Below are 72,089 nucleotides of genomic sequence, written 5' to 3'. Positions count from 1 at the left end.
GTAGTTCCAAACAGAAGAGGATCAGAGGCTCAACTGGCAGGCAAGTAAGCAGCATGGTCTGCTGAAGGTAAGTCCACCCAAGCATTATGAGCCCGGCGCTTCCAGCGCTGGGACTGGGCATATTTATGAGCCTGGTGCCACTGGCGCCAGGACTGGGTCCAAAAGGTCCCAATTGGGACTGGTTGGCACTAGGAACCTGGGTTATGGATCTGCTTCCAAGGGAGTTGGGAAAACCCTGACCTTTTGGAAGCAGAGATCATGACAGTACCCCCCCCTCAAGGCCCCTCCCAAACCGGGCTTCTCCGGGGGTTTTGGCTTGTCAGGAAATGTTCGGTGAAATCTTTTGATTAGGCGAGGAGCGTGGACATATTCAGCAGGTTCCCAGGATCTCTCTTGGGGGCCGTAGCCTTTCCAGTCAATTAGGTAGAATAGTTTAGATTTGGAGATCTTGGAGTCCAGAATGCTTTTGACTTCAAACTCGAGTTCTCCATCCACTAGGATAGGTTTTGGAGATTTGGTTAGTCGGGTTTGAGGTTGCACGGGTTTTAATAGAGAGACGTGGAAGACCGGATGTATCTTCATGTGGGGGGGCAAGTCCAACTTGACCGCTACTGGGTTTACTATGGTAGTGATGGAATAGGGACCAAGGTATCTTGGGTTGAATGTGCGTGGCCCTTTTAGAGATAGATATTTGGTGGATAACCAGACTTGATCCCCTACTTGATAGTGAGGGGCTTCCTTCCGATGTTGATCTGCTCCTTTCTTGTATTGTTCTTTAGCCCTTTGAAGGTGAGAAACAGCTTCCTTAAAGGCTTGGGTGATTGTAGAATGCAGGTAGTCTACTGCTGGTGTTTCAAGATCTTGGAGGGGATCCAACTCCGAGGTTCGAGGGTGACTGCCGTACAAAAGAAAAAACGGGGTTTTCCCAGTTCCCGAATGGACAGAGTTATTGTAGGCATACTCGGCTATCCAAAGGATATCTTTCCAAGTTTTTTCAGTTTGTTGCAGCATGCAGCGTAAATACTGTTCCAGAGTTTGATTGGTCCTCTCGGTTTGTCCGTCGGTCTGAGGGTGGTGACTGGTCGATAGTCTCACATCAATTTGAGCCGACCGACAGCAACTTCGCCAAAAATGAGAAATAAATTGACTACCTCGATCCGAAATTAGAACCGAAGGAAAACCGTGCAGTCGGACGATGTTTTTGAGAAATTCTCGGGCCAGAGTTGCTGCTGTTGGCAAGCCTTTGAGCGGAATGAAATGCGCCATCTTGGAGAATAAGTCCACGATTACTAGAATCGTATTGTATCCGGAGCATGGAGGTAGATCGGTGATGAAGTCCATAGAAAGCGTATGCCAAGGGCGAGGTGGGATGTCAATAGGGCGTAAGAGGCCTGCTGGTCTTTCCTTTTGACTCTTGTTTTGGGCGCATACTCCACAGGACATTATAAAGTCTCTGATATCTTTTTTCCAAGACGGCCACCAGAAGTAGCGCTTGATCTTTTCTGAGGTCTTGGCTATACCGGGATGACCTTCCATTAAAGAGTCGTGATAACAAGAGATTACTTTTTTCTGTAAATCTGTGCTGGGTAGGTATAATCGTTCTTGGAAATACAATAAGTTGTCCTTTACTGCAAAGTCCTTTCCCTGCAGATGCCAATTCTGTATGTCTGCTGGAGTTACAAGTTTCCTGGCTTTATCCTTAACTTCCTCTATGGATTCTGTGGCGATTACACCCAGAATTCTTTGTTCGGGAATGATTGGTACAGGTTTAGGGTTGACCAAGTGTTCTTCCACTCCCATCCGAGAAAGGGCATCGGCTTTACCGTTCTTTGTACCAGGTCGATAGGTAATTATGAAGTCAAACTCGGCAAAGAATAATGCCCAACGGAGTTGTCTAGAGGATTGGGCTTTTGCGGTCTTCAAATATTGCAGGTTTCGGTGATCCGTAATCACAGTAACGGTGTGTCGGGCCCCCAGCAGATAATGCCGCCAAGCCTTAAAGGCAGACTTGATAGCCAGAAGTTCCTTGTCAGTAATCGTGTAATTGATTTCAGGAGGCGAGAATTTGCGGGACCAAAATGCCACGGGATGCAACTGACTGGTTACCGGGTCCTTTTGTGATAGAACTGCCCCCATGGCAAGGCTTGAAGCATCAGTTTCCACGATGTAGGGGAGTTCGGGGCGAGGGTGTTTTAAGATTGGTGCAGAGATAAATTTAGTCTTCAAATCCTGGAAAGCTTGTTCCGCCTCGGTAGACCATTCAAAACGTTTGTTTTTCTTTAACAAGGCAGTGATGGGCTGGACTATTCGAGAGAATTCGGGGATAAACCTGCGCACTCCGCCAGGTGATAATATGAATCCCAAGAATTCAACTTCAGTCACGTTGAAAACACATTTTTCCAACTTAGCGAAAAGTTTGTGTTGACGCAATCTTTCGAGGACCATTTTCACGTGTTTCCGATGTTCAGATTCCGATGAAGAATAAACAAGGATGTCGTCGATGTAAACAACAACACATACATCTATGAGCTCTCTGAGGACATCGTTCATAAAATATTGAAAGGCGGCAGGGGCATTGCAAAGTCCGAAGGGCATGACCTGATATTCAAATAGCCCATACTTGGTGCGGAAGGCCGTCTTCCATTCATCGCCCTCTTTTACTCGTACCAAGTGGTAAGCTCCTCTAAGATCCAGCTTTGTATATATGCATGCTTTTCTGACTTGGTCCAGGAGTTCAGGGATCAAAGGTAACGGATATCTATTCTTAACGGTGATCTGGTTCAGGGAGCGATAATCGATACAAGTTCTAAGGTCTCCTTCCTTTTTTGGAACGAAGAACAAAGCTGAAGAAGCAGGGGACTTGGAAGGACGAATAAACCCATTTGCCAGGTATTGATCCAGGTATTGTCGAAGGTGAAGGTTCTCAGGCTCGGTGAGGGCATAAATTCTACTACAAGGAGGAGTAGATCCAGGTATCAGGTCTATCTGGCAGTCATAAGACCTATGAGGAGGTAGAGAGTTAGCCTGATCCTTCCGGAAAACATCTTGGTATTCTAGGTATTCGGGAGGTAACTGGGGAGTCTCTGAAGAAATTGCGGCCAGTGCAACACCAGGTGGAGGGTGACAAGTAGAGACACATTCTAGAAACTGGACCGTTCTTGCTCGCCAATCGATCAGAGGATTGTGTTTCTCTAACCAAGGTATTCCTAGAATAATCTGAAACTGAGGGGCCTTGATCACATCGAACACGATCTTCTCATGGTGTCCATCTTGACTTACTAGCGTCACCTCTTGAGTGGTATGCGTTACTGGCCCGGAGGCTATCTCCGTACCATCCACCGTAGTAATGACGTCCTTTACAGCCTTGGGACAAAGAGTTAGATTCATCGTCAAAACCATTTCATGATCCACATAATTGCCGATGGCACCGCTGTCGACGTAAGCTTCAATTGCATGTAATCGATCCGGATTATCAGGGCTAATGAGGACCATAGGTATCACGAAATGCGAGGTCACGGAACTGGTTTTCACGCTCGGCAAGAGGACCTCTATTCTTGTCGGGCGAGGTCGTTTCCCTGCTCAGAGTTTGTAACTTTGGTAACTGCAGCTCCTACTGCCTTCTTGACAGGTTTCACCGGACAGTCTCGAAAAAAGTGCCCTGAGTTTCCGCAATATAGGCATAATTGCAACTGTTTCCTCCTTTCCCGCTCCCTTTGTGTTAGAGGACCTTTCAGACCCCCTATTTGCATGGGTTTCCCGGAGTCTACTCCTTTGGAAGGAGTTGGCGGTTTGGAAAATACTCGAGCATCAAACTTGGAACGATCGGCCTTCCTGTTCTGCAGCCTGTGATCTATTTGAACGACCAAGTCTATATAATCCGAACAGTCTTGTGGGGGATTCACTACTTGGGCTAAAACGTCTTTGAGCTCTCCACGTAGACCTCTATAAAACAGCGTAATCCTTTTGTCCTCAGGCCATTGAGTTTCCACTATTAGTCTAATGAAAGATGCAATATAAGCCAAAAGGTCTTGATTACCCTGTCGCAATGAAAGAAGCTCATTGTCCAAGGCCTGCCCCTGTGAATGTCTTGCGAACAGTTTTTCCATACTAAGCTGAAAGGCTTGAAAATCATGGAGAACCGGATCATCTTGATTAACTAGAGGGATCGACCAGTCTGCCGCATTGCCACTAAGGTACGAAAGTACAAAAGCTACTTTTGCTTGATCAGTTGGAAAGGCTGCTGGCCGGCATAAGAAGTGCAACCGGCACTGATTGATAAATACTGCAAACCTCTTTGGGTCACCAGAAAATCGTTCGGGCGGAGCCAGAGGTACATTCCCAGGTAGGTTGATCTGCACTGGATTCATAGAGGATGTTGAAGGAAGATTTGCCCCTGATGCGGGTAACGGGGTCTGTCCGGCTTGTGACTGTAGCACTTGTCTAGCAAGATTGTCTGTTCTCTCCTTGGAAATAATTAGTTCCCTTCTTAGAGCATTCGTTTCCTGACGAGCTGCATGCACTTCTGCCCTTAATTCCCCAAGTAACCGGGCTAGGGGGTCAGTATCCGAGGTTTCCATAGCGCCTGGGCGAGAGTTTTGCGGTAGGCTTTGCGTTCTGTAACGCTCACCTGATTCTCGCAGAGGCGCCGGTCTTGACTGGGCGACTACCGTATCTTCAAAGGTGATGTGTAGCACCCGGTTGGCTCTTTGGGCTGGACCTCTGTGCACTGTATGCCTGACGTGTAGAGTAAGATGTCTTAGGTAAGTGAATGCCGAGCTCTCCATCTGCCTCGGGGCAGGGTGCTGTAACCAGTTTCTTCACTGGATAGGTAGCGCAGGCCTCTTGACTTCAGAGGACTGCTGTCGATCGTTTACTGCACGAACGGTAAGTTTCGAGTCATTCAAATGTCTTTAAAGTCTTTAGTAATGATGTCTCTTGTTTTGCAGGGTTCCGGCGATGGCGGATGACAGGCTGAAGTGAGTTGAAGATGGAGCCCGTGTGATGAATAGAAGCGCCTGGAAGCACGTAAGTAAGCGCTTGTTGCCTGCTTCACGATGCGCTCTAACTGTCTTTTTATTTTGCAGGTACGAGTTCGGAGCGGCTGCAGGGTGCCGGAATACCCACTGGATTAGATGTGGAAAGGAGTAATGGCACGTGAGTATTAAAGTTCCCCAATGTCTTTAAACGCACCTTGTTTTGTCTTTCAGATGCGGGATGCAGCGCCGAAGGCCTCCGGAGCATGCGAAGAGTTGGTAAGATTTTGCCTTTCAGATGCCGGAATGCTAACCTGTTCTTTCTTGTCTTTATAGGTGTTGCTGAAGACTGGATTCAGGATGGTAAGCCTTTGCCTTTCAGATGCCGGAATGCTAACCTGTTCTTTCTTGTCTTTATAGGTGTTGCTGAAGACTGGATTCAGGATGGTAAGCCTTTTTCCTCAGGCCCAGGACCGGATGCAGAAGACACGATGAGCGTTCTGCTGCAGAGGTTGCAGAATAACGCAAAGCAAGATTCATCCACCGGGTGTGGTTTAAATAGCCTCCTGTAGTGCTTAGGTGTCTCCTTCCACAGCCACGCCTAAGTAAGAAAAGAGTTCCTGGTAAGAAAAGAGTTCCTGCCTTCCAGAAGAGTTCCAGTGTTCTGAATCTAGGGAGTGGCTCCAGCCCCACCCAACAGGAAAAGTAGTTCCAAACAGAAGAGGATCAGAGGCTCAACTGGCAGGCAAGTAAGCAGCATGGTCTGCTGAAGGTAAGTCCACCCAAGCATTATGAGCCCGGCGCTTCCAGCGCTGGGACTGGGCATATTTATGAGCCTGGTGCCACTGGCGCCAGGACTGGGTCCAAAAGGTCCCAATTGGGACTGGTTGGCACTCGGAACCTGGGTTATGGATCTGCTTCCAAGGGAGTTGGGAAAACCCTGACCTTTTGGAAGCAGAGATCATGACAGAAGGTCCCAGGGGGACCTGGGGGTCTGTATATGAGGTGGATAGTTATCGTGGCTGTGGGGGAGGTTTGTAGTTTGGTTGTGAGTAGCTCGCAGGAGGTGAATGCGACTGTGTCGGTTAGTCTGAGGCCTAGAGCGGATTTGGAAATGATTGCTATGCCTCCACCTCTGGCGTTAGGTCTGTCCGCTCTGAGGATAGTGTATTTGTCTGGGATGGCTAGCGATAAATAAGGTCCGGACGCCTCATGAAGCCAAGTTTCTGTTAGGGCTAAGAAGTCAAGGTCATTGGTAAGGATGATGTCTGCAATTTCTGTGGGGTGGGCAGCCAGGGATCTGACGTTGAGAAGGGTGCCTTTTAGTGGGGGAGGAGTGGGATTGCTTGGTGCAATGTGCTTTGTATTAGTTTTGGTGTAAGGTCTGGAGTAAGGTTTAGAGTGTGGTGGGGAGCCTGGAGCCTAATCTTTTGTTGCGGGTTGTGATGTTGGGAATAAGGGAGAGGGGAGTTGGTCCGGGCGGCTTAAAGCGGGTGAGAGGTTTGGTGATCGATTTGGTTTTGTTAGGCTTAGCAGTGGGACTGTGGTGGCTGTTGGTGGGTAGGCCATGGGTGGCGATGGATGTGGAGGTGAGGGGGTGGTGGTAAGTGGAGGGGAAAGGGGGTGTGGAGGGTAGGAACGGAGTGGGGCAGGGGATGGGGTGGTGTCTGGGGCACCCTAGTTTAGCCAGGCCGTCCTGAAGGGCTATGTAGCTATTGTTGCTGCAAGGTACATTGTCCTGTATTAAGCAGAAAGGGAACATGGTTAGGGCGAGCCAGAAGAACATGGTCTGTGGAAAGCGATGTAGTCTGGTGGCGCTGGAGGGGAGCAGGTCAGACTAAGATAGATGGTGGCTGGTTGGAATCGGGTAGAATCGGTCAGGTACAGGCTGTGCACTATAGTATCTAGGTTGGATACAACTAGTTGCAAGGTTGGAGCATACAACAGGGCACCTAGATGTGACAATTCCTGACATTGATTAAAATGCATATATCAGAGGGTCTGTTAGCGACCATAGGGCACAACTCAGTTCTGGTGGTCTGTGTATGTCTGCATTGCATCACAGTTATGGTTTGAGAGAGGTGTGCAGTTGTGAGCAGTGTGTGCGGAGGATTAGTTCTGAGTACAATTGTCATAGTGGTTGGGCAGCTGCAGTGACTAAGGCAGTGACCATAAGGCACAACACATTCTAAATGTGGACAGTTATTGACCATAAGGCACAACACAGTCTGAATGTGGTCTGCTAGGGACCATAAGGCACAACACAATCTGAATGTGGACAGTTATTGACCATAAGGCACAACACAGTCTAAAAGTGGACAGTTATTGACTTGCTTGTTGCTTCATCATCTGATATGTACAACCCGGTGAAATGACAGTCTCTGTTACATTGTATACGAAATTCTCCACTGCTGTCTTCTCTGGATCGCCTCTTAACTGTGTAATTTGTCATCCAGTGAATTACCCGCTGCAGCTTTCATTGCTCTCCTTTGTTGAGCTACATATATTTGTTGGGTTGGATCCTGCATTCTTTGATTATTCCTGTGCATTATGTTTTCTTCGTCCTGACCAACGTGTGGGAAGGCAAACTCTTACGCAGGCTCCTCCAAGCTCCAGGCTCCCAGGCAGGTATATGGTACAGGTGTACCCGAGTGCTGGAGGGCTCACGCTGCAGCCAGCACTCAAAATTAGCACTGTCCCTTTGATTCTTCTCTCCCAGGGGTCAAGTCCTCTCTGCCCGCTCTCTTCCGGCTAAACGTTGCGCTGGGCCCCCGCGGCAATTGGTGCAGCGCCACTCGCTCCGTTACCTCAGCTCCGCCCGCGCGCTCCTCCACGAACCGCGGCGTTAGATCCTTCCGCGACACTGTGCTCACTGTACTCATAGAGCATTATCTCTGTATCCTCTTGTACATCTTCTGACTCCGCGACATCTGTATTTTCAGGAGGTATTGCAGTCACTGCCTCTGCAATGGACTGCACTGTCACATCACCTCCTAAAGAGGAACCTACACAAAGCAAGACAAGAATGTAGACTTTAGACTGCTGATGCATCAACCACATTCCGATAATGGTCATTCACAATTAATGATAACTGTGACCAATCCTTCACATGCAGTAGTGCTTGCAAGAACAGAAAGTCCTTTACCAACACAATTGTATATTAACACCATGGCATACCCAAAGCACTGAAACTGCCTCGCTTTACTAGGGTTTACATGCACAAAAGTGAAGCTATTGACCTCACACAAAGTGCTCTGTCTACAAACCAATTGCATTGTCAGGTTTAGGCCTTTCCCCCACTATACAGGACTCTCAAATCGACCTTTAACCCCCAACATCACCCACCCATGTGTCTGACCTGGGTTTCTTGAGCCTTGTCAGCCACCCACGCACACTCACATTCCATAAGCTGCCCCCCTACAATTTTTCAACCACATTGACTATGGTCGCCAAGGGCATTCAACCAAGGAAAAAGCGCACTGAGGCCACACAAATGGGGAAAGAGCGTTATATAAATGACCAAAAACGATACAATACAATACAATAAAGCACATGTTCTTCCACTTACCACTGCAATGCATATCCATGCTTCCAACACCCTCCAGGCTCCCTGGGTCCATTGCTGCAAGCACCTTCAGTTCTGCAGATGTGTAATTTGACTCATATGGAGAACCACCGCCAGTGCCCTTGCAGTGCTCTTTGCTTTCAAGAAATATTTCACGAACCCTGCAGCGAACATCATACCAGCGCTTTTTCATTTCATCTACTGTGCGGAAGGTGTTTGATACTGCGTTATCTTTCAGAGCAATGCTATCCCACAGGCGGTTTTTCTCTGACAAAGGGGTTCTGTGGGACATTGCACCAAATAACTTCTTTCGTCCGACGACCTCCTCTTGGAAAGAGTGGTCAATGGAGAATTGGATGTGGACCTACCCAGGGCGAGTTTCCCCTTCCTCTCTTTCAAGGCCTTAATGGTCATCGATTGACAAGAGCTGCAATCGTCAACCTTGTGGCCAGATCCAATTCACCAAAGGCATATCCGATGCAGGTCGGTAATAGACATTTTTGATCTGCAAATGGCACACCTTTTAAAACCGGTCTTAGGAGTAGACATTTTTCAACAAAAAATTTGAAAATGCAATAAGATAATGAACCGTTTGAAACGCTGTGCGGAAAAACATAACTGAGGCAACGGGATTTGTGCGTGCTATTTGTAGCGATCTCACGTTACAAGTGTGGATGGAGGCCGCCGAGGGACACGAGGTCCAGGACGCACAGCGCCCTCTCCTTTGAAAATAATTCTGAAGCAGCTGACGCTGGATAGTAATATATCAAAGATAAGAAATACGTGGGAGGACACAATGCATTTGAAGTTAGTTCTTATCTGCTGGTTTATGGCAGGGTTTACCAGTTGCAGATTCTTATATTCTTCTAAATTAATTGATATATCTAGGACATTTATTTCCTTATTACTGAAGTTTGCAGTGAATTGCAGAAACCGATTCTTGATTGTTCAGCCATGTCACAAAGGATCTTGCTTCATTCTCATTTCCATTCCATATTACCAGCACAATATTAATATATTGTCTCCATAGTCTAATGTTACTTCTGTAAGGATTATTAGCAGCATAGATTGTGGTTTCCTCTAGTAGCTCTACATAAAAATTGGCTACGATGGGTGCTAGCATTGCACTGACTGTTATGACATACCCTTGTGTCTTCCAGATGTTTGTCAAAACGTGTGTTGGGGCTAAATCTACATATTGGGCCTATGTTCTCTAGTTTTCGCAGTTTGACTACCTTTCACATGTCTGGATGTGATCCAATAGTACCTTAGTAGTGTTATACATTGTATTCTGGTATTGATTCCAGCGGAAGTACTGTAGATGAGATCCTGCCGAGCTGGTGAGACAGGACCAAGTCGTCCCACTTAACCACACTGAGGGCCCGATTCTCAAGTGGGTGGTAACTGCCGAAAATGTCGTAAAAAGGGCTAACAACATTTTCGGTAATTACACCCTATTCTAAAGGTGGCGCAATATTCCGAAGTCGGAATGATTGCGCAACTTTAGGAATATGGGTGCCGGTTGCTAGGAAGGGCTGGAAACCGACCTAGCAACCGGCACTCTCGTTAACTATACCTTTGCATGGTTATTCTTGTGACACTCCTCCAATTTCGCAAGTGCTTGAAATTGGCGCTGAACTACGGTACACAATTGGTGCAGTTCGGAAGAGTGCCACAAGAAGCAGTTGTTTTTGTTTGTCAGGTGGGTGAGATATTATTTGTGTATGCTACCATACTTGCCAACATGTGTGACCAAAAAGATGTATGCTTTTACAAGGTTCAAAAATAATACTTTGCATAACTATTACATCAGGTAAACACAAAACATACAATTGTTGGCACCACTTGAGAAATCTTGCACAATCAAACAGCAAGAAGTTGACATTTTTAAGATGTATAATTCTGACAAAACTCATTTACCTAACTTCAGGAAATCACACAGAGCTGGTAGGCAACGTTTGCCACTGCTCTATAGCAGCAGCCCGGGCAATACATATTTATTCCTGCAGTGCAAGATGAATAACTGAATGACATGGAGACTGATACCCTCACCAGTCTGATATGCAGATGATGTGTGATGGTGGTACGCTCTGCCACTTGCATTCACTGGTGCTTCACCTAAGGCCTGTCCAGGCAAGAGTGCAGGGCAGAGTCATGTAGCTGTCAGGTGGCTGAATTGGTCTGAGCCCAAAAGAATCACTTACCCGCCCACCGCACAAACACACTAATGTGTCACATGCTTTGTCCTGGGTCGGTCTCAAGTGGAGTCACGTGAATTTGCTGCCCCTGTAAAAATCAGTACCCTACTGTAGGAGTGGCAAGTATGTGCTACATTTGTTTTTTTATTAATAGATGGTGATATGTAGGTGTTTAACAGCAAATATGACATGAGCAATGCTGTACAATGTAAGGGGATGCCCTGGAAGTGATTTGTGCTGCCTGTGGCTGGTACCCTGTACAGGACCCCTCCATAATTGCCCCCTGCAGACACAAGAGGTGGGACTTGATGGTTAGGTCATGCCCTGATGTAAGTAGCAGGTGCATCAATGGACACGTAGTTAGTAGTTTTTTTAAGTTTTATAAATTGCACACATAAGAAAATTCATGAGTAGTGTATGTATGTATGGGACATATAATATACAATGATGCAAGGCTACTGGTATGGTGTGGGTGTAGTGGAAATATCAACTTTTTTGGGGTGATGGATGTATGCTCTCTCTGAAGCGCTTAGACGTAAGCAGTACACAAATAACACTTCATTGTCACATAAATAAAACATCATTATCAAGTAGGTGAAACAGTTCGGAGGAGCCGGGTAGGGGATTGATTCACTTGTCACAAATATTTCCATGGAACTGGTTTGGCATTCAGCCTGTATACAGTTTTTGCTGTCCGGATTCTTGTTCTGTTGTGGTTCTAAAAGCCTACGCACAAGTGCATGTTGACCTATGTTTCTGTGTTATGTGTAGGAACAAAAAGAAGATTGCCTGGAAGTGTGAAGATAGTATGCAGAGGGCAGCATTGCAGTGAGTGCAGTGCAGTTGGTGGTGTGGAACGATGGCCGGTGTAGTGGCAGCGTATATTTTTCAATTCGTCGTCGGAATGCCAACAACGAAGGCCACCAAGCAGTTGGTCCAGTTGTACCCATCATTCCACCGGAGGTGCAGCGGGCCAGGCAAGGAAGGAGACGGCGAATTAAGGAACGCATATTTCGAACACGAGTACATTTGTTTCACATGTCACCCGAACAAATTATCAGCCTGTATAGGCTGGACACTGAAGCAATTTTATACTTGGTTGACCTGATAAAGGCTGATGTGGAAGGTACCTCCAAAAAGACTACTGCCATTACACCTCTAGTGAAAGTGCTTGCGGTTCTACATTTATGCCCAACTGGGTTGTATCAGGGTACTGTAGGCATGTCATCAGAGCTGTCGCAACCAGCTTTTTGCAAAATATTTAATGTGGTGCTACAAGCCCTTCTGCAGCACATGTCGAAATTCATTCACTTTCCACAAACAGCAGCAGAGTTGGCCTCTGTTAAATGTGTATTCTTCTCAATTACTGGCTTTCCTAACGTTGTTGGAGCAATTGATTGCACACATGTCCACATAGTACTGCCGCGTGCAAGGGAGCAAATGTTCAGAAACAGGAAAATGCACTACTCTCTGAACATTCAGATGACCTGCAGTGCTGACTTGCAAATCACACATTGCTACGCCAATTTCCCTGGGTCTGCACATGATGCATACATTTTACGCAGCAGCAACCTCCCTGTGGTGATGTCTAGTATGCGTTCAGACAACAGCTGGCTGCTGGGGATGGAGCTTACCCTCTTAAGTCATGGATCATGACCCCAATTTTGTATCCACGCAGTGCAGCAGAACAGAAATACAATGACGCAGTGCAGCAGAACAGAAATACAATGCCGCACATATCAAAACAAGGAACACAATAGAACGTACTTTTGGAGTTTTGAAAAGTCGTTTTAGCTGTTTACATGTGTCTACAGGGGACCTTATGTACGCACCTGAGAAAGTTTGTAAAATTATTATGTTGTGCTGCATGCTGCACAAATTAGCAATTCGCTGCAGAGTACCAGAACCACCAGATGGGATATTGGAGGAGGAGTTGGAGGACCCCAAACTCAATGTGGATCGTGCGATGGAAGGTGGAGATGTGCGTCGTAATGTTATTGAAATATATTTCTCGTAAAAGCAATATCTGAAAGCATGTACATTTACAAATCATTCCACAATGACTTTTGCAATAAAATGACATATGTGACTTTCCATTTGCATTGATAAATAACTTTTATTGACCCACATGCGGAAAGGAGAACATTTTGAAAACACAACTTTACATGCAATGGCATAACCACAACTATTTAACAATGTACATTATGTGCAAATGTGTGCAAAAACAATGAGTGCAACTGCAATAAACAAGTGCATGTGACATACATTCACAACATGTGTGTGTGTGAAGCACACCACTTCACCATAATTAAAAAACAGATGACCATTAACCCATGAACTGCCAGGGACAACCAGTGTTTCTTAACTTCGACAACTTACCACAATCTACCAACAACCAAATGGGATGCTTCTGACTTCACACAATGTATGTTTTTTTCTGTCATTTTTTATTTAGTTTCCTCTTACTCTGTCGCAGAGGTCTTCTAGGCAGCACGACTTCATCCTTGCCAACATTCGAGGTAGTGGGTGCATCGCATGATTCCCCCATAGCAGTCTCCTCTTGGGATACAGGGACAGCCATGCTTGCTGTTAGTAGTGTGTACTCCCTTTCCTGCACCGCCAGTAAGTTAGTCAGCTTCTGAAGGCACAATGCATTCACCTTTGCAGCAGTTACCGCCTCCTTCAATGCATTCATAATTTGAGCATTTTCCCTCATTAATTCACTCTGCATTTCTGCACTCCTGCTCACTGCACTGGCCACACGATCAACCAATGTCCACACTTTTCCCATATCACCCTTCATGTCCATCAAGGCCCAAGCCACACCCATCATGTCGGCATGAGCTACCGAATTGGCTTTCCTAAATGCAATCAGTTCACTCTTCAAGTGGCCACGAATTTGATCCAAAGCTAAGGTCTTCTTTTCTGAGAAGTGAAGCAAAGGATCGTCATTCTGTACACCTTCACCACTTCTTGTATCAGTGGACTCCTCTGCTTGTGTTTGGGTGGGCAGGATGTCAAAAGGGATTGATTGCGGAATGGTTGCTTCCTCTACATAATGGACCTCATTGTTGTCATCTGCATAGTTTGTTTGTTTGTTTATTTATTTGTATGGCGCTCCAAACCCAGAGGTACAAGGGGGCTTAAGAATATGGTTACAGTGTGCATACTTCGTACAGGTTTATAATATATACATATATATACAGTGGTTAATAAACAGAACATATGCAGTGCGTACAATATACAATTTTCAGAATAAATACAGTGTTTAAGCCAGTATCCGCACGGGGCTAGAGTTAGTGGTGTTATTCTTTGTTTAGCAGCCATCTGATTACCTGCTTCCTAAAGATCTGGAAGGATTCGACAGTTTTGATGTTAAGCGGTAGGGAGTTCCAGAGTTGGGGGGCCAGCACTGTGAAGCTTACCCCTCCCGCTCTTTTTAAGTGGAACCTGGGCACTAGTAGGCAAAGAGTGTTGGAGGATCTGGTGAGTCTGGTGGCAGGTTTCAGGGTGAGTTTATTAGCTAGATAAGGTGGTGCTAGGTGATTGAGGGCTTTGTACGTGAGGCAGATGATTTTTAGATCAATTTTTTGGCGTATGAAGAGCCAATTGCAGGCTTTCCTAGTGGCAGAGATATGCTCTTGTCTGGGAATGTTGAGGGCTGCGCGTAAGGCGTTATTTTATATTACCTGCAATTTATTGAGTACGGATGGATTAGCACCTAGGTACAGGCTGTTACAGTAATCCAGTTTGGATTGTATTAGGGCCCTGGCAAGGGTGAGGCAGCTGTTGGGTGATAGGAAGGGTCTGCTGGCCCTAATGAGCTTGCCGGTATAGGCAGCGGCTGAGGCGATCATATTGGTGTGTTTGCTGAGGTTGGAGTTGGCATCTAGATAGAAACCCAGGGTTTTTACGCTTTTGGCTATGGGAATGGGATGACCATCGATGGTGATGTTATTATAGCAAGGGTCAAGTTTAGTTAGAGTGTTGGGGGAGCCGACAATTAGGAGCTCTGTTTTCTCATCATTCAGGCAGAGACCATGGGAGGCCATCCATGCCTGAATGATGGAGAATATTTTGTTGATCCGGGCGGAGTCTTCTTGGTAATTACCAGAGATAGTGAGGAGTATCTGGGTGTCATCTGCGTAGTTAGTGTAGGTGACACCCAGATGATCCAGTTGGTCAAATAGAGGCTTTGTAAATATGTTATACAAAGTGGGTGATACACAGGAACCTTGTGGGACCCCGCATGTGATGGGGGTGGGGTCTGCTGCAGCTGTGGTGGAAAAGACTCGTATGGTTCTGTTAGCCAGGAAGGATTGTATCCATGTGATGGCAGGGGAGGAGAAGTGGGCTGCGGTGGCAAGGTGATTACAGAGGACCTCATGGCTGACCAGGTCAAAGGCCGCTGAGAGGTCTAGGAGGAGTAGGATAGCGGCATTGCCTTTGTCTTTAATTTCATCAATCTGGCTTTTGAGATCAACAAGGGCGGTTTCAGTTCCGTGTTGAGGTCTGAAGCCAGATTGACGTATTCCTAGCAGTTGGTTGGATTCTAGGTATTCCTGAATTTGGATGTAGGCGACTCTGTCCAGGATTTTCAGTAGGAAGGGGACTGTGGTGATGGGCCTGTAGTTTGTGGGTGTGGCCGGGTCGAGGGATTGTTTTTTCAGGAGGGGGAGAACCCATGATTGTTTTAAGTTGCTGGGGATGGAGCTACTGGTGAAGGATAGGTTAATGAGTTTGGTGATGAAGGGGGAGAGCTCTCTGGCTGCATCTTTTATGATTTGAGCCGGGCAGCTGTCTCCTTTACAGTTAGAGGGTTTCAGGGATGTGATGATTTTTTGAACTTCCGGTATGGTGACTTTTTTGAACGAGAAGCCTGCGCTAGTGTAGACAGGAGAGGGTAGGCTAAGGTTGGTGACATTGTTGTTGAGTTGTTGCCGTTTGTTTTCGATTTTAGTTTGGAGTCCTAAAATTTTATTGATGAGGGCGTTCTGGATGTTGGTGCACCAGGGTTTGTCTTTCGGGCAGGTTTCCGGGGGCGAAGTAGGGTTTTCTAGTTCCTTCAGAATTTTGAATAATTCTTTAGTGGAGGATCCTGCCTGAGTGATCCTGGTGTTGTAATTATCTTTTTTGGTCTGGATTATCTCGCTTTTGTAAAGTGAGGATAAGTTAGTGAGGTTGGATTTGTTTACTGCAGTGGGGTTAGTCTTCCAGGTGAGGTGAGCCTTAGCTTTCTTTTTTCTAAGTAGTTTGAGCTCAGGGGTGTACCATGAGTTCAGATGAGCTTTGGGTTTAGCTTTGCGTATTTTCAAGGGGGCAACGGTGTCCATTGCTTTGGCCGTGGAGTCATTGAAGGTGTCAATCAGCAGGTTTAAGTCAGCGTTAGCTGGGAGGGCATTGAGGGTAGGTAAGACCAGTGGTAGTAGGGCTTCAGCAGTGATGTTGCGTTTGTTCCTGCTGGGGTATGCTGGTGCCATGGGGTGCTTATTGGGCAGTACCTGATTGGTGTTAACCTCAAGGGGAATCATGTGGTGATCGGTCCATGCCAGAGGTTGGGGGTCTTTGCAGGTAATGTTGCAATTGTGGGTTGCAACCCAATCAAGGGTTCTGCCTTTTTGGTGGGTAGGGAGTACAATGAGTTGAGTGAGACCGTGATCGGTTAGGGCATTGGCCAGGGAAGCAGCGGGTGCGTCGTTTGGGTCTTGGTAGCCGAGGTTGAAGTCTCCGAGGATCATGAATCGTGCTGTTGGTTTGGAGATTTTGGTGATGAGGGATTTGATGTCTTCTTCGAAGGTCCCAGGGGGACCTGGGGGTCTGTATATGAGGTGGATAGTTATCGTGGCTGTGGGGGAGGTTTGTAGTTTGGTTGTGAGTAGCTCGCAGGAGGTGAATGCGACTGTGTCGGTTAGTCTGAGGCCTAGAGCGGATTTGGAAATGATTGCTACGCCTCCACCTCTGGCGTTAGGTCTGTCCGCTCTGAGGATAGTGTATTTGTCTGGGATGGCTAGCGATAAATAAGGTCCGGACGCCTCATGAAGCCAAGTTTCTGTTAGGGCTAAGAAGTCAAGGTCATTGGTAAGGATGATGTCTGCAATTTCTGTGGGGTGGGCAGCCAGGGATCTGACGTCGAGAAGGGCGCCTTTTAGTGGGGGAGGAGTGGGATTGCTTGGTGCAATGTGCTTTGTATTAGTTTTGGTGTAAGGTCTGGAGTAAGGTTTAGAGTTTGTGGTGGGGAGCCTGGAGCCTAATCTTTCGTTGCGGGTTGTGATGTTGGGAATAAGGGAGAGGGGAGTTGGTCCGGGCGGCTTAAAGCGGGTGAGAGGTTTGGTGATAGATTTGGTTTTGTTAGACTTAGCAGTGGGACTGTGGTGGCTGTTGGTGGGTAGGCCATGGGTGGCGATGGATGTGGAGGTGAGGGGGTGGTGGTAAGTGGAGGGGAAAGGGGGTGTGGAGGGTAGGAACGGAGTGGGGCAGGGGATGGGGTGGTGTCTGGGGCACCCTAGTTTAGCCAGGCCGTCCTGAAGGGCTATGTAGCTATTGTTGCTGCAAGGTACATTGTCCTGTATTAAGCAGAAAGGGAACATGGTTAGGGCGAGCCAGAAGAACATGGTCTGTGGAAAGCGATGGAGTCTGGTGGCGCTGGAGGGGAGCAGGTCAGACTAAGATAGATGGTGGCTGGTTGGAATCGGGTAGAATCGGTCAGGTACAGGCTGTGCACTATAGTATCTAGGTTGGATACAACTAGTTGTAAGGTTGGAGCATACAACAGGGCACCTAGATGTGACAATTCCTGACATTGATTAAAATGCATATATCAGAGGGTCTGTTAGCGACCATAGGGCACAACTCAGTTCTGGTGCTCTGTGTATGTCTGCATTGCATCACAGTATGGTTTGAGAGAGGTGTGCAGTTGTGAGCAGTGTGTGCGGAGGATTAGTTCTGAGTACAATTGTCATAGTGGTTGGGCAGCTGCAGTGACTAAGGCAGTGACCATAAGGCACAACACATTCTAAATGTGGACAGTTATTGACCATAAGGCACAACACAGTCTGAATGTGGTCTGCTAGGGACCATAAGGCACAACACAATCTGAATGTGGACAGTTATTGACCATAAGGCACAACACAGTCTAAAAGGGGACAGTTATTGACTTGCTTGTTGCTTCATCATCTGATATGTACAACCCGGTGAAATGACAGTCTCTGTTACATTGTATACGAAATTCTCCACTGCTGTCTTCTCTGGATAGCCTCTTAACTGTGTAATTTGTCATCCAGTGAATTACCCGCTGCAGCTTTCATTGCTCTCCTTTGTTGAGCTACATATATTTGTTTGGTTGGATCCTGCATTCTTTGATTATTCCTGTGCATTATGTTTTCTTCGTCCTGACCAACGTGTGGGAAGGCAAACTCTTACGCAGGCTCCTCCAAGCTCCAGGCTCCCAGGCAGGTATATGGTACAGGTGTACCCGAGTGCTGGAGGGCTCACGCTGCAGCCAGCACTCAAAATTAGCACTGTCCCTTTGATTCTTCTCTCCCAGGGGTCAAGTCCTCTCTGCCCGCTCTCTTCCGGCTAAACGTCGCGCTGGGCCTCCACGGCAATTGGTGCAGCGCCACTCGCTCCGTTACCTCAGCTCCGCCCGCGCGCTCCTCCACGGACCGCGGCGTTAGATCCTTCCGCGACACTGTGCTCACTGTACTCATAGAGCATTATCTCTGTATCCTCTTGTACATCTTCTGACTCCGCGACATCTGTATTTTCAGGAGGTATTGCAGTCACTGCCTCTGCAGTGGACTGCACTGTCACATCACCTCCTAAAGAGTACACAAAGCAAGACAAGAATGTAGAATTTAGACTGCTGATGCATCAACCACATTCCGATAATGGTCATTCACAATTAATGATAACTGTGACCAATCCTTCACATGCAGTAGTGCTTGCAAGAACAGAAAGTCCATTACCAACACAATTGTATATTAACACCATGGCATACCCAAAGCACTGAAACTGCCTCGCTTTACTGGGGTTTACATGCACAAAAGTGAAGCTATTGACCTCACACAAAGTGCTCTGTCTACAAACCAATTGCATTGTCAGGTTTAGGCCTTTCCCCCACTATACAGGACTCTCAAATCGACCTTTAACCCCCAACATCACCCACCCATGTGTCTGACCTGGGTTTCTTGAGCCTTGTCAGCCACCCACGCACACTCACATTCCATAAACTGCCCCCCTACAATTTTTCAACCACATTGACTATGGTCGCCAAGGGCATTCAACCAAGGAAAAAGCGCACTGAGGCCACACAAATGGGGAAAGAGCATTATATAAATGACCAAAAACGATACAATACAATACAATAAAGCACATGTTCTTCCACTTACCACTGCAATGCGTATCCATGCTTCAAACACCCTCCAGGCTCCCTGGGTCCATTGCTGCAAGCACCTTCAGTTCTGCAGATGTGTAATTTGACTCATATGGAGAACCACCGCCAGTGCCCTTGCAGTGCTCTTTGCTTTCAAGAAATATTTCACGAACCCTGCAGCGAACATCATACCAGCGCTTTTTCATTTCATCTACTGTGCGTAAGGTGTTTGATACTGCGTTATCTTTCAGAGCAATGCTATCCCACAGGCGGTTTTTCTCTGACAAAGGGGTTCTGTGGGACATTGCACCAAATAACAGCACTTTGTGCCTTAGTACCTCATCCACAAGGATGCCCAGTGCCACCTCACTGAACTTTGCCTTTCTTTTGCGCCCTCCACTTTGAGCATCAGCATTTTTCCCATCAGCCATGGTAGCCTGCTGTCTGTAATCTTTGGCCAAATCACAAAAATCTTACAAAATTCCACAAAAAATAGCAAAATTGCACACACACCGACACCTTACTGTTGCACTCCTGTGCAATGTCCAATGTCCAATTGCAGCCCAAATGCCCCAATGATTTACACAAAAGTCATCAAAATGCACAGAAAGATTTTTTGTTTTGCCAAGAACACCACAGTTTGCACTCCAGTGCACTGATTTTGGTGTTCAAATTGCCAATGCTGCACCTACAGCTCATGAACATGGGTAAAACTTTCTTTCACCAACAACTTTCCCAAAAGGCCCACACCTTCTCAATTTGCACTCATGTGCACTGCTGTCCACATAGTATGCACCAATTGCCACAAAAATGCATTAGAAAGAAGTAAAACCGGCAGGCTGCCACAACCGTCACTCGACTTGCAGGGCTCCAGGCAGCATGTGCTTTAGTTTTGATCTCGGCAGCAGTTTCGTTAAACAATGATTTCCTCGTTATTTAACGAAAGTTCTGCTGAGAATCTTCATCTGCCTGTTTCCAATGGATTTCCAATGGAAACAGGCGAATATCAACGAAAGCACTGTTGTGCATTTCGATGACTTCAGAATAGCAGTGGTGCTTGGGCGTCAAGAAATGGCGCAGTGAATCAAGCTATTTAGCACGTTCACTGCGCCATGATGAGAATCGGGCCCTGAGTGACTGTTGGTGTGGTGTTTGGACTTTGGTGTATTTTTCTATTGTAATCCATGATGCCCACACTTTTTGTGCACATATAATATAAATCTGTTTCTTTTGTTTTTATATTGTAATAGTTAATCTAACTGAACGCATTCCTTTCACTTCAAATTATTCTTTTAAGGTCCTTGCTCCAAAATGAATCCTCAAACTTGTTCACGTTTTGTAAATAGTATATAGAGTTAACTTCTTTTTCATGTTTATTGGTGCTATTTTATTTTGCGGCTATTTAATTTCAATCAAGCACTTTTTTCCCTTACCCAGTATACATTCTGGAGGCTTGTTTACTCTTCTGATGGTAGCTTACGGAGCATGATGTAGCATGGGCTTTGATGTGATATTGATGCTTGTTGAGTAATGTGATTTTGTGGTGCACAATCTGTTTGTAATACATTTTCTACAACTAATGTTGGGAGTTGTAGGTAGTATGTCTGCTCCTTTTTAATTATACTTTCATAATTCGATATTTTAGGCTAGACTGCAAAAAAGCACCCAAGACCTGCGTTATGTGGAAAAGGTTGCTTCTATGCAACAGACCCAAGCTTACAAACACCAAGCTAACCTGACTCCTCAGTTTCACAGACTAACCAATAGCCGGCCAACATCCCCCGTTCTTGCTCAAAGTACCCTCCCCTTTTTAATGCCCACCACGTTCATTATGTTTCAGCTATTATTTCTCTCCCAGCTGCTGCACCGTCCTACCTTCCACTAGCCCCCCTCCTCCTGTAACCCTGGGCTAGCTTGTCCTTCTGAACAGCACTAAACCACCTTCCTTAACAATATAATAACCTCAAAGCTTAACACAACCAATCAGTTAACTGGCTGAGCATCTGACGCTTTCATGCCCTTCAAGCATCGGTACCTCCCCCGTACAATGTACCCTCACCAACCATCTCCCTAGCCACCTCAAAACTAGGCTCCCCTACTCAAAGGGCATTGCCACTGGGCCAGCTTCAGGTGGCTCACATGGCACAAAACAAAAAAAACCTTTGAATACTGATTATGAAGCATATCAAACCATCGCTCTGTAAGGGTCACATCTGCCCAGACAGCTTAGTTAAAGACTGTGTGGGAGCACTGGCTCCTTTCGTCACAGCCTTTAGTACTGCTTCCTTTGCTTCGGGTATCGTCCTGCCTTCCCTCAAGGAAGCCTGGGTTTGGCCGCTGCTAAAGAAACCCACCCTTGATCCAGACTCTCCCAACAACTACAGACCAATCACCACCGTCCGGTTCTTGTTGAAAAGTTTGGACAAGGCTGCGTATTTGCAGATCCAGTCCTACCTGGAAATGCACAATATCCTCGGGAAAAGGCAATCTGGCTTTCGTCCTCGTCACAGAACATAGTCAGCTCTGCTAGACTTTAAGAATCAGCTACCTGAAACCATGGACAAGGGCAAGTCCTTGCTTCTCCTACTCCTCGATCTGTCGGCCGCCTTCGACCTGGTCAACCACAAGATCCTGTGCAAATACCGCTCACTTTTCCCAAGAAGCCACCACCTGGAAAACGTCCTTCTTGGAGGGTCGAGCCATGAGGGTCTTCTGTGATCAGGCATCAGCCACTCCATCCCCCATAGGTTGTGGAGTCCCACAAGGGTCTTGCACATCCCCTACTCTCTATAATCTCTTCACTATACCCCTGTTTAATGACTTAGAAGAGTTCGGCATAGCATTTACCAACTATGCCGATGATACACTAATTCTCGTCCCGCTATTGGGTGGCTATGCGCAAGATCTCAACACTCTCCAGAAGACATATGCACTCCTCCAGGCTTGGATGGCGGCTAATGGCCTGTGTCTCAACGGGGAAAAAACAGAAATCCTATTGGTAGGCCCTAAAGAGACCCTGAATAAACTAGACATCAAATACAGCTCCTTCAGCATTGAGAATACAGTAATCACTGTCTCTGCTGCAGTAAAAACCCAGGGCATATACCTGGATTCCACCTGGATTCCACCTTGTCAATGGAAAGACAAGTCACCCCCATTGCATCATCAGCAGCTCTCATGACGAAAATTATGAATGCACTAAAACCTCATGTATCGACAAAAAATGCCTCAACATTTGCGAGAGCCACCATTGGCACGAAGTTGGATTACTGTGGTGACCTTAACACATTGCAAATCACGCAAAATAATGCTCTTAGAGCGGCTCTAAGTATCCCTAGGAGGGAGCATATGTCTCAGGCTAGATGAGACACCCACTGGCTCCCGATCAAAGCGCGCATACTGTTCAAGGCCCTCACCATCACATATAGATGCCTTTCTCAGTCTGCCCCGTCTTATCTAGTGGAACAAATACATCACGTGCCCTATCACAGACCAAAACGAGACCAATACTCGCACCAACTCTCAGTCCCTGCTTTCAATAGAGCCAAAGCCGGCATGACTAGCTTCGAAATGTTGCCACCAAAAGCCTGGAACACCCTACCACTCAAACTCAGAAAGGAAAACTCTCTCATGGCTTTCAGAAAGGCGCTAAAATCCAAGTTATTCAACTAGACTGTACCTGAAAGTGTTCCCCTGTAACCATGAAACATTCCTACTGCATTATTGTTGTTAACCTCCTTAACGCTTTCTGATGAGTCTGTTTTTAAGTTGTATCTAAGTGAATATCCTGTAACAGCGCCACAATGCCCCAGGGCCGCTGTGCACTTTATAAATTTAAATAAGCAAATAGGCTGGCCTGCCACACCAGCAAAATGTAACACTACAATACAGACAGAAACACTGTAATAGTTCAACCTGTCACAACTAAACCACCAGTTAAGTTCTATAATACTTCCGTTACAGCCAGCCCTGCAGTAGGTTTACCTACCCCCAAACTAGACCAATATGGGTGGGCGGCTGTACAGTCAAAGTGACACAGATTCAACTGCTGACTTTTCCGGAACCTTTGCCGCCCCCTATTAAATAGCCCAGTGGGCACTTTGGCCCCCAATTGAATGTAATTCGCTGGCTGTGTTCATTGCCTAAATACACCTGGGCTGAAACTCGTCCCTCATTCCACCTTGAGCTATACTCCACAAAAGAACCCAAGACACTCATTAAATGGACACGGTTACTTTAATTTGACAGGCCCAAGTTTCCAAACATTCTGTAACCTTGCTCCTCTTACTTATAGACTAACCAACTCATTGACCATAGATAGCCATCCAACATCCTCCCCTCTCCTTTAAGACATGCCCTCGCCCTTTTAGTCCCTAACAGGTTTGTAGTTTTCTGGCTATATTTTCTGAGCCCCCGCACCATTGTTCTTCTACTAGATCCTCTCTTCCCTACTGTACCATCAAGCCAGCCTGTCTGAACAGCACAAACCATGTTCCTTAACAATATAATAACCCCAAGCATTACCTCAACCATTCAGTTAACTGGCCGAGCACCCTGTTGTGGGTAGCAATGAAGATAAAAGACTCCAGAGGTTGACGGTAAGTCTCTTTATTCAATGAGACATATCTCTTACAGGCAGATAGTAGTTACAAGTAGAGAACACTGGCACCACCACCCAGGCGAGCGTTAGTCAGTTCAATCTTTCTCTCAACTGACTCCTGTGAGAAACCAGAAGGTGTCTCACCCACTAGTCCCTGGGGATCTGTCATCCAGGTGGTCAGGACACGGCATCACCTTTGGATCCAGTTCCTGGGGGTGGACCAGTGGGGGAGGATCACCTGGATGAGGTGTGGTTGAAGTATTCCCTGTGGCAGTAGGGGTCTGGCTTGCAACTTGACGAATTTCGTCAAGTTTTCTTGGAGCCTAGTATCGGCCTGCATTTATAGGCCAGCCAATTGGGCTATAACAGCTTTTAAGTCGCCATTTCTTCCGGTGAGGTAAGGGTTCCCTCAGTGGTCTTTTCTGAATCAGAAACAAAAACAGGTTTCGACTCCATCGGATGAAGTTTCAAAGTCGTCTGATCCTTCTGAGTCTGATTCCGCCAAAGGGAGTGGCTTAGATAGGTTGGTCCTTAACCCGGATTGCCCTGCGTCAGATGTTAATTGGGTACCATGAAAAAAAAAGGTTTGGGAGCGGGAGGATTTAGGGCACTAGGTCTAATGAAGGTATAGGCTGGTCGGATTTTCAATAGTATTCGATCCCACTGTTGGATATTATAATGAGAGAGTGGGAGGGTATCTACCAGCACTTGAGTTTTAAAGAACAGGTCTTGTTGACTAGTTGGAATATGTAGTTGAGAGCGCAAAACCTGTTTAAGAGTGGATACACGATCAGAGTCAAGGAGTTCAACGATTCTATTTTCCCCTTCTGGTGGTACGACAATTATCAGCATGGATTCTCAATTTGTATCAATTGAATCATCCCACTCTGACACCATATGTAAGGAAGGCATGGTATCAACAGTAAAACAGACACAAGTGACCACAGTTCAAGGGTGATTATTGAACTTTCACAAGGCTGAGATAAACGCCTAGCTAAATCTAAATCTACAGATGGGAGCAAGCTACGACCATCAAATAATAATAATGCAGCCCTAGTGGAGTCTTGTCAAATAAAAAGGGCCTATACTAAAAACAAACTATTGCCAAACCTGACTACTAAGGTACAATTAATGTGGGGGGTGTTAATAAAAAAGAAAGAAGTGTTCACAAAATGATGAGTCAGGATGTTCGGGCCGTTGGCCACAATTCCCCACGTTTTGAGCACGGGACAAGGCAGTTCACTCGGGCAAAGCACACAAGCTGGCTTCTGGGGCACGAGGTTACAGTTCCATTTACACAGTCCACTACCTTTTGGGTCCAAGTCTTTTCGCTTCTCACAAGTCTCCTGACTCAGAGGGTCTGCTAAAAAAAACAATACGAAAACGTTTTTTTCCTTTTGTCAGTATTCAATTTTAGGTGTTCACCCTGGATCCGTTTAATCCATGGTGAAAGCTTTGAATGTCCCAAAACCTGGGACACCATTAATAACGGTGCCGGTGCTTCCGTGATAGTCTGTTGGCGGGTGCCGGTCAATCCGGCAAGTCAGACATGCCGGCGGGAGGGCACCCGCCCTTCAGACTAGTACTTTGCTGTTCCGGAAACAACGGTGCCGGTAAGCTTACCAGCACCGTTGTTTACGGACCGGCAAGGTTATAATGAGGGCCCATATCTTTAAAACTATACCTCAGTTGGACGCCAAACACTCTCCTCCCTGCTTACTGGCCCACCTATTTTACCAAGGAATGTCCACAAATCCATGCTTCCTGCGCTCCACCTTGTCTTTGCAAAATACCTGAGAGTAAAACAAAAAACAGTGAGACCCCCCCCTGCCTCCTTTATGTTATCCCCATAGCCACTAATCTTCCTCTGCAAAACCTTTATGCCTGTTAGACTGCCACCATCCCGGTTGCTTTATCTACTGTTCTCCTTTCCCCAACCTCCTGCCCTCCGATGCCACTCCTATTCTAAAGGAATGTGTCTGAAAGCTAGCCTCCACATCCGCTAATTCCTTCAATGCTTTACGTAACACGCCTACAACCTTACCTGCTGTCACTCCTCCTCCCCCTTAATGCCTGAAAACCAATCCTATGTCCTACCCACATAATTCTCTCCATGCCTTGCCCACTTTGACGGGACATATATCCACCACCATTCTTTCCAATAAAACCCACTCCCCTTTTGCCTGCTAGACTCCCTTCGACCTCCTTACCAATATGTCTAGTGCTTCTGTGAACCTCAAATATTCCCAATTCAAACCTTTGCTCCCCTTTGTCAAATCCAACCCTGGAAGCCACAAATAACAACCATGTGAAGCATTCCCTAAACATTACCACATCCCAAGTGCTCCAACAACCTCTTTCAAATGCTCACAGCAACTTCATTCAGCTGACACCACTTTTCTCAGTGACACCTTCTGCCCCCTGTCCCTAGCCCACCAAGTCAACATTCTCCTCAACAGTTCTCCCCCACTTGGTGCAATGCTCGAGAGCCAATTGCTGCAAACTAAATACCAACCAACAAACCCACAATTGTTACCCTCGAAATATTCTTATCCATGAACCTTAGAAAGTATGCTAGCACATCATCTCTCCTCCTTTCTTTTGCATCCTCCCTACCTGCCAGTTCCTCTTCCCCCCTCTTACAAAGTCCAACCAAGGTCTCTGACATGCCAACCATGAACGTGCTGGCAGCCACTTCTCCACCAGCTCCAGTACCCTCAATCTCCCAGCTGCCATTCACATTCCAGAATCTGCAAACCCTCCTGATCCGCCTCCGGAGCTAACTCACAGAACCTTTGCCACTGGAAACAAGACAAGGCATCCAATATACCATTATCTTTTCTAGGCACATGCCTTGCTCTAAAACATAAATCTTGTGCAAACACTCCAGAACAAAACCTTGTAAAAGCCAAGCCACCCTCTCATCCCTTGCTGACTACCTGTATACCACCTCAACAACTCCTTTATTTTCTATGTTGAAATTCACATTCTTGACTTATATCTATGTCCCCACAGAGGGACAGACCCACAGCTAATGTGAAGAAACAAAAAAACGCTATGCTGAGCCCTTCATCCTTCCTCAGCTCTGGCAACCTCTCTGCACAGCTTCCCCACTAATACAATCCAAAACCTCACTCTCCTGATGCATCTTAGAATAATTTCACTTCCAAGCACTCAGGGTCCTCTGGAAGCCACATGGACACTCCATTGTACCCTTCTAAAAATGGCAACCAGATCTTAGAATCTTCCTTTACTGCTCATGACAGCTTACCTTTGTGGTGCGGCATCTTGGCCCCAGACCTTGGCTGTGCAATGTTCCTGCAAAAAGTCTTCCTCTGGTGCTATCACCTTACAAGCAAAGTTTAGGTGATAAATCAACTTTTGTGTTTCCCTAAGCTTCATCTTCCGTGCTGCCGAGAGTTACTATTTTGAAATTTATTGGTATGGTGTTTCCTATTTTCCAGATCTTGCTTAGAATTTTTACAGCCTATCACTCTTGTTTTTATTTCATCACGAGCCACTGAGTTCCAAAGGAATCAATTTCATTTTCTTTGATCACACTAACTTCAAGTACAATTTTTGGTTTGGTGCTTTTAGTGAGCCCTGAATAGTCTACATCTAACACTGGATCTTGATTGATAACTCATGCATCCATGCTGTCTTGAGGTGGAACTATACATTTTTTCAATGGATGTAGACTGCATTGATAGAATAGGAGCTTTATTTAGATAACTTCTATCTATGCCATAAATCTGAATGTACTGTAATAGTACACCAAAGATCGAGGAAAGAAAAGAACTGGACTACGATCGGGACGAAGTTGAAGAATTAACGTACCGCTATGGAGGAACTCTGCGGTCAGATGCCTACACGGCAAGGAAATTGCAGAGAATTAAGAAGCGTAGGTAGCTCCGGAACGCCAGGAAAAAGAGACAATCAGAAGCAGCAAGCATTTGCAGATGCACTGCTTTATACGCGTACAGACCACAAGACTGCTTGCGTATCACGTGAGATTACACACGTGACTTTAAACAAGATAGCCTCCCAGGCAGGTATCAGAACAGCCTCCACCGGGTGTAGAACGGTCTGGCTGTTCTATTGGCAGTGTGGGAAGGCAACGCCACCATCCTGGGGGAGAATATTGTGGAAAAAGGTAAGCGAGGACAGGCAGGCATGACCAGTTAGAGGTACATTTTTGGTATATTGAGATAAGAAATTGATCGGATATCATAACCCTTCTCTCAGCCACAAGGCAGGCTTTCCTCTCTTTGTAATTTCCCTGTTTGAGAGCTCTAAACAGAATTTGAGCAAGTCCGTCTGGTCACAGATCTTTTGTGTAAGGCATCTGTGTTTTCAGGTCAGAACTTGTCGTAGAGCCTCACTAATGATCTTAGCAGCAAGTGTAGGGCCCGCAGTGTGGTTGCGGCAGATTTGTCTAATGTGCTCGCACCATTTCGTGGCATAGCACAAAGAAATGTATATTCGCCTTGAGGAAGCGTGCCGAAGGCTTTCTTTGTCCAATTTAGAGATTGATGTGATGATTCTCTCTATTCAGTTCATGGAGTTGTTCAGTATGCCATTGAAGACTTTTGTTTTATTGCCAGCACCCCTCCTATCTGTCATTCATACAGTTTCCAATACATGGAGGTTCCTATGTGTTATATTCTCGCTGAAATTCCCCTCTACATCATTTGCTGTATACCTCTATTAATTGGGCTTTTAACTAAGGTTTTATCAGCATTTATGATCGTTGTCATGTTAGATGAGTTTTCCGGCCTGGGTGTGATATCTTGTGCTTCTTAAACTATAGCCATCAGTATAATGCTTGATCTTGGGTATCTGACGATTTGCCAAATGGACCAGAGTGAGGCTAAAAACAGCGAATGGGCAGAAAACAGAAGATGTGCATATCCAAGTGTATTTAGCGCATGTGACTGCGTGGGCAAAACGTTGCTGCTCTAATTTGAAAGGTTGTCCTAAGAGGTGCAGTGTGACCCCAATTGTGAAGTGCTCGATAAAACTATTGGTTGATGAAGAGAGCAACATTCATTAACCGTCCACCCTCCATCGGGCTCTGTTTACTCAGTCATTACTCAGGTGGATAGAAGATAAAATATTGAAATCAAATATATTTTACTCACCACTGCACCATTGTCACTTCCACCCAGTCGCATCAACTGCATTAACTGTTTTCACTTTGATGGTCACTTTACGTGGGTGATTGTTGGATCGCTATACTACACTTCTGGGTAAGTCACGCGCAGGCATCTGCTAAAGGGAATTAAAAATGGCTGCATCAGGACACCGTTCAGACAGCTGCATTAAATGCTTTCGCTTTGCGCACCACTCTCCTTTTATAACTGTGCTTCTGGGTAATTCATGTGCAGATGTCTGCTTCAGGGAATTGCAAGGGCTACACCACGGCACCGTTCACACTGCTGCATTAACTGCTTTTAATTTTCCAGTCACTGTTTCTTCTTCAGGGAAACCCATCATCTGGTGTCCTGGTAGGAACAGGTGCTTGGTGAAAAGGGGCATAAGTTATCACCCAGTAATCCATCTGGGGGTATTACATTTCTATATGGTCATTCAGGTCTTTCATGTGCTCCTTGGTACTTTACCAAGAGACAAGTGGCAGTTTTTTGTAAGGCCAAGGGTCATAAGACCGTAGGTATTCCCGGAGGAAGACCTGATAATGAGCGATTTGGCGCAGATCTCTAAGGTTCATGCTTAATTAATGATCAGGGTGGTGCAGTTCCTGGGTTTTGTCATAAAATGGCAGAAATCTGGTCTGATTTCATCTCAAAACATGAAGCTTCTGTGGTTTCTGGTATACTGCAGGCCAGCCTTCCTTAGCCTACCCGGAAGCAAGTTGATTTCCATCAGGTGGGTGCCCTATATGTCAGACACTTGGCCAATAAGACAGGCCTTCGGTTGGACTCCTTTCAGGCGCTACTCAAATCCTCCCCATTAAAGTGCCCATCAGAGATACACAATTTAGGCTCTACAAAGAGGTTGAGCTCATTCAAGCTGTCTCCCACTTTCCACAGAAGAAGAAGAATAATAACTCAGGTGGAGGAATGGAATGGAAGAACTCTGTTCACTTTCTTAATCTACAATAATATTCCAACACCCGTCTGAAGGGATGGGGGCAGGTGTGCAGTAAAGTTGCCACGGGTGCTGATTTGTGCAGTTAATTTACACATAGATTGTTTGGGAATGCTTTGCTGGTTGTGCTTTGCTGTGTGGTGTGGTGATGATGGACAACAGGAAGGCGGTTAGGTACATTACCATGTCCCATTCTCTGGTGGACCTAACCAATATTGTTTGTGAATTCTGTCTTCAGTGTTGCTTAATGTGCAGACAGAGTATCTTCCGTGCTCTCAGATTCCAGTGAATTAAAAGTGCTCTTGACAGTGGATTGTTAAGCACATACTTTCTGTTATTATAACTTCATTCACATGCCTTGGAATCGGTTGTGTATTTTCCTTAGGCGCACGTTCATAAATAACTTGTCGTTTTAATAGTTTAGCACTCTGCATTTCACTAGACAAATGTTGCGGTATCTCGTTCAGCAATTGTCTGACAATATTGCTGCTGCTACCCACGTATGTGGTAGCTTTTCTTTTTAAATCTATAAGCCTTTGTTTGACCTCAATTTTGCTTACATTTGGTGCAGGGTTATGTTCTCTCACGTATTGAATTATATCCTCTTTAGTGCATACTCGTCCTCTACAGTTATAATTTGTATACTTGGTACACTTCCGCCATGTTCTGTCCCCCTTTTTTTGTTCAATATTGTACATATATCCAGATTTGTGAAGTTGCTTGTTCCCTTTAATGGGTACTAAATAGTTAGCTTTTTCCATTTGTGATTTCCCCTACGGCATTCAAATAAACACAGTTAGATTTCCTTTTAATGTTATTATATTCATAGCTTCTGTCAAATATTCACTACGTCGATTGCTTATTTTCATTTCTATAACTTACCTTGTTTAAAAAGGATTAGCAGTTGTTAAGCTCAGTTTATCAAATATGTGCAGCCGGTTTAACTTTCTTTCATATCTCTCACACACCCGTCAGATTACTGTTAAACTGTCTTTTTTGCCTTTCTTGTGTATTCCCTTCCTGGTACTGTTTTCTTCCATTGGCTGTTGTCCAATCACATTTCCTTACTATTCTTTCGTATGGGGATGTGTTTTTATCAAATGTAGTGTCCGTTCTGCTAGCTCTTACATTATTTTTTAAACGGATACCGTCCATTCTATGGCTTTTTGAAGCGATTTGTTACTTTTTTGGGGGGTCTCTTTCTCTATTTGCACACATTTGAACTTTTTGGTAGTACAGATCTTTAGCATGCCGTCATTTCCGTCGTGGGAAAAACAGCCGCGGATAAATCACGTAGATCCTGTAAATCCACTGAAATGTATTGAGGTCGAGATTAATCAAGACCTGCTAAGCCAGAAAGCTGGCAAAGCCCCTGGCCCTGATAGAGTACCAGTAGACTTTTTTCTAAATGAGCCTGAAGTATGGGTACCCTTTCTCAGTAAAGTGTTTCATTGGAATTGAAAAGGGTGCCTTTATCGTGGACAAGAGCAGAGATTGTTCCCATATATGAAAAGGGCTCTAGGGATGACCCACGCAACTAGCACCCTATCTCTCTGCTTGACACGGAGAGGGACATCTGTGCAAGGCCTGTGATGGGTCATCTGAAGGCTTGGATAGAAGAAAATCATGTCATCCATCATCTTCAGGCAGGCTTCCAAAGTTCAATAAGCACAGTAGAGCAATGTGTGCGTACGCCTTAAACTGATGCTTGATAAATGTGTTGTGCTAAGGAAGATGTATGTTTATGCAGCCTTCATTGATTTACGGACAGCCTTCAATAGGGTCACCAGTTCCAGGTTATGGAGGGTTCTGGCAGATCCTAACATCCCAAGGGCTTTCTTGGGGCAATCCAAATGCTGTATGACAAGAACAAAGCAGTCGTTCTAGGCGGGTCAACTACGAAGACAATAGAGGGGCGTGCGTCAGGGGTGCATTTTTTGCCCCACGTCCTTTTGTTTATTTATTAACAGGGTCATTCATGATTTGTGAAGTACTCCCACTGACACATCCTAGCTAGCCAGTCATAGCTATCCATTCATGCTTTTTGCTGATGAGGCCGTATTGCCATCCCTTACACCTGTTGAGCTTACACAGCTTTTTTAAATCTTTGAGCAATTCTGTACTAACAATGGCTTACCACTAAAGACAATGGTGTTTAGGGATCTCAGGACAAAAAGAAGAATGGGAGTGAACCTGGCTCTGGATGTCCAGGTTATCAAGCAAGTGGTTATATACGATTACCTTGGCCTTAGCACACAGATGTCTGCAAGTGAACTTCTCAAATTGCCAAGGCAGGTGTAACTTTAGCGAGACATAGTGGTGCATTGGGAAGGTTTGCAAAGGACTGTAGGAAGCGGGCATGTAGCGTCATCCTGGGAGCCTACAATCTGCAGGCAGGACAGGCTGCCCTTTACGTGGCTGAGCCCTGGGGTGTTGGTAATTGTTTAAAATTGGCAGTTTTGGAAAACAAGCTCCTAAAGAACATCTTAGGCTTACCACACTGTGCTCCAAGCATGCCCGTCTGCATAGAAACAAACATGTCCAGGATTGAAACCATGTGTAAGTCAAGACCTTCTTTTTTCTGGATCAGGATTTGGTCCATGAATAAGTTGCCAAAATATAGAGAAGCTATTGAGGATGTCCTGCACCAGAATGGTGGTTCTTCCCTTCCATGCTTTGTTCATTTAGAAGAGAAGTTTAAAGATCCTGGCCAGATTATATGTTGGGATATGTCTAGACTAATGGGTAGTGGCATTAAATCACTGGTTAAGAAAGCTTACTTGAGGAAGGCTGAGTCGGACATGTTGAGCAAGGTTAACGACTCATCCACTCTCAGTACTTACAGGGCGGGCAAGCAACATTTTGGCTTCGAAGAATATTTAGATGGTATGATGCAGAAACTATGGGCCTCATTAAAATTATGGCAGAGTAGGAATACATTGGCGGTAACAGCATTACTGCCAATATTCCCGCTCCTCCATACTATGAGTATGGCCCTGGAGTGGAAGAATTACCTCCTGCATTATGCTGGAGGTAAATCCTCCAACTCTCTGCTCGAAAATCGACAAAATCTGCTGAATTTCCACAGCGGAATTACTGTCACGATAATTCTGCCAGAAAAGCCCCATAGAGTCCTATGGACTTATAAAAACGCTGGATTTACACCACCACCAGCACTTGTAATCTAGCGGTAATTCCACCGGACCAAGTGGCGGTAACAGTAATTCAGTTAGGTGGCATTCCAGCATATTTACTGCCTGAACACTTCCCAACTCGTAATGATGCACACTTCCCAACTCGTAATGAGGCCCAATGAGAGCAGTTTTTATTAAGTTGTGATTTGGTATTATACCATTGGCAGCTCTGTGTAACAAGTGGAATAGTAGCCACAAACCCTTTTGCCACCCTTACAGAGAGAATGTTTAATCCATATTCTATTCATTTGTCGCTTGTATCGGAATGCAAGGAAACGCTTTCTGAAACCATTGTTCCCGGCCAGAAATATAAGATCTACTGTCCAGGCTGTGAATATGTGTGTTAGGCAGAAACCTGTGCAGTTCCCTTAGGGAACACTGCAAAAGATTTAGGACTACAGGTGTTAGCAGTAAACCCACTTGGTCCCTCTGAATCCATAAGGCTAGTACCTTATTGACATTGCAAGATGTGTCCTTCCACATTCTTACTATATTGCCATCCCTTGCGAAAGGGACGCCCAAAATATCCACCTCCTCCACATGGGATAGATAGGCACAAGGCCGACTATTCCATGATCCAAACATTAAGCATTTGCTTTTATTGAAATGTAGAACTGCTCCCACTACCTGACAGAAGCTAAACACTCTGTCCATGGCCTTATTAGCAGAAAGCTCATCTCTTACAAACAGAGTAACATCATCCATGTACAACATGATTTCCAACACTTACCCTCCACCACCTGGAACATGTAAGCCCACAATAGATTGATCATGATTAACTAATAAAATACGAACTTCAATAGCAGATATAAAAATTAAGGGAGACAAGGGACACACCTGACTCACTCCACTTTGCATCAGAATGTTTCTAGACAAATGTCCATTTGCCATGATTTTGCTTTGCGCATTCTTGTACATGCTCACCACCCATTGGATAAATGCAATCAAGGCCTTTGTAATCATCATATGTGCAACATTATCGTAGGTTTTCTCATAATCAAGGTTCATAATTAATAATGGTTAATCTCTGGTTTTCATGTACTCATGTACTCAATTAAATCCCTAGTCATGATTAACCCCTCTGCAATGTTCCTCCCTGGAATAGCACACAATTACGATTTTGACATTATATGTTTGATACATTTATTCAGACGGTTAGCAAGGCACTTCGATTAAAGCTTATAATCACAATTTAACAATGTGATTGGTTGCCAATTCCTAATGTCCTTCCTATCTCCTTTTTTGATAATCAATGTGATTAGACCTTGATTGAAAGATTCAGGTAATAACAGGACGTGATTACATTCAATATACAATTCCACCATATCTACACCAATTGTTTGACAAAGTGTTTTATAAAACTCATATTGCAGGCCATCTAGGCTCAGAGATTTTTGGCTTTTTCTCTCAGTTAATGCTAGCTCTACCTCTTTGCCATCCAGAGGTCTTTCTAGGCGCTTTTTCTGGTCACTTGATAAATCATCTGATAAGCAATTACATAATTGTTGCAGCTTGACCTCATCCAAAGATTTATCTTGATAGTGTTTCTCATAAAAAGATTCAGCAATTTTAAGTAAATAGGGTATGTCCGATCTGACCTGATTACATTCATCAAAGCATGCCTGTATCATATTACTGTTTTGATTCTTGATCTGATTAAAGAATAAAATGGTGCATTTCTCATCTTTTTCTAATTTCTCTACTTAACTTAGAAACATGATCTTTTCAAATGTTTGCCTGTAGATCTTATTAATGGCCATCTTGATTTCATCCAACTGACATTTCTGGATGCAACATTCTCGTGGGATTTGCCATTTTCGCCATTACAGATAGCACAATCTTCCTTGACCCCCCAGCCCCCATCTCCAGCAATCCCACAATGCTGACGTGTTATTTTTTGGTTGAAAATGTTGACACATGTAAAGGTGTGCAGGGGGCTGTCTAGCAGTCCAGACCATTACTCATGTCCATTGTTTTGGTTGCCCAATTTAAATTAATTGCTTCCATTATTTAAAATGCATACATAGTCAAATCAGCCACAATTCTGTATTTGCAGGTTGTTTCTTTTTAAATAACCTGTCCTCTTTTGCATGCTTGTATAAGACTCTCCATTTAAAAACAAGTTAAAATATATTTATACAAGGATGGTGACATACTGTGCAATTTGAATCTTGGAGTGAAGAAATGTCTTGTTATTTTGCATGTGTATAGAAGTAAGTAAAGCGCTATGTGCCCCTTCTCCCATAGATTTTCAGGTCTGTTACACTCCTTCCTGTTTCACTCCTGATCTGCCTGTTGATCAGTTCTCCCCTGTAACAGTGTCTGTTCCTTAATTCACAAAATAGACAAGATCTGCTTCAACAAGAGGAGGTGCCAATTAAGGAAACTACGAGGCAGAAGTTGGCTAGTTGATTTTTAGCCATCAAGTGTTAATGCTCCCCTCTACTGAAATACAGCAATTGCGCTCAGTATTTAAAAACGTTACTTTGGGAAGCCATCATTAACTCTTAGTTGCCTTATTAACATTGACTGTCCTCCCTCCCGCTCTCCCTTTCCTGTCCCACTCCATTAATAGTCATGTATTTGTTAACTGGATCATCATTGCAATCACAGGTCTCAATATATTCTAAAAAACAACACAGCTTCAGTTTGCTGATTTGTGAGGCATGCAGCAATCTACCCAAAGGGTGCAGCTCCTTAAACCTTAGGTGGACAATACATCACACTGAAATCCTCTGTAACATATTGGAACTCTAGAAATTACTCGTCAGACCTGAGAGCAAGAGTATGTTTTTCTAATTGTGATGAATCCTATCATGTCGCCCCTTCTCCCTGAGGGGGAGACCATTTCCATGAGGCCAGTGAGGTGAGGACGGTACCCTATAGTCCTATGGAGGTGGTACTCAGTGGGAGGATCTCCTTGGGAGGGATTTGCACCATGGTATACAGGAAGGACATCAGGGCCAACACGGTATTCTCACCACTCATCCAGCTCTTTCCCTTTCCTTCCTCTACTCCTTCCAACTTCCCTATGTACTTATGTCAATCCTTTAATACCTATAGTACTGGGACGAGGAAGAACATGGTTGACTATACTGAATATCTGTGTCAAGATACAGTGGCGAGGAAGAGGCACAGAGCCCTTAACATACGCTCTGAGAGATCGATTGAACATTTTAGTCGTCTGGCCTCAAGCATCTTAAAGATGGAAGAACTAAAAGAATTATCAGTCCCTACCCGGAGGCACCGCGAGTGAAGTTTCAATACCGCAGACAGCAAGGCTGTGAGAGAAGATGCTGACTGGGACGTGGACGGTGGTAACCTGAAGTCCCTACCTGCTCTGCCAAGGACCAGCAGACTGGGGTAAGCAGGAGAAGTGCAGGCGCGGGAGCAAACCCGGCTCCGAGGAAGTATGGTAGAGCTGCTGAAAGGCACTGCAAACATAGAAGGGAAGGGAGAAAAGCTGTCGGGAGACTCAGGGAAGCCCGAGGCTGATGCCACAGCCAGGCACTCGATCAGAAGGTATGGGGGCTTCCTGGTCCATAAAGGGCTATGCGACCCAAACAAGAGAAACCAGATAGAAGGGGGTCTGGCACCCAAGCAAGAGAAACCATATTGAGGGGTCTGTTTCCACCAAGAGAAACCATATTGAAGGGGTCTGGGACCCAAGGGAAAGAAACCATATTGAAGGTGTCAGATACCCAAATAACTGTAACCAAGTTGCAGGTGTCTGGGATCCAAAGCAATACCTGGCAGGGGAGTATACCAGAGTTGCCCACCAAGCCATTGAAGAGGATCAAACCAAGCAGAGAGTGTACCACAGGCCAGGGAAAGGGAGGCATTCCCCCACCTTTGTTGAACTGTCAAGAAACGCCTGAGAAATGCCAGTGGAAGGGAGACAGTCCCACACCTTTGTTGAACTGCAGAGATCATTCTGAGAAAGGACAGGGGAAGGGAGCCATTCCCCACCTTTGTTGCACTGTCAAATAAAGCCCACGAATGACCAGGGGAAGGTTATACGGTACTGTGCCTGTCGAGAAGAAGGGAGTCATTCTTCTGGACCCGGAGTACATACAGCAAACCAGTTTTCTTTCGAGTGTAAGGTATATAATTTGGATTTGACGCTTGACGGTAGACTCTTTATTTTTCGACATTCTGACATTTTCCTTAGTATTTAGTTGAGGCAGGAACACCCCTCTTAGAGTTAAGGAAAGATAGGTTTTCCTCTTGATTTCTTTGAGAATAAAAGTATTTGCCCAAAACCATGTCACATGTGTGTAAGTCTCTTCCTTCCACACCCTTAGATAATGCTATTGAGTTCCACATTTTTTGTAACCGACATTCAAATCATAGAGAAGTAGATTCTGTCTAATTCCTGTTGGTGGGTAATTCTAGGTGATTTTATTCCTATTAGTAGGCAGCATACCTAAACCAAGAGCACTGAACCTCTGGGCATTGGAAATTCAAACATGTATTTCTCTGCTTTCTAAACCTCTTTTCAGAATAGTGTAAGGCTCAGTAATTTCAACATACGTGCCGCTCAGCATCCTTCTGACCACAAGCCCTCAAACATTCATCTGCAGTCGCATGAAAACCTTTCTGTGATTTTTCATGGGTGTGATAACCCATATATATATAACTTTATTATTAATATATTTCATTTGTATACTAATATAGATATTAGTTATATATTCTCACAGTCAGCCCCAATATGCTTCCTCAAAGTTGCAATTTAGTAGGGTATCCCATTTCTCTCACACAGCCCTTTTGATTTCCATATGTTCTCAAAACCAGTAAAGGGAGGACAAGCTGCCAGTCTATTAGAACCTAGTTACTTACAAGATTATCTCTCAGCAAAAGAGAACTCACTTTGGACTGCAGAAATGTATTAACCCTTGCCCAACAGATCAGTTAGATAGCGATAGCCACCATCCCACCATTTCCCAGAACATCCCCCATGAAGAGCAGGTGTAAAATGTGGATTTCAGTGAATGGGGCTAAGAAGGACTAGGAATCATGTCAACAACTTTATTTGTGAGAAAATCTCAAATTCTTGATAACAATCTAATATTGTGTTGATTTTCTGTGTTACATCGTGGAACTGGCATGACATGTGATGCATGTGATGCAAATTCAAAATATTATCTGTACAAAGAGTTGGCTGAGGAGAATAAACCATTGGGAGTATAACCCAAGTATGTAGGAACCTTTGCCGATCCTAAGTACTGCAATATTTATTTTGTGAATCAGATTTACCTTTACCTCCCCGTGTAATTCTAGGCATAAGGAATGGACTACCTTTGTCATCTCGGTCCTGCCGCTTCTGTAATCAAATAGATATTGTAGAAAGTCTTAAAAATGTCATTATGTTTTTTCCAGGGTTGAATCAATTAAGAATAGGAATTTGTATCAACTTGATGGCTGTGAGAACAGATATCTTAAAGAAAGATGTGTGGATTAACGTGTTTAGTGGAACTAAAATGCACAAACAATTGCAGTTATGAATTTCTTACGATCTACTGATATGATTGTTTTAATCTTGAAATGTGGATGAATTGATAACTTAAGTGGAATGCTAAGAGATATGCAAGTTAGGGTTTTTATTCTTAAGTACATTTATCTAATATTTTGTTTACAAGTTTTAAATAGTTTCTAAAAATGGGGAAAATGTAGTTGTATGCATTTTAATTACTGGCCCTCATTAAGAGCATGGCAGTCTGGGAAGTACGGTACTGGTAAGCATGCCGGTACCGCACTTCCTGGACTGCCATACTACGGGTTCTGCTTGCGGGAACCGTTTCACCCATCAGGTTTTTCCTGGTGGGTGTAATGGCACCCGCGAGCACAGCACGTCGGATGCACCGGCACATGCAGAGTTGTGCCGGTGCATCGGACGTCCCCATCCCCATTCAGCCCTATGGGGCAGAATGGGGATGAGGAGGCCCTTGATTCCGGCACCCGAAAATGGGCAATTACCGGGTCCGCCTAACTCGGCATGACCCAGTTCTTGCCCATTCACGGGTGCTGGAAAAAATGCAACTCTGGTGGCAGCCGTGCCATTTTTAACAGCACGGCTACCGCCAGAGTTGTAATGATGGCCACTGTTTGTTGTATCAGTGATGTGTTAGGTTTGTAATAAGCAATGCACAAACAAATTATAAAAAAATAAAGAACTGCTTAGTGGTAAAGATTGATAGTGCCTGAAAATAATATAATAATCTTGGGAGAATTGCCATATTAACCACCTTGACCCTATCTAGCTCTGGATTTGTTAAGTAGTTCAATTTTCTTAACTCAATCTTAATTTGCTGAATTAGGCATGCATAGTTTGCTTGATATATGTGTTTCATAGCTTTTGTAATTTGTACACCTAAAGGGTTCATGCTTGTATCTACCCATGTGGTACAATTTTTAAATTATCCAATTATTATTATTATTATTATTATTAATGTTATTATTATTATTATTAAATGCTTTGGCTTGCATAGCAAACCTTTCATCTTTGTCTGAATTTTCCTTGAGCATTTTTTCTGTATTTAGTTATTATTGTTCTTTTCATTTTTAAAGCAACTCTGTGGCTTTGTATTTTCCTGAAGTTTTATCCCATCTGTGTGTTCTCCATGTTGTTGTTCCAGAAAGAGATCACCGTGTAGATCAGTTTTTTATCGTTTCCAGCTAGGATTAATGCCCAGTGGTCTTCAGGTGAGAGCGACATCCGGTTCTGCATGAACCATCCTCTTGATAAGTTTCTTTTCTCACTTAATGCAGGACATATCATCATGATGTGATGGAGGCTTTCTACTTTTTCCCCGTCTCCACAGAACCTGCAGAATTTTTCTTTATCTGAGATTATTCTCCTGGCTGCCATTATTTCCTGTGTCGGTAGGATGTTCAGTCTCATTCTCATGTATGTGTCTTTGATTTTCGATGATGGAAATGCTTTTAGGTACTCAGGCATTTTGTTAATCGGTCTGATATCCAGTTTGCAGGGGATATCCAGTGCGTAGTTAGACTTGATCTCAATCGTCTTCATCCAGTAATTTTCTATCCATCTCCTTTTCGCCTTTTGGGGTCTGTTGGTGAGCATGTCTCTGTATATTCCCTCAGCTTCACATAGTGTCTTTCCATATTCCTAGTGGTTTCTCGGATTTGCCTGTTTTCTTTGTACGCAGGATTTCTATCGGTGAGGCATATGTCTCACTTGTTATCTTCCTCTACAAGTCTATTTGCTTCCATACAACGACAGATTGTAGTGATTGTAAAGCTAATTCCGCTCGGATGCGCGGTATAGGAAATGAGGCTGGCAAGTTTAGGACCTTCCTCCAGAACTGTCCTTCCACTTGTGGCCAGATCTTGTTGTCAATGTTGATCATTCCTTCCGTGCCATAAGTGAGAATGGCCATCACTTTTTGTCTGTAGAATGTTATTACAGGAATCAGTGAGAATTTTCCATATTTCAGATGTATCATCTTAGCTTGTCGAGCTAAAGAAAGTGCTTTGGCCTTGAGGAGCAGTATCATGTCTGTTGGTAATTGATTTATCCATACTCCAGGGTATTTTACCCGTTTCACCTCTTCGATTTTTTCGTTTCCGATATATATGGCAGTCTCTGGGCCCTTCTTTCTGTTGCGCTTCATCGAAGTCATGATCTTTGTTTTTTTCACGTTATTTCCATCTGATTTTCAGCCATGTACGTTTCAAAATTTTGCAGGTCAATTTGCAGACCTCTTGGAGTTTTTGCTAGTACAACAATGTCATCAGCGTACATGATGCAAGTTATGGTTGTACCGTTCAGCTGCGGTGGGTTGATCTGTTGTGTGTAAATGCTTGTTTTGAGATCCGCCATGTAAAGATGAAACAATGTGGCTGCCAATGGGCAGCCTTGCTTTAAGCCCTTAGTGGTCTTTATCTTCTTTGAGAGTGCTCCTTCCTTAGACATTCTGATCCTTACGGTAGTGTTCTTGTATAATAGCTTGATCGGTTCCAATATGTTACTTGGGCATTCCAATGTGCTCAGTTTCTTCCATAGTTGTTTTCTGTTTACGGAGTCAAAGGCAAGTTTTAAATCTATAAATGCTGCATAGATTTGAGTTTTGGATTGTATGGCTTCGTGTTTTAACAGGTTCAAGATGAATACGTTGATGTTAGTTCCTAAAGTGTGACGAATCCTGCTTGTCTCTTGGCATATTTTCTTTCCGCGGTGGCCCAGTTGTTCAAACATCTCAGCAAGATCTTGGCAAATATTTTCCCTAATGGATCCAGTAAGGCCAAAGGGCGATAGTTATTTGGTTCCTCAGTTTTTCCCTTTTTAAATATAGGGATTATCGTGGCTTGCTGCCATGTTTCAGGTATCCTTTTGGTCTTCGATATTAGTGTGAATAAGGTGTTGCATATTGAGCTCCATGGCTCCGGGTTCTGTTTTATTATCATGTTGGATAGACCGTCGGGTCCAGGTGCTCTCGATGTGTTCAGTTTGTTTATTGCCTCCTTTATGTCGTCCAGGTCCCATATGAGGTGCCATGAGTTGTTCATTCGTTGGTTTTCATTTTCGTCGCTCTGATGTTTTTCTCCATATAGGTTGGAATAGTATTTGTCCAACTCGCTTCCGGGACATTTGTGGTCATAACTTCTTGGTTTTGTGTCTGCTTGTTCAATAATGGCCATAGTTGTCTTGTGTTCCTGTTTTTCATGGCTTGTAACATTCTTTCTGCATCTTCCTGTAGTATCATGGCTTTGTTGTTTTTCATCCAATTCCTGTGTTGTTGTTTTGCCCATTTCAGGTTTTTTTAGGTCTCCTGCATTATTGATTTAATTATCTGTCTCAGTTCCTTCTTCTTTTGTACAACTCTAGGGTTATACGCATGACTGTGGGTCTGTGATGCTTGCTGGTTGTTTTTTGTCTCTTTTCTATAAGGGCTTAAGAGCCATCCATAGTTCATTTTCTGATTGTCGTCAAGTTTGGATTTTAATATTACGCTTGGGAGAGTTTTGATCTTATTCTGGTTGATCATGAGTCTGTTCATTCCATTGTTTACTCCCAGGCATCGTAGGTGCTTGATTTCCTTCTTCTTGGGTGCGAAATGTATTGTTCTTGACAAAATATAATGGTCGCTGTTTGTGCTTTTCCGATTGGTAGCATAACTGGTCTTTTTGTTAATACCTTTGGGCATGTAGATGTAATCAGTTATAGCCGTTGTCTTGCCATTTTCCCAGGTTTCCGTCATGTGGCCACTTACTCTATCATGACAGTCTGATCTGGTCATTTGTCTGTTTGATATTTCGCTGTTCCATTTTTTGGCAAGTATTTGTATTTGGCAAGTATTTCTAGTGTGGCTTCTGCTTTTTCCGCTCCATCGCTATTACATAAGTGAATATTGAAATCTCCACAAATAATTGTTTCTAAATCTTCGTATTTCACTTTGGCCTGGTCTATTGCTGAGAACACATAGTCTATAAAGGTTTCTTCTGTTACGGCCGTCGGATTCCAGTATACATTGATTATGCACCAGGTTAGTACTTTCCTTGCGCCGTTGTTTATCTTTGTTGGTTTGATTTTGATTATAGTGGTTTGTATCCATGGTAGGATGTTTTGCGACTCTATTATGTGTTACCAAGGTCAGAAGCCCTGCTGATGGTCGGCCTTTTTTCTTTTGGATCGCTGGGTTCATCAGTACCACATATCCGTCGCTTATCGGTTGTTCGACCAGCCAGGATTCCTGTATGCATACTATATCAGAGATTAGCAGATTGTTACCTTCTAGGTCTCTGAATAAGTGGTTATGTCTGCGCGTGTTCCATGAGCACAATGAGAGCATAGAGAACCTCTCATTCTTTGATTGTGAGCTTTGTTGGTTCATGCTCTCTTGGTCAGTTGAGCTTGACTCGTCAAGTTGTCTCCATATTCCATGTTTGCTTTTAGAGTCTTGTCACCTGCGCTGGAATTCTTCATAGTTTCTTCCCTTTTCAGTTGCCCACCTTGTTTGATGTTGGTCGTCTGTTATGATCTGTGTTTCTTTCCTGTAATTATTTTTAAATTGAAGACTTCATATTTATTTAGATTCATCTTAAATCAGGTCCTCTCCTCCAGCTAATGCAGTAAGTTTGGCAAGGAGGTTTGTAGGTCTGTAAGGGACACGCAGATATCAGTGAACATGATCATTTTGTATTGGGCACATCCAAATTGAATTCCTTTTACTTGGGAATTTGCTGTAATTGGACGTGCAAGAGTTTCTTAATGTAACACAAATGAGAGTGGAATCCCTGCTTCTTCCCTTTAATGAGTCTACATCTCTTTCACTGGGACGCTGCCATAATGAGACTTTTAGTTGCACATATTATTTGAAGTGAGTTAATATGAAATCCCAGCATGGTTAAAGTTGCAAATGAATAGCACCAATTTACCCAGCGAACGTTTCTTGTGGCCCTAAGGAAACCCATGTAGGGGAGTATTTTTCTAACATGTGAGAGAATTTTCGAATAATATTGATTGTTTGTCACCGTTCTAATATCCTTTTTCTGGATGGTCTCTGGCTTTGCCTTGGATGTCAAAGCCTACTTGTACTACACCAGATTTTAATTATGGGTTTTACCCACAAGTATAGCAAGGTCTTATCAGGCCTAACTATCCCGATATACAGAGGCATAGACGGGGTCGGGCCTGAGCGATATATATAATAACAATTATCCCTAGCCACACAGACAAATCTTTAGAAATATATAAAAAGATAAGTACACAGTTTAAAAAAAGCATTTTAAAGCATTTTTTTTAAAAAGGAGGGTGCTCATTGCGCAGACAGCCCAGCCAGGGATGCCTGTGGTGCTGTCCCTTTACATTTCTTGACTCTTGGCAATGGTGTTACTGGCTAGGTCCCTGATTGAAAGTCACTCAGAGTGCATGTGCTGCACAGAGACAACTGATCACCACTGTGAAGGCAAACTATTAACACAACACCATAGCCAAGACCAATAATGAAAGCAGAGTCCTCTTCAAAGCCACCAAGCACTGCATCAACCCTCACTGCATCCCATCCATACTGCACTTCATCGAGAATGCCACTGCCATCAACTCTTTCTTCGTCAATAGGATCAGCATGATCCACCAACACATAGACACCAACACTGCAACCAACAACACACTACACATACCACATCCACATGGGCAACTTTCCTAGACACTCAGTATGGAAGACATAACTGCCATTCTAGCATCCCTCAAGGCAACATCATATGTGGACTACATCCTGATCAATCGACTCAGAGAGAACCTGGGCATCACGGATCAGGCCTTGGATTGGTTGACCTCTTTCCTCTCGGACCGGCCCTCCCAGGTCCACATTTGGTCTTTCTCTCCACCACCTTCATCTCCACATGTGGTGTCCCCCAGGGCTCTAACCTATCTCCCTGGCTATTTAATATCTACTTGGCCCCGTTGGCCCATCTGATCTCTACTTTCTCCTCTAACTTTCAGTGTTACGTGGATGACACCCAGCTCTCTTTCAGACTCCCCTGTGGGATGTTTTTATCCATGCATCCAAGCCCTACCACCAAAACTGTGCATTACTGGCATTGAAAACATCATGATGGCCAGAGCTTCCCAGAAAATGCACAGGGAAATGCATGAAGAATAGGCTGCCACTCATTTTTGCCGATGTTATGGGCACAGAAGGACACTGCCTAAAACCACCATTGGACTACCCACACAGTAGTCTGAAACCATTGGGAATGGCAATGCTGATTGCCAAAAGCAAACCCATAACTGTTGGGAATTAATTTTCTTAAATCCCAAAAAGGGTGCAGTACCAGTACTCACCACTATCCAAAAGCCGGCATTTTAAAACAACACCAGATTTTACTTTTTGTAAAACTGAATAAATGAACCCAGAGCATGCCAAAGAAAGACTTACTGAGAGGTGGATCCAATGTAAAGTTATATTCTGAAGTGACTTGAAGGTTTATAACAAGACTGACTGAGCTGTGGATTTCAGCAGTTTAAGTAAATTTGGACTGAAAGACACTAAAAATCTAAGTGTTTAAATTGACTGAGTGACCTACTTTGAGTGTTACATAGGTTGCAATTGTTTAAATGTCATAGTTTTAAACTTAGAATCAGCATTTTAGCTGCATATGTAAACATTGTCTTGACTTAAACTGGGTAACAAAAAGTGACATTTTATCTGAAACCTGGCTTAAGGAACTGAATTCTGCCTGGCAACTACCCCCCATCAGGAGTGAAACTTGAGTCACAGCTGTGTTCCCAGGCCTATCTGCCTTTTGCTGGCCACACTAAGGATATGCCATCTCTCTGATAATTGAATTAAGGGGAGCCCCACAGAATACAGGAGCTCTGAACAAAGCCCTGTCCTGACTCAGGCAAAGGTTTTATTACGGGGGCTGTAAAAGTAGCTTCCTCCTGAAGCAAAGGGGAGGAGCACTGCCTGTGAGAGCAAGCTGGCTTGGCAGAACTGGAAAAACCAGAAATTCAACCTTGTGCTGGGGAAAACCACACCCCTTTGGGGCCAGAACATAACTATAAAAAGATGAATAACTCGTAGTACGGACTTGTGAAAATTATTTAAATGACACCATAATTCTTGTGATTTTTCTGCCCACATTTTAAGAGGTTTTTAGAACCGGTGGCATGTTCAGGGGGGTTTTAGCGGAAAAGAGGATATTACTCAAAATGTGTGCATGTGAAAAATCTGACACTTCAGCAATTAATGTCCATACTCCTTGCGCACATGTGTGTAAATTTGGGGTAATGTCCGGTATTGCAAACCAGTTAAAAAGTGCAAAATATTGCCATTTCTGAATGCAAGCTCTCAGGAAGAGCAGAGTTTGAACAGGGTATACCTCCTGTAATGCATGATGGGTGCATGTAATTTTAAACAATATGTACCTCTGCAAATATGTATTTGGTTCAAATCTAGATTTGTGTGCAAGTTGACAGGAGGAGTGGACTTTCTGCAGGCTGTAAAATGACATCACTCTGACACAACTTAGCTCCCCCAATCAGGGGAGAAATGAAAGCTTGGCCAATGATAAGTGGAGAGGGGTAGGGTCTAGTGATGCTGCACACACACCCATTTTGAAAACACATAAAAGCAGACAGACAGGACAGATAGGGACCTTCAAATCCATTTGCAGCTGGAAGCTCTGCCGGGAAAATCCATACTTTACCTCCCTCAACCTTCAGAGAGCAGACATAGAGACTTCAAATCTATCCAGAACCAGAAACCCAGACCAGCAGAGCAGAGCTGATCCAGACCACTGTTAGCAGAACCAGAGAGAGCTGACCCAGATCACTGTGAAGTGCAGAGACCAGAGTCCAGTCTAAAACCTGACCAGATCCGTGGCGAGGCCATTTAACTCAAGAATATAGTGTGAGTACCTAGAAAACTGTGCAGAACCAATCTCTTAGTTAAAATAATATAATCCAAGCTATTTTAATCTAAGTAGAATTGCCTCCTAACTGTCACCTGTCATTTGTAAAGCTGTCACTTGTCATTTTCTAGTTGCAAGCTGCACTTGTCTTTTTTGAACTTTAAAATTTAAAATCTGAAAAACGACCTTTATTTAATCGCTCATATCTCCGTGACCGTTTGTGCTAGAGACTTGCAGTAACTTTCCCCTGAAAGCTGAGAATCGTGGCTTTTCTACGAACCTATCCCCTATAGTTTTGCCGCAATCGTGAAAAACGCACTCGCGAATTTTACCGCGATTTGAACATTTCTCCACTTGCAAAAAGATAGCTGCTTTTGCTTTCCTCTGAAAAAAATCGTTTGCCTCATAAAAACTATCCCTGAATCATTGCTAGTGTGAGCCTGGACTAATATTAACTAGATACCACTCACCCTAAACCTCTAGAGGGAATTAAAAGCATTTTTAGCATATATTTTTCACTCCATTGCCAGCACATATAGAAGCATTTTGCCTGTGTTTTAAACTTCTGTAGTGTAAGCTTGCTGGGGTGAACTGAATCACATTTAATTGCATTTCTGAGAACTGTGTGCCTTCCTTCCATTTCCTTGCATTGCATAAAAGGGGGGGGTGAATTGTCCAAGAAAGTGATTACATTGTCTTTTGCTGAAATCCTATCAAGTTATTTTCTGTACTGCATTTCATTCCACATTGCATCCATTGGAAACCATAAAAGTATTGTTGCTATCTTATCCATCCTATAACCACTCATCATTGATTATAAAGAAGGGTGCTAGTGCCAGATTCTCCGTTGTTAATCTTTATCATATCAGATTAAGTGTGCTATTCAATTATTAATTATTCTAAAGTGTGATATATATATCTATTGTTTAAACTATCAATTAAACCTTTTAACTTGCAAAACAGAACTACTTCTTGGCTCAGTGGGGTCAGGAGGATTCCAAGAGAGGGGTGTTATATAGGGGTAGTCATCCAGAACGCATGAACTGGACATAAAGATATATCAATAAGGGTTTTCATTCAGTATTATAGACTAGGCGTTGACTTAGCTGTAGTGTTGAATTGAATCCTCTTACACCCCTCAGCCTCCTCTTCTCTCTCGCTCATTCCTGTCTGTCTATCCGCAATTCAGGATTGGTGCGCCTCCACCAGTAAGACAGAGATCCTTCTCATTGCAACCCCTGGTCCCGCTTTTCCCGTCTCACTCTGGCTGGCCTCCTTGGGCCTTCTTCCTTCGCTTTCCTGTGAGGCAAAAAACATTGGTGTCATCTTCGACTCTAGTCTCTCCTTTGCTCCTCACATCTCGGATCTCGCCAAAATGTTCCACTACCAGCTGCACCTCCTCAGAGATAGTCTTCCTTTTCTCGCTTTCCCCCAGAAGCTCACTGTCTCCAGAGCCCTCGTTCTCTGTAGGCTGGACTTCTGCAACAGCCTCTTTCTAAATCTGCCTTTGTCTACTCTCTGCACTCTGCCTGCAACTAACCTAGAACAGGACTATGAGAATTATCCTTGGCCACAAACCCAGGGATCGTATCTCTCCAGCACTGAAATCTCTTCACTGGCTCCTGGTGGCTGCAAGGATCAAGTTCAAGACCCTCTGCAACGTCCACAAGGCTTTGTGGGGCGTGGGCCCGCACTACATCTGACGTTTTCTTCCAAAATACCTTCCTTCTCTAGCCCTTGGCTCAACTACCTCCAACTCTCTGAGGGTCAGACGCTTCTCTAGGCAAGAGAGTGGGCAGTAGATCACTCACTTCTGCAGGTACGTGCCTCTGGAATGGCCTCCCTATCACTCTCAAACTTGAGCCAGACTTCCTGAAGTTACGGAAACAGCTCAAGACCTTTCTATTCTCCTCTGCTTTCTCTCTCTCCCTCCACTGCTGACCTACCTGTCTGCCACACAGACTGGTTGCCTGGCTACCCTTTGAGCATAATGGGTACCAGGATCCTCCATGATTAGTCTCTCCTGCACTGCCTACAGGCCACAGCGCACTTAGGGGCTGTAACTGTAATGTCTAGAGTCCCCTGCCTCCCTGCACTTAGAGCCGTGCTGCCCTTGGTGTTATTTTATGTTATATTTATTTACAACACGCACCCTCACCTTAAAGGCATCTTGGCGTGAGTAAACACAACAGGAAAGCTGGGCCAGGCAGTATTGTTAGAATAGCAGAGTTTTAAGCTGACAGCGAAATTGCAGAAGATTCTCAGTATGTCTCAGACAAGTAGGGAGATCCTTCCAGCACTTACTTGAAAGGCAAGCCGCCCTACCCTCTTGAGGCAAAATCTGTACACCCCCATTACTGGAATGAAGCTCTGTTGCGTTGGAATATAAGGGGCACATATCTCCTGTAGAAAAACAGCACCCACCTGGTTGCATATGCTCAGAGCATTGCAGACCTGATTGCACTTCACCTCCCTCTCCCTCCCCCCGGTATCTTGCCGCTGTAGCACTTGCACAATCTGAATGGCACAAGGCCTAGTAAGATCGCTTGTATTGTCCTCCCTCTGTCTTTACTCCCTTGTCTTGTCGCGCCCAGAAACACTAGTGTACAGGCACGCTATAAATAGCTGATCATATCATACTAACATCCTTACTCATATTCCACAGGTGTTAAATGTATTCAACATCAATCTGTACCTCATTGTTGTACTGTTTGCAGTTGTTTCATGGACTTCATTACTCCTGCACAAAACATCCAGACGTCTCCGATTTTCATCTCCTTCAGAACCTAGAGCTAAGTTTAAAATGGTTTTGATTAGTGCATTGGCAAATACTGCTACCTGATCATCTTCCTGTATCTCTTCAAAGTGCTTGCATAACTCGAGAACACATTTCAAGTTCTTGTTTCTATATGTTACTACCATCAAACTCTCACACTTGCAAAACAAGTATGATTTGTTGGTTTCGCCAACTCAAGTGTCCTCTCTGTGCTGGTAAACCACTTAGACAGCTGAGCTAGGCAAACACCTATCTGAAGGCCAACATCACAGCAAAACAAACAAGCAATGTAAAGGTCAGGAGTATAGGTCAGAGCCATTGTGCATGCCTTGAGAACATGGCGCTGGAGCAAGACATGGGTTTGCTTAAAAGCTGGAGGAGTCTGCCGTGAAATGCTATATACACACCACTAATAATCATGATAAAGCCAACAACTTTGGCTTTTGTGTAGGCATGAAGTAGCCATTTCCCAGGCACAACCTTAAGGCTTCGATGTGGTCAAAAGATGACAATAGCTGGCAAAGGGTGTTAGTACCTGGGCACATTAAGGCAGTGCCTGCCAAATGCCTATACGGGTGTCAAGGCTGTTGGCTTTGCCAAAACTTGTTTTTAACAGAAAATCAATGCAAGGAACAGATGCATGGACTCAGTGATTTGACTTTGTGGATGTTGTGCTCACGGTTGATTACACCATAGTCAACATGGGTTTTCAATCCCTTGCATTTCCATGGTGACATCTGTGACTCTTTCCAACCTTTCCTATATGTAGATGCCACTTCAGTAACATGTTGGGTATTCCTCTTTCTCGATAGTGAAAGAAAGTAGGTTGTGTGATTCTGAACCACTTGTCACACTGTCAGGTGCGGTGGTCCATTGCTCCAGAGTGTGTGGGCCTCATTACGAGTCCGGCAGTAACCGCCGCGGTAAAACCGCCTGGTTACCGCCAGACTCGTATTACCATTCCACCTCCGTGATTCCCGGAATTATCGGGGCATTACAACCCCGGTTTTCCGGGAATCACGGAGGCGGAATGGTGTTAATCCCCATCCCCATTGAGTCTTCTGGGACTCAATGGGAATGGGGATCATGGAAACACCGGCAGCATCTCGTAATGCTGCCGGTGTTTCCTCGTCCGTCTGTAGGCGGGCGGTGTTAAACCCGCCAGGTCAGACCTGGCGGGAACATCACCTCCCGCCTGCAGGAGTTGTGATCGCCCGGCATGGAAACAACGGTGGCGGCGGGTTTACCGCCACCGTTCTTTCCATACTGGTCGATTTGTAATGAGTCCCTATGTGTTACTTGTCGATGCCGGGTCAGCGGAACCACCTTATCCTTGACTGCAAAAGTGGGAGGCAAGTGATGGCTTGGAAAAGGTCATATGTTTCTGCCCACCTCGCCCTACAAGCCTGTGTATAGGTGTCCTGCATCTGATGGCATGCACATAACGTCACCAATGGAACACTTGCTCTTCTATTGGAATGCTACTGATGCAGGCTGCACTGGTGACAGTTGGGCTCTGGCATGGTGGTGGGCACCAGTGTGTCTTCCCTACTTGTCATGTAACTCATATACCTGTGTCATACACACGTAATAAAGTTCTTACCTTCTCCTCGCTTTCTGTCCTTTGCTACAATCACCCATGGCTGTCTACTGCACCCCTTCTCAGGAGCCAAACAGCCATTATTAAGCCTGCTTTCGTATTACACTAGTGACCAGCAGGACACTTTTCACGCCAAGAAGGTTGCTGTAGGCTGCGAATGTACTCTTTATACACAGAAGGACACTAAAGTGGCTGTGCGTTGATATAATTGGAGCTATGCAAAACATCTGAAATCAATACAGGCAAGAGAAGAGCAGCTTAAGCCTGGCCCTTTGCAGTATGTTGTGGCTGACGTGACAGCAATGGAAAACTCCGTCTGTCATACTTAAAATGATTTTACGCCTGAATGGACTGTTTGTGCAAGCTACTATTTACTAAAAGCTTGGGACAAACGCAAACAGCCACAAAAGGGCGTTGCACTTACTCATTTTAGAAGGAGCAGGTCAAAGGGCTCCATCAGAAATCAGTCGCCAGGGTCACGCCTTACCCAGGCTGAGTCACACAAGTCAGCCCGGGCTCAGTTGGTGAAGTGAAGCACATAAGTCAGCCTGGGCCTGAGGAGGCGCTGCGGCCACAGACGAGTTCAGGAAGCATACACCCAACCTCAGCTTGGGCCTGCGGCAGCACCGCAGACGCAGGCGAGTTGGGGAAGCGCACAGCCGACCTCAGCCTAGGCCTGGGGTGGTGCCGCGGCCGCACGCGAGTTGGGGAAGCACACACCTGACCTCAGCCTGGGCCTGCGGCGCCTCCGTGGCCCAGGCAAGTTGGGCACTGCGGACTGGCAACTTAAGCATTGGCAACCCCAACCCAGCAGCACACACACTCCCGACTTCAGTCAGACTTGCAAACCCCCAACAATCAGACTCACTTACCGTGTCTTTCAGGCTTGAAAGTTGGCCTTGGACAGCAGAGGACAGGAGCACTGTGTGCCAGAGAAACCACACATGCTGCTTGCTGCTGACAATATGGAGGAACCAAGCATGCGGCACTGCTTGGTAGCTGTGGCCACGCCCCCCTCGCCTCCGATTAGTGGAAATGCCAGGCGACCCCTGAATGACGTCCCTGGTTGTTAGGTTACTAAGTCTCCCACATTTTACAAATTCGAAATGTGCTCTTAATTGACGATTCTTTTCTGCAACTAGCTAATTATAAAGATGCAAATGGAACGATTTGGCTAATTTTGTTTAGCTAAGTTACCCAAAGATTTATTTAAAAGTTCATAAACAAAAAATTCAAAGTGATCTACCGTAAATGTGTTTCATTTCAACATTGGCAACGTCCCATTGATGCAAACCTGCAGTGATTCATTAACTCCTTTGATTTTATGGCCATTCCAGGTGATCCTGTTCCCTTCTGCATTCACATGGAGGTCCCTTGGGCCAATGAAGTCACTTTGAGAACTCCCCAGATGGAATGTTGCCATTAAGATGCCATGATCCCTACAATCTGTCTTACTAATAGTAAGCTTATGGCATATATAGTGAAGCCAATTTCCAACAAAAATATCATCTATTATGGCGCAAGATTTGCAATTGCTTCACGTAGGTTTACACAACATCTCACCTGGAATATCGCCCCATTTAACATCTGTAGTCCCAGATCCTGCAGGACATTTAACCACAACTGCCCCCCCCAGTTGCCCTTCCATTTGGTTTTACTCGTCCCCAGAATTAACCCCAAAATAAGTGTCCACAAAATTTGCATTAAGGCCGCCCACTACATCATTGTGGCCATAATGAACGCTGCCACACCAATCATTCACAAACGAGGATAGACAAGCCAAGGCTTTTTTCAAATCGATGTCCCCGGTATGCCAATGGACCTTGACACATAACAAATGTAATGCCTGCCAAGCTTCTTTCAACAAAAAATGTGAGGCTAAAAAAAAACTACAAACATCAGTCATTGATACCACATTTTATGACAATACACGATTTGGTCAATGTTAAAAAACCTCAAGATGGATGACCCATCAAACCTTTACAAGTTTACTGAATGTCTGATGAGCATCTGCAAAAGATGTTTTCCATTAAGCATGTCTCTTGTAAAAAGACCAACTGATGTGTTTTCACAGTTGTATCCAATTCTATATTAGGAAAAATGGTCTGATGACCTCTGGTGTTCCACAACAAAAACGTTAACTGTGATACTAGTCCCAGAGGACTACTATGATCACAAATGTCAATCATGCCTCGGCTGACCCAGGGCATTTGACACTCATGACCAGTCTTGTGCATAGCTGTAAATTCCTGGCCTCGCTTTGGCAAAGATGACATATCTGCCCTGTGTTCCACCAAGACCCGTTGACACCAGAATTTCACACAGCAAGGGTGTCAACTTCCCAAATAGTTCCTTTACTTTATGCCTCATATTAGGCCCAATACCATTATAAATTGACATATCAAAATCCAATTGTCGCAGAGATTGACCCTCCCCAGGATTACCTTAAAAACTATTTTGGAACTGACGTATAATACTCTTTGATCTGTTCTGTGCTAATCTATAAGACTGTCTTTGTCAATATCCTTCGCCGATAGTGGTCGCAGCCTAGGGACTACTCCCAACAATCGCAAAATGTTAAATCTATGTAACAAAACATCCCTGTTTTTTGGTAACAGGCTTTCAACCAGAATTGTATGCACAGGTTTGGAGAGCTGAGGATATCTCTCTTGACCTTGGTCACATCGAGACTTTCAGACAACCTTAAATGTTGGTCCTGACGTGAACCTTTGCCACCCTGAATCAAGTCACTGCCCTTCGACACCTTCAATATGCTAATCGATTGCTTGGGTGCTGATCTTAGACACAATTCACTTTGGGGCTGATTAAACAATTGCACTTGGTCAAACATATAGGACCCAGAACCCTAGCTGCCTCTCCATTCCCCAATGGAGTCTTAGAAGCATCCTCCTCTAAAGACATCCCTGTAGAAATGGCCCAAAGTAAAGCGTCACTTTGTAAAGCATGCGTTTCTGTTGTGATAGCTTCAGAGCTATTCACTAGTTGCAAGTGAAGTGGGTTCCCCAGATGATTTATCCGCCTTACTAGTACTATTAATACACTTATTTGTCTTCAGACCTTCATTTTGTGGGGCATTACGCAAAGCTGCAATGATGCTAGGAAGCCTCATTAAGGTATGCATTAATTTGCAAGATGATTATTGAAATTCCGCATAGATTTTTGTTGGATTTCTTCAACCCTCATTCTTGAGATTTGACTTTCTCTTTGGACCCTTTGGGCAGTCGACCTGCCCTCACCGTCATATTGTCAGTAGTGAACACTGGCGCCATAAGCTCCACCATAGAGTCATCTTCAAACACATTAAATACGGACACACCATCATAGAGGTCCCTACTATTATCCAGCTCGTCTTCAGGCCTCGCACTGGCACTAAGTACCTGACCACATTCAGGTTATTCGTCAAAGAGCCACTAAATTGACCGTCCGGATCACTAGATTGCAAAGTATCATGCGAGTTCACATTAGGCCCAAGGTCAGGGGTATTGTGTTTTTACCGTATCTAAAAGTTTGCATGTACAAAAAGTTCTAAAAACATGGGTACCAAATTATCTAATTACTAAAAGTTCAACCTCCCTGTTTTTTGCTTTCTTTCTCTTCCACTTACCTTTTTTTCTTTGTTTTTCCCTCTGATTTATCGTTCTCTTTTTCCATGCATTTTTCTTCTTTTTTAATTGTTTAATCTGTTATACATATAAGTAGTAATCATTAAGTAGTACAATAAATTACAATAGCTTTGATATTTTTTTTATTCATATGTTATTATGCAGTTTTGGCCACTAGATGGCAACATAGTCATTCTTTTTAACACATTTTTATAACTGTTCAACTTTTTGAAACCACTAATGTAATATTTGTATTTGTATTTTATTGAATGTATATAGCCCTTTACTCCAGAGTGCTATTTGTCTCAGTAGATGGCACCCTCGTCTTTTTTTAGTCCTTTTTTTATTATTTTGATCCTTTTTGTTTCGAAGTTTTTTTTTCACATTTATGCATCGGTTTTTGTATCGGGCGCAGCTCCCTCTTTCGCGGTCCTGGATTTTGAGTTTTGTTTTTGTTTTTTTAACTTTTTATCCTTGTTTTTTATTTGTTTTCTATCGTTGGATCGGTTTTTCACTTGGATTTATTTTGGGATTGTTTTTTTCTGGAATGGATGGTCTTCTAATTTGGATTTGAACTTCGGTTTTCACTCAACTTTGAATTCAACATCAACGAACGGAAACCTAAGTGATAGTTTTTATTCATTACTTAATGTTTGTAAGATTTTTTTGCAACAATTTACTGTTAATATTTTGTTTGTTTATGTACAATTTTGGTGTGTTATGCGACGAATTATATTTACATGTATGTTTTCGGACTTTGTGTGTTTACTTGATAATGTCTAAAACACAATGAAGTTTATATTAAACGCCAGCCTGTTCAGGTAGTGTTTTAGCACTAAGCTGCTGTAATTTTCAGCTCTTTCCCTTAGCATTGAAATGTTTGTAAGCTTTTGTACGTTTTGTTGTGTTGTAATTTCCCACTAGCTGGTTGTTGTATAGCTTGTTTATTGAGTTTTTGGTTCATTTTGTAAGGTGGTGACAAATATCAAAATTGTGGACTTGTTGTGGCCCACTGCCACGTTCATAGCATGATGCCACCCTTCCAATTTGTTACTTGTTTTTGGGGTGCTGTTTAATATTGATTTGTAGCAATTCCAGTAGCCAATTTTTATTTTTGGTTGTTTTCTCCCATACCTTGTTTTCCCTCTGACCAATCTCTTCGAAATAATTTAAAAATCTTTTAATTCATCCTCATGATTCTGATAATATTGTTTGTTTATTGTTTTTTCACAAGCTGAGACTACATGATTTAACGGTACAAAAGTCAGTGTACATCATTTCTTTATGAAATACTGAAATTCACTGTCATTAACATAATTGTGTTGTAGTCCATATTTCTGTAAATTCCTCCATATTGCCTGATTGAAGTGGAAATAGCACCCCTGTATTTCTATGTCTTTGAAACTTAATTTAATGGCCTTCATTGCTGTTAATTCAAAATCCATTATACATTTTTGCGGGTATGATTCTGTGCTGCCAATTTGATCTCTTATATAATTAAACACCTCTCTATTCATTTTTTTCATTTTTTTTACTCATCAGCATGTAAATCAGTGGGAAATAATCATTGCATATTTTACTGTGAATACTGTACAACTGTGAAAACGGTTTAGGACAGCACTTTAACGTGCTGTCCATAATCCAGGTTTTGCTCATTTTAAGACGTTGAACATTGTCTTCTGTTGCGAATATTATGTATTTTTCTGTATCATTGCCATGTTCATACAAGAATTGTTGGCCTTCTTTTATATCCTTGGGTAGCGGATGTCTATTTTCCTTCGGTGTCCGCTGATATATAACATGTCTTTTCAATAGTTTTGCATTTGGCATCTCATTGCCCAAATGTTGTGGAACTTCGCTTAGTACCTGTCGGACAATATCCCCACTGCTTCCTACGTCGGTGTTTGCCTTTCTTTTTAAATCTATTTGTCTCTCTTTCACTTCTATTTTGCTTTTGTTAGGAGCATGGTTGTGTTCTCTCACGTACTCTATTAAGTCATTTTTTGTACATGCTCAGCCTCTACAATTATAATTTTTGTATTCTGTGCACTTCCACCATGTTTTTTTTTGCCTCTTTTCCTTTCAACCGTATATAAATATCCGGCATTGTGTAGCTGTTTATTCCCTTTATTCGGAAATAAATATGTTGCCTTTTCCATTGCACACATAACCTACGGCATCGAAATAAATACTATTAGTTTTCTTTCTTTTTTTTAACGTAATGTATCATTAGAATTCATCTGTTTTCGTTTATAAATGTTGTTATTTTTATCTTACTGTGAATAAAATCGTTTTCTTGATGAAACGCTTAGTTAGTCAAATACGTGCCGCTCGTGTAACTCTCTGTCCTTTCTCTCACAGTAACCTCAAGTGACAGTTAAACCGTCGTAACTGCCCTGATGATGTTTTTTCTTCCTAACTTACTGGTCTCGCGTTGTTTGCTTCCCAATCATATTGCTGCATCGACTTGTTCGTATGAGGAAGTCTTTTTCTAAACCGTAGTGTCCTTCTTTTAAGAATGAGAGTGCATACGTGGGGCAGACAAGAGTGCATGCGTGGGGCAGACAAGAGTACATGCGTGGAGCAGACAAGAATGCATGCGTGGGGCAGACTGGAGTATGCAGGGCGGACTGGAGCGTGCGGGGTGGGCTGGAATGCATGAGTGCGTGGAGGGAACCGCAGTGTATGGAGCAGACTGGGGTGCATGGAGTGGATAGGAGTGCATGGAACGGACTGGAGCGCATAGAATTGCGTGACGTATATAGTATGGTTTGGAATGCACAGAATGTTTGAAAGAGCATATATAACCCATCATATAACACCACCACGCGTACTCTCTCCTTTACATCACCACTCAACTAGAACACAGAGATACTATGACACCATTCGGTATAACTGTTCTCATACCAACATCTGCCGCTCACTCCACATCATTCTAAGTAAACACTGCTGGTTACACACCCCCCAGCCAGGCGTTCTCCTCAGGCCTAATGCAGCCACATCCGGTCTGGATAAATCCTGCCAGAACTAACACATACTCCTGATCTCTCAACCACCACACCTACCGCTAAGAAGCAGCTATTACACGAATACTGCACGAGCTGCACACATACCCGGTGCTCACACGCACCTTTTGACTCCCTCTACTCTCTCTACTGATCTGAACTTCCGTTCCCAAGGGCGTTCAACCTACCAGCGCCTTCAGACCATACCAATGGTATATAAGGCGCTATATAAATGCAAAATAACATAACATAACATAACATTTATTTTACCTATGTGTAAACATGCAAACTTTTGGTAATGCGTACCTTTTGTATGCAGTCTTTTCAGTCGCAGGAATTTCAGCCGCGGTTGGATCACTTAGATCCAAGGTCAGGAGCAGCCATCACTGAGCCCAAACTCAAGGTCACACAAGGGGTCTTGTTTGGACATGCATGTTCAGTCTGACCGTGCTGATTAGTTTTTAAACATGCAAGGGACGATTCATTGCTCCCTTTCCAATCGACCCTCCCAGGTCCAACTGGTGTCCTTCCTCTCTGACATCTTTTTCTCCACCTGTGGTGTCCCCCAGGGATCTAATCTCTCTCCCTGGCTGTTCAACCAGTATCTGGCACTCCTTGCCCACCGCATCGCTGCTCTCTGCCCCAACTTTCAGTGCTATGCGGACGATATCCAGCTCATTTTCAGGCTACCCTCGGCCTCCTCCTCTCCTTCCCTCATCTCTGACTGTCAGTCTGCTATCCGGGAATGGTGTGCCGCCAATGACCTCTGCCTTAATGCCAGTAACACTGAGATTCTACTCATCGGCACACCCACTCCATCCTTCCCTGCAGCTCTCTGGCCAGCCTCTCTTGGCCCTCTTCCTGCTCCTACCTGCAAGGCAAAAAGCCTCGGGGTCATCTTCGACTCCACACTCTCCTTCTCTCCTCATATATCTGACGTCTCTAAGAAGTCACACTACCAGCTGCACCTCCTCAGAGGTATTCTTCCCTTCCTCTCCTTCCCCCAGAAGCTCACTGTCTCCCGAGCCCTGGTTCTCTCGAAGCTGGACTACTGTAACAGCCTCTATCTTAATCTGTCTGCTTCCACTCTCCGCCCTCTGCAACTCATCCAGAACAGAACTGCGAGACGTGTCCTTGGCCTCAAGCCCAGGGACCGTATCTCACCAGGACTGAAATCTCTACACTGGCTCCCAGTGACTGCGAGGATTAAGTTCAAAACCCTCTGCATTGTCCACAAGGCCTTCTGGGGCCTGGGGCCTAAATACCTTCAACACTCTCTTCCTAAATATCTTCCTTCCCAAGCCCTTCGCTCATCCGTCTCCAACTCCCTCAGGGTTAGCCGCTTCTCGAAGCAACAAGCTGGGGGTAGATCTCTCTCTGCGGCAGGGGCCTCCCACTGGAACAGCCTTCCTGCCTCCCTGAAACTTGAGGAGAACCATCTCTGGTTCCGGAAGCACCGCAAAACCTTCCTCTTTGCCTCTGCTTTCTCTCTCCCTCTCCCCTGCTAAATCCTTCACTGAAACTGCACTGAATCTGCAACTGGGCCACTCTCACTGACCTCGGTCCTGGGCACAGCCACTCTCTACTTGCACTGCCTCCCTGGCACCCTCTGCACTGCGGGACTGTCTCTGTATCCCTACAGCCCCCCCTTCCCAGCACTTGTCTGCACTTACTTTGCACTTGCCACCAGCTGGCCCTATTTATTTATTTATTTTATTCTACTTACTTGTACTGCACTTCCCCCCTCCCCTTCCCCTTGCACTTTTCCCTTCCCCCTACCCCTGCACTTGCGCGATCTGAATGACACCTGGCCTATTAGGATCGTTGTCTGTATTCCCCTTGTTTTCCCCCCTCCCTGCCTCGTCGCGCCTTGAAACACTTGTGTATAGGCGCGTTACAAATGCCATGCCATATCATAGCATATCATATCTTTCAACTTATTGTGCACTCCGATGTCATTACATTTAAATAAGCAGGACTACAGTAGATTTTTCATAAAGGGCCACTATAATGCATATAACACCTCATTTATTTCAAGCAGTAAAGGCTCCTGCCCTTTGCTCGTTGACACCTGGACGCCACAGGAGCAGGTGTAGAAACATAGGATGAGATTGAAGAGTCAGAGTCATGCATAGACAGCTCTATTAAATCAGGAGAAGCATCCAGGCTTCCCTTTTCCCGCGCTGCTTGCTGGCAATTTAGTCCGGAACGCTCAACATACCAGCGACTGAGGCGATAGATCTTTGGGTAGCAATGGGGGATAAGTTGGTCACTTGAGTCAAAGTCTGTCAATTGTTTGGGACTGCCACCACGTTTTCTTACAGCAGTTGTTTTTTTGTTTCTCACCCCTATAAGTTGCCACAGGCAACGTGGCCACTGCCAGTACGTTTACAGCCCCAGTTGGGCCCTCGACAGGTGAAAATGGCGATGGCAAATGTATGGCCAACAGCATAGCAGAAGAGGAGACTTGATCCATCTTCACAGACTTTCCTCTGCTGCTGTGTAGATCATACATGCAAGCTTAATTCAAACAGAGAACACTCAGCTGTGCGTAGTCCCTGTCACGAGTCCTAGACACGGGAACAGGATAAGCTGGAATTTCCTGGTATGCCTCCCCTGCCAAAACTTGTTTAAATGATGCTGATAGTTGAACCCTCAGATGACTTACTTCAGTAAAACGTTTTTCTTCCGAACACCCTATTTTGGTCCCGTCACTCGTCTTGTTGCCAAACTGCCAGACAGCAAGATTGTACTTTTCAGTGCTGTGCGATGCTTTGCACCACTTAAGCGCTTGTAAGGGTCCCCTTGAACACACGCCGCACACATTCAGCAGTCCAAGGCACAATGATGATGACAGGCAATCCAAGTAAGTCTGCAGTGCTTGCTGCAAAATTACAAAAACCAGCACCAACCTGGAAAAAGAAGCGCTCCGTCTTTCTCACACATCAACTACTGCAAGACTGTACTTTGCATTGCTTTGCGCCATGTACGCACTTTTATGAATTGGCTTGAACACACGCCACCCACATTCAGCAGTCCAAAGCACAATGATGATGACAGCACGCAATCCATGTAAGCCTGCACCACTTGCTGCAAAATGACAGAAACCGGCACCAACTTGGAAAAAGAAATGCTCTGTCTTTCTCCGTTTTGCTCAAACTTCAACTACTGCAACACGTTACTTTGCAGTACGTATTCTTCCTCCTACGATTGTAAATCGCTCCTTTGCTTCACGAAGCTAGGGCTGTGATCAATAAATACTCTAATAATAATAATAAAAATAAAAATGATATAAATAATACTAGTGTAGAACCACATAGTTTTGGATTAGACAACTTTGTTGCTGTATCCAACCAAATTATTGTTTCTAATACAATATGAAGCAAAAATAAAGAGGTGATGGCTGGAAGGTTTAGAATGAACCTTAACCACTGGCATTGCTCAGGGCAACCCTCCAGACCATCGATCTTCACCTGCCAAGCCATTAAAGAAGGGGAAACACCATATGCAAATCAGGTTTAGGCCCACCTCAAAGGGACAGTCCATCCCGAACTGCTAGGTCACATCCCTTCTGCACAAGACCACAAGCATCCCCAAACATGTTTCGGCCTTGTTGGGCCTCATCAGTGAGGAGTAGCTTGGGTCTCTAGGCCGAGCAGGCACAGGACCCACGTCTGGGCATACCCATCCCACTCGGGCTGACAAAGCAAAAACAAAGAGGTGATGGCGGGAAGGTTTAGAAGGAATCTTAATCACTGGCATTGCTCTGGGTAACCCTCCAGACCGTCGTTCTTCACCTGCCAAGCCATTATAGAAGGGGAAAGACCATATGCAAATCAGGCATGGTCCCTTCTCAAAGCAGCAGTCCAGCCCGAACTGCTAGGCCACATCCTTTCTGCACGAGAACACAAGCATCCTCAAACATGTTTCGGCCTTGTTGGGCCTCATCAGTGAGGAGTATCTTGCGTCTCTAGTCCCAGCAGGCACGGGACCCACGTCTGGGCATGCCCTTCCCACTCGGGGTGACAAAGCAAAAACAAAGAGATGATGGCTGGAAGCTTTAGAATGAATCTTAACCACCTAATACAATATGTAAATATCTTTCCAGAAACCCAACATGTTTCATTCCTGAACAAACTCTTACTAATGGAACGTCATGAGTAGTCATATAATGGGAGGTTATACACCATTACCTTCATGATTTTCACACAGCTTATACACACATACATTGTACATTTCCAATTGTCGCCTGTTCCCCAATTAGATACTGCTGCATAACATGCCCCTATCTTTCATCTTTTTTTCTTCCATGCATGGGGATCTCCCAACTCTAAGCCATTTTTTGATTGGCAGTCCACATGGCTTCTATGTCACAATATTCTTCTTATGCACAGGGATCTTCCCATCAATTATAAATCAGCACTCCAACTGCAGAGTGTATACAAACAACACATTACTAGTTGTATTGTAATTAACAGTAAATGCCCATATCAATGCCCCCCAAACCAAAACTATATAGTGCACTCACATGAGTACTACATTATGGCATATCTCTTCCAGGAGAAACGCTCTTTATGGCTGCTGCAATGACGCAATAAATCCTCCAGTCACTGCATAACGTGCATACCCTCTTCCAGCATGCCACAACATTTCAACACCTTTCAATCATGAGTCGCTTAATTCTGTCTTCCAAAATCGTCTTTCATAATGAACTGAACGCTGCAACTGTCCATTCCTGCGTAGAGCTGATGTGGCTCTCACTTTTTACTTCCGACGTCTTTGAAGTCTGTGGCTCGCCCGGCATCGAGCACTACATTGGGCGACTGGTACTGTCTCTCTCTATTGCTGCGCTGGTCGTGTCGTTCTTCTGCAAGCATTACAGGTTGATCACGTTCTATGGTCACTTCCTCTAATGAGATACTTGTTGTATTTAGAATCACTTGAGCCCTATTCTCTATTCCAAGTCTCCTTATCCAATCGGTGCACAATGTGTGATAATGATCATAATTATCCCAATGTACATATTATACCTGGAGTTTGAAGATCTTATTCAATAAATGTTAAATAAAAGCTACTGTAGTATGTACCATTCGATAGATTAATTAATCTCTATCACATTTCTTTTAATGTGGACTATTACCTCCAGTTCTTTCCTAAGCAAGCATGTTTGTCCGCTGTATCATCTTTTCCCTTTTTCACGCTATAAAGCACTGTCCACCTTAATTCTTCTGGTTTATGCTGTTTTGCTACATAATGTTGCACAAGAGGGGCTGTCATTATTCTATTTCTGATATATCTTTTGTCCTCCATTATTCTTCTCCCCACGTTTCTTTCCGTCTTGCTTATATATGTTAGGCCACATGGGCACCAGATGGCATAGACGACCAAACTTAACTTATAGATTGTGAAGCAGATTTGCTTTAGTCAGACCTATATCCACTTCTACACTTTGTGTTGTCTGTTTGCAACAATTGCAGTGAACTCAAGGGTCATGCTCCATATCTTTATTTGTGCCCCACATCTCAGATAACTTAAGTAGGTTTCCTTTTTGAATGCTGATATCATGTCTCATGAACTGATCTTTCTGTTAACTTTAGAGTTAGTTGTAACTGTGGGAACGTAATGGCTCACCCAGTTTCCCCCCAACACCACACAACAACTGGAGATTTCCTACCTTGTCTTCAATAGTGAGATGAGGCTATCAGGAGTTCACCTGTTACACTCTCCCTTCGCCTCTAACTCGGCAAATGAAAGATGCGGCAGGGAAACCCTTTGTAAAGGGGAAAAAACCCTGTGCCGCTTGAGAGCGTTGAGTTAATGGGATTTGACAAGACTTCTGCTGCAGCCTCGAGGTGGAAATGTTTCAGCGTGCAGGTTTCTCCCGAAGGTTCTCCGATAGTTCGCCGATTGCTATGCTGATTCTTGGAGGTGGGTTTGTTGAGAGGTTCGGGACCGGCGGGAACCAGTCTGAGTACGAAGGGGGATGTGAATGGAGATTCCCGGGATGAACGATGGGAGATGTAGTTCGGAGATTCGGACTGTGAGCAGGTCTGAAGGCGACTTCACCGGTAACGAGCTCTTGAACGCTATGAAGTGACAGTGATTGGTCGCGGTCAGCGGAGCGTGACCACTAACAACAGTAGCAACGCGCTGAGTCTTCCATTCCGGCAGTTTAAGTAACGTGATCAAATCACCGGGCGGAGTTTCCTCAATGGATGGAATAGGTTCTAGACCGTCCATTCGATTCCGCGACGCCATCTTGGGAGTGACGGCGTGAATAGATGGCATGAAGCGCCACCGGCGCAGAAAAGACCACCGTTGGGAACGGTTCGTAACACTTTCAGATTATTGCTCCTTTTGAATGGAAACTCTTTTTTTTCGGAGATGTCTTGCCACCCTCTAATATTCTCCAGTTCTTCAGGATCACTTTTCCAATATTAGTAGATACATTAGAACAGGTTCTAACAAAAACAATGTCATCAGGGTGTTTATCCTTGGTTTTATGTTCCAATTAAGTACTTCTGTCACTGTACTTTGCTCTTTTCGATGATCTTTGCACCAGGCGTGTAGGATCGCTTTGGGGTATTAATCAATCACCCAGTCTTTTTACTTCTTCTAAAAAAGCTTGTTTGCTGGAGCTTTTTCTCTTAAGCATTAAAAAGTGCCAAATGGGAGACGTATAGTGGGAAAAGGCCCTACTTCCAGTTCCAACTAAGTGCACAGTTCAACTGGAACTCACAGGGCAGGGACATATACACGGCAGTAGAATCTAGAGCACAGAACATATAGTCAATGGTAAAAATGGCAACAGCCTGGCATTTCCAGGGTCCCTGCACAAATAGAATGTAAACAGCAACCCATTTGAGAGGTAAGATTAGCCTGATTTTATAAATACTCTACACTAATGTTGTAATATGGTGTTGCAGGATTGTCTTGACACAGGCCAGCTGTGGAGCCACTTGTAAAAACCAGATATTACTGTATTTACATATATACAAGGTTCCAGTTCCAGTTACTCTTTTGTGTGTGCATTGGACAGGGAGTACGACAGACCCCACAGACCACACCCACCGGCCATCCTCACACCCACAGCTCATGCACCAAATGCTACTCTCAGAACATTCACCAACACAAACAATCTCCTGAGCTGTCACTCATCACAGACATCAACATTTTACAACTTGCATGGATAGTCAACACGACAAAACACGACAACATAAGCACATCATAACAACTAAATAATAACAACTCAATAAAGGCCAATATAACAATTACACCCCTCTCCCTCACCTTTTGTTTTTCTCCGGCTGTACCAGAAATGTTGTCAGGCCTAGTACGGTAGTCGCTTATCTGTTTCCATTTCCTTCCCACTCTCCCCCTCCCTTCCTTATCTTTGTCTTAGCTCTTACACTATCTGATATTTCGTCAGGCCAAGTATGATAGTTAATTTCACATCCTTACCTTTCATGGCCTGTAAGAATGTAATTGTATTTTCCCTTGTTCCCTCCCTTGCCGTGAAGCGCTTTGAAACACATTGTGTATAGGCGCTTGTGGCAATCCTGGTTAGAAAACCCATCATGGCAGTCCAACACAGACTCTGTCAATACCAGGCTCTGCAGCAGTGCAAAGGGTTAAGGATGAGAAGGCAATAGGAGAGTGATTGATGACAGTCCTTTCTTCCAATAAGGGAAGCGCTCTGGAGAAGCGAGTCCTTTCTTTTAATCACATCAGTGTTTTCTGTTGTGTATTATGTTGCTAGGAAATGGAGGAGGAAGAAGCTGAAAGTGGCTGTTATGAGTGGGTCTATTGAAACGGCACAAAGAAGAAGAAAGATATAGCTTATTGCTTAAGAAGTTGCACCGTTGAGCTTTTTAAGTTGACAAACGCCGTTGTGAAGTTATCGCTCTGGAAGTAACAAGATTGGTGGGAAGACATTGAAATTCTTCACGTCTCGTACTGCGTCCGAGTACGAGACGGCATAGAGCAGCTGCCGTGCTCCGCTGACAAACTAATCTATACGTTTGTCAGCTGAGAGCCAGCGAGCATGTCGGGGTGTGTCTCTTGCCGGTGCAGGCGGAGCTAAGATCGTCAGCTGGGAGTCATCTGTGACCAGGCGCCCAATCGGAGGAAGACTCTATCTCCGACAGCAAAGCGAAGTATAGTTCACAGACAAGGAACTATTTAAAGGTACGAAGTTGACCTCATAAGTCAAGATAGATGTCTGTTACGCATGAGCAGCTAATGGCGTTATGAACTAAACCTGAAGCGTATACTCAACGTACAACCCTAAAAGAAACTGTTTAAGGAGAGCTCTAATTATATTTAGGTTCGTCTCCAGATGTCTCTCACTCATCCGTTTCAATCAAAGTACAGGTGGATTCTATGTAAAGCCTAAATGAGAATGAAGAAGGCTTGATACAGATGACATGATTGCATAAATCTCACCACCCAGAGTATATATGAAACTACGCACGAGAGCACGCATGTTAATCTAATGAGAGAAACAGCTGATGTAGAACCTATCTATAAAGGGAAGAACGATAAGAAAAGAGACAGTCAGAAGAAAACAGACAAGGCCGCTATCGTATGATTGAGTGTTTCAAGGCAGAAGAGAGACTTTGTATTGCAACATTTATAGACTATAGATAAAGAAGGAAATAGACAGAAAAGAAGTTTAAGACAAAGAAGAAAAATCACGAGAACACTTACCGTGACAAAGGGATCCACTCTATAAGATCCTGTAGAAGCTCCAGCAACATGGATCCTTTTTATCTAAAAGAGAAATGAAAGCAAGAGTTTGTGTTAATAAAAGTTGTTTTGTTAAAACCTACTAACTGTTTCCTTGTCTCACTCTTACTCCCAACATTGATACGTTTGACATTTGGCTATATGAATAAACTATCATATCATATCAGCATGGTTAATGTTGCAAATGAAAAGAGCAATTTACCCACCCGAATGCTTCTCCTGCCTCTCAGGAAACCAATGCAGCTTGGTATTATTCTAACATGTGAGGGACTCTTTGAATAATATTGATGGTTTGTCACCCTGTGATGAATCTTGTCTGATCATTTTCAATTAAGTCTGATAACATGGACTTCGCTCATAGTGCCAAGAGTTCAGTAACGATCTTAGCGTCGATGTTGAATAGGTCTATGGGTCAGCTATGAAGCAGTGGCTTCTTTCCTTGTTTAGCGATAATGGAGGTATTAGAGTCTAGCATTGAATCTGAGGAAGTGTCAGAGTGTTTAAATGAATTAAAGCATTTAGTAATTACACAGGCCAATACAGCCGTGCATCTTTTGTAAAAGGCCCATGTGATTCCATCTAGACACAGTGTTCTGTTCAATAGCCCCAATCACTTCCTCTTGGGTAATGCCGAATTCCTATAATATTCCCAAGCAACACAAATAACTCTCTGGCCACCTTGCCATCTGGTAATGTTCTACTTAAAAATCCTTTTTCTGTACAGCCTTTAGCTGGAATGGAAAGGTCCAAGCCTATTTCCAGTACACTATTTTTTAATAATTTTTATTCAAAAATGGTTCTACACACAAGTATGTAGCGATGTTTTACCAAGCCTAACTATCTGGATATAATAATAATAATAATGTATTTCTTATATAGCTCTACACACCATATGTCTTTGAGCACTGAAAATAACAGAAGACATTATTATCCCACATAGTGGTACTCAAATTATTGACCTCGGTAGGATGAAAGTCTCAGTTGACCTTGCCGGGATTCGAACCTGCCAGAGAAGGAAATGCACAGATATCAGGGGCGAGCACTTAGCTAACTCTGCTATCTGACCAGCTAATATATATGAAAACAATTATCCTTATCCAAAAAGTTGTACGGAAAAATCTTCAAATATATATACAAAAAGATATGAAGTGTGCACTTTAAATTAAGAATTCTTTTGAAAAAGAGGGTGTTCATTGAACAGGATTCCTGACCAGGGATGTCTGCAGTGCTGTCTGTTTGAATTTCTGGACCCTTTGTAATGGTGGAGCAAAAGATGTTGCTAAAAGTGTGTGGGTCCCTGCTTGGATGTCACTTCGTACCCCAGGTTGCCTCTACATTGAGCCCCGGAGTGCTTCTTCCGGTATGGCCCAGGCAGGCATCGAAGTGGGGGTGGAGTCAAATTCCTGGGTCGCATCTGTCAGCACCAATACTGGTGGTGTGCCCGCCAGCCATGGCAGTGATTTCAGCAGCGCTTTCAGAATTACAGTGAGCACTGTGCTGTAAGTTAATAGCCCCAGGACATAGTGGCCAGATCTGTGTTGCTTTCGCTGTCTCATGGAGTGCATATTATCACAGGTCAAAGAGGAAGGTTTAATTAGGTACATTGCGCGGCAGTAGAGACATGCAGGAAAGGAGCCCAATTGACTTCAGACAAAGCCCAAGCAGCACAAATCTCACAATATAAATTATTATATACACAAATATAAGCTCTTTTTTAAGGGAAGGTGTGCTTACAACCTGATTAGTACAAAGCCAAATGATGCATATTTAGTGAGTTTCAGGTGCTTCATATATGTATATCCCAATACATGCTGTTCTAGTCTGTTGGACAGCATTACAATTGTATGCCAACGAGACCTATTCATTCACCTCTACAATGGGGACTGGCTTCATATAATACTTTGTATTCAATTATTCTTACTACCCATATTGTTACCAGATTTCATCCATAATGCAATGTATGTAAAGTGCTCATACTGCATTAATTCATGTTCTAATAAAGTGCTTGTGTGACAATATCTCATAATAACTCTGTTATGTGTGGTCACAGACATCATCTGATAGTGAAAGGAACCACACCTGGTGAACGTTGCCAAAGGAAGTTTATTCAGAATCATCTTCAAGACAACCCCCAGCCTCAGGTGGCTTCTGGCATCACCCTATAGCTGGAGCTTCTCAACCTCATTCACACTCTCAACCCTGAACCATAACAATAACAGGTTTACATGGAGACAGTAACCAGGGGTGGATGTTCTAAGAGCACTGAGCCAGGATGTGTGATGTCACACACAGCTATGTCATCCAGGAGGCACAGGTTACAGATAAATGAACTGAGTGTAATCAAAGAGGAAAGGAGATATCCTTTCCTAACAAACTCATTATACAATACAAACATTATTTAGAAATATACATCAAAAACAATTGTTTAACAACTTCATAATTCATTCATACATGTCATTCATTCCCATACAATACCTTTTTTCTTAAATAAAAAAACTATTTGTTTGTGCACTAAATAAAAAACACATGAGCAGTGTGTGTGCTACACAGAGACAACTGATCACCACTGGCAAGGCCAAGTATTACCAAAGCACCATAGCCAAGTCCAACAATGAAAGCAGAACTCTCTTCAAAGCCATTAAATACTAAAGCAACCCTCTGCCCGACCCCCGCCCAGACCACACTCCATCGAAAAAGCCATTGCCATCAACTCTTTCTTCATCAATACGATTAGCCTTACCTGACAATCATCAACAGCTCCCTACCTCAACGCATCTTCCCCTAGACTCTCAAGACCGGGCAAATCCTCCCGGTTCTCAAGAAACCAACACTGACATCTGCTGACCTCAGCAACTACCGCCCAATCACCCATCTTCCTTTAATAGGTAAGATCCTTGCGAAAACAGTAGCCACACAACTCCTCTGACACATCGAAGCCAACAACCTCCTTCAGTCCTACCAATCGGGCTTTATACCCAGATGCAGCACAGAAACAGCTACCATAAAAGTGAAGGGCGATGCCTTTTAAAATCCTTGATGATGGCCATCCTCGCCTCTTGGTTATCCTTGAATGCTCAGCAGCATTTGACGGAGTAGACAGCCAGACACTCACCGACAATCTATATTGCCACATGGGGATGAGCAAGATTGTTCTCAGCTGGTTTACATGTATTTATTTATATATAATGTGATTAGTTAATACAAACTTGTCACATAAATTTCATAAATGACGTATAGATAGACCTTATTAACTAATATTCACATATACAAATCATTTGATAAGATCACATATACAAAACTAAAATTCAGGTTGATCCTAAAAACCTTAATTCTTGTTCATTCATTAAAAGATATTACATAAAATCAGTATACTTCATATTAATTTGTACTAAAATGAAATGCTCCATCCACATGTTATATAGAGCCAGATTCAATGACCTATTTCTTGTTTTGATGCAGCGCTTCCAGAAATGCATACTTTTTATTGAATCGTAGTCCTGGGCAAATCTCCCTAGCCAAGTACATGATGTGCTGTTTCCATCATATTTTCCAGTTTGCATAATCTACAGTACCTCTTAGTCTCTGGAATTTTGAGTTGGGAGGCCAACATTCGCTAAAACCAGCAATTGATCTATGCGTAATAGGATACAAAATCTACGTACTGTGGGAGACTGACACTGCATGAGACATGGTCGGGGTATCTTGTGTGTATACATCACAAACATGTAGTTTTTATATTGTTTTAGGGAGGCTAAAGTGCGTGGTTACGAGTCCATTCCCACATTTCCAATTTCTATGTGAACTTCTTTATACGTTCTGATGGATTCTCGCTCTAATCCGGTTGGCAGTCAATTGCTACAGACAGTTTCTCCACTGTCACCCTGTGGTTATCTCTCACATTACCAGCCAAATTTGTACCCAATGTATTGAGAATAGGACACAGTGGTCCAAGCACGGCACGTAGATAGAATATTCCCAGCTTTTTCAACATCAATGCCGTCATAGATACAAGGCCCCTTCTCTATTAATAATGTCTTCGTCCTTGCTGTAACTGTACCTTCGAAAATGCCCCACTCCACCCATTTCGAAGTATAATTTAAAAGGACAATAATGTAGATGTTCTGTGTATCCAGGTTCTCATATGGTCCTGTAATATCTATTGCCACTTTGGACCATACTTGTCCCGGAATTTCCACCGGCTGCAAAGGTGTCTTCCTCACACTCTTTCCCTTGTCGCTGGCGGCACATGCTGAGCAGTCCTTAACAGCCTCTTCCATCTCCTTCCACATGCCGGGCCACCACTATTTTCCTCTCAACCTCCTTTTTGTGATACTCCGTGCCACATGGCCTTCATGTGCCAAATGTATTATTCTTTGTCTTAATTTCAATGGAAGAATAATACGGTGGCCTCTGGACACACACACATCCAGTCCATTGATATTTCATCTCTTACTTGGGAGTATATACTTATGCTCTGGTCAGTCTTCTTCCATTCGCTATGGATGGCTCGTCTGAGACAATTCTGTTCCAGATCCTCAGTCGTCTCTTTGATCCAGTACTCTTTCAGTATGCAGGGATTTACTGTCGCAATGATTTTCTCCGAATTAAAATCACCATGGGAATCCTCGGCGTATTATTATTTATAAGTCAAGAGTTGTGAAGTACCTTGCTGGGATCATCATCGTGAGTAGTTCCCCAATGTTGGGCAAGGGATGCCTATCTATCCAGATGTTCACATTGAGTTCCCTGAGGTCGACACACATCCTAATGGCACCGTCAGGTTTTCTTACTAACACAAATGGGGAAAGCCACTCTGAACTCTCGATGGGTTCAATTATGTCCTGTTCACATAGCTTGGTGCGTTCCTTTTGTAAGGCGTCTCTCATTCCAATGGCAATACTACTCACTTTATGTGCCACAGGTTTAGCGCCTTTTTTCAAAATGATCTTGTGTTCGAAACCTTTTAGTAACCCAATTGACTCATTAAACACCCTGGGGAAACTTCTCGCTAGGTAGTCACTGGTATTGCAGCTGTCTTCCAATATGCTTAAAATAGGAATCTCCTCGCCAGGATGGATCCTGAAATTGCAGTTTTAACAATGCCGGTTTAGTTGCTTGGTTCACAGGGAAGACAACTAAATTCAAGAAATGAAGCTCCAGGCACTGGAAAAGTATTGCTTCGGCTCCCAAGCAATCCGCTGCGGACACCGCACACCACTTGCGCACACTTCCGCACTTTCTGCTGTCAGCCACCACAAGCCAACACCTGTCATGGCAGGCTTGCTGGAATCTGCAGAAGCTGATACTGATCCCACAGACTCTCTCTGGACGTTCCCTGCTCAACCCCAGATTTACGGCTGAGACAGGAACATCAGGGACAGGAAAGGGGTAGTGGATAAAATAACAAACTTCAGACACTCCTGGCCTCTTGACCCGGTTCTGGTATCTGCAGTAAAAGTGAACAACACTTGATTATTTGTATACTGTTCTGTGATCAAATAAAATATCACCTTTTATAAAATGTATTTTCAGGTTACCTGTCCAGCCTCTGCTACTTGCCAAGAGGTGTTGAAAAGAAAGATGCGCCCTCTAGGATCTTTTAAAATGTTCCTGCGCTCTTCCTTGAGAAAATTATCTTCTTCACGTGAGAGTTGAAAATCTAAGATAACTATCCGTAAATAAACTATTCTCTTATTGAACCTATTTTACTAGTAATTTCCGTTTTAGAGTTCTTCCTTTTTCTTATGCCTATAGTGTTAACGCTTCTCTTCTCAGTTTACTGTGGATTCATTCAAAGGAGGTTTCCTATTACCTCTGAATTCCTTAGTTTGCACTGTGTTTGTTGTAATTGCCTGTGGGTTTCGGTCTGTTGACTGTTGCTAAACTGTACTGCGCACGCGTGCCTGAGTGATTGTTTCCTTTGGTAAACTTAATTGAGGAGGAGTCCT

Source organism: Ambystoma mexicanum, chromosome 4p (genome assembly GCF_040938575.1).
Source record: "Ambystoma mexicanum isolate Mex_15411 chromosome 4p, UKY_AmexF1_1, whole genome shotgun sequence".
Taxonomy (NCBI): domain Eukaryota; kingdom Metazoa; phylum Chordata; class Amphibia; order Caudata; family Ambystomatidae; genus Ambystoma; species Ambystoma mexicanum.
This window is presented reverse-complemented; position numbering follows the sequence as displayed.